This window comes from Microcebus murinus, chromosome 5, assembly GCF_040939455.1.
Source record: "Microcebus murinus isolate Inina chromosome 5, M.murinus_Inina_mat1.0, whole genome shotgun sequence".
Lineage (NCBI taxonomy): Eukaryota > Metazoa > Chordata > Mammalia > Primates > Cheirogaleidae > Microcebus > Microcebus murinus.
In genome coordinates, this window is record NC_134108.1 from 29646840 (window position 1) to 29718928 (window position 72089).

The following is a 72089-nucleotide window of genomic DNA, read 5'->3' on the forward strand; positions in this document are numbered from 1 at the left end:
CTATACTTATTGTTTTCCACACACAGGAATGAAATCTTATTTTTAGGTTTTCCAAAGATCTGGAAGGAATCCTCTCATATTTTAAAATGACAAATTGGAATGAGCCCAGGAGGAGGATTCAACCAGCTAAGCTTTGGTCCTAGTGCAGTGAGGAACTAGCAGGGCACTTGACCTCAGAACCTTCTTCTGTAGTGCATTGTTGTACCCTCCCCTCCCACAGCCCAGGTTCTACCAACGGCAACATGAATGTACGTTTGGAAAGTGCACTAAACCTCGTGCAGATGTAAGGTCTTTTCGTGGGAGTTCCTTTGATAGTTGAAATGCCTCTTCCTTAATTTCACCAGTCATTTCCTAATTCTCAAGCCCAATGCACAACTTTCGGTTTTTAATTTGCTTGAACTTCCTGTGACAAGTGACATGTTTTTGAAAATTTTTCCTTCATTCTCTAATTTAACTTTTCTTTGTTCATTTCCTATCTCATAGATTACTCCTTTTCAGGATTTTTCTTTCTCTGTCTGTCTCTTAAACACATAACATTCCACACTTAGTGTTAATGCACTTATCTCTTCCCATAGCTCCATTCAGAATTCTGTCCTGAACTCCAGCTCATATTTTCAAGTACCTGTAGGACACTGGACATTTCCGACTGGAAATCACTTCCCCAGAATCTTAAATATGACAAATCCAAAGCTAAAGTTACTGTCACTTTGCTCTGTCACTTTACCACATGCATCCTCAAACTGATTTTGCTGTATTAGCAATCTTAGATCTCAGGGAGTGACATCATGTTCAGCTCAGTTTCATGTGTCCTAAGAGTAGGAGTCATTTCTTTCAAACTCCATATCTAGTTGATTTCCAAGTCTACTTAAACATTTCTGAAGCCAGTTTTTACCTCTTCTCCAGTGTATTTTCCTGTGCAGTCCTTCAATATTTCTGATATCGGGAAGACTCTTACTGGGGACGTGCTATTATTACAACAGCCTCTTCCATGGTCTCTCTGCGTTCAGTCTCAGTGTTGTTTCCTTATAATTTCCCCCACCTCCCCAGAGTTTTCTTCATTGCATGGAATTATGAGCACATCACACCCTTGCTTAACATCTTTTAATAGTTCAACTCCTGTTAGATAGTTGCTTAACATGACATAGAGGCATTTCATTATAAGAACTCCACCTGCCTTTCTAGTCTCATGTTCCTGCAATCCATTCACTATGTTTCATCGAAATGAGCTTACATACAGATCCCTAAAAGTTTGCACTTGCCTATGATATTATGAATTTCCATGTGCTCTTCTTTTTGCCTGGATTGCCCTTTGCCACCTTGTCTTCCTGGTGAACATCTTTCAAGATTCTGTTAACACTTCTTCTTTAGAATTGTCCTTGACCTCACAATAAGGCACCTCCATCACTGAGCTTTCATGGTGCTTTGTACAAATCTGTATCATAGCACCTCCTACAGTGTCCTGGGAAGGATCCTACTTTTTGAGCTCCTTGAGGGAAATTCTATATCCTACTCATCTTGGTATCTACAGCGCCTGGCACAATACCTGGCAGCCGCTCAATGAACATTTACTGAACGAATGGTATGGGAGAGAAAAACCTGCAGATTCTGAATTAGCCTATCTGGACCTGTGCTACTCATAATTATTTACATGACTTCGATTAAGTTTCTTTGTGTTTCACTTTTTTAATCTGTGAAATGAGGAAGTAGAGCTAGATTTTCTGTGAGAGCCTCTCCAGATTTAATGGTTGACACTCAACGCTCATTATAGAGGTCGAAACGCATATTTTGACTGATCACCGAATGTTTTATAGAAATTTAAGAATATGAAGAAAAAAAAGGGAGAGATTTGACATAAAAATCTGAATTTCCACCATATCTTGAAACAGCAGATATTATGATTTCAGTGTATTGGGCCGATATGCCTTTAAACGCCCACGAGGGCTCGGGCAGAATCGCAGCGCCGCTCTCGGCGGGCGCGCGCCTTCCGCGAGGTCAGCAAACGCGCCTCCCTCTCTCTGTCGCCCGGTTGCACAGAGGCCGAGCGAAGGCTGTTACGGTCGTCACACTTGCGCGGTCGTTTTCGTCAGTATAGAAAAGATAAAGGACACATTTCTTGTACCCATTTTTCTGTCAAAAGCAGAAAAATGAAAAACAGACTGTGAAACCCTTGTCTTTCTTAGTCCCGGCTGACATCGCTCATTTGTGTTCATGTGTGTCTGGACTTTCGATGTCACATGCCCTTGAGGGTCCATCCTTTCAGAAAATAGCGTTGCCTTAAGTATAGGCAAAGGCTAAGCCAGTTCATCTTCCAATTCGCTTGGTGAGGTGTTTCTTTCACTTGAAGCCATTGATGCTCTTCGTGTAACAATTGTTTGAATATTTACCATTGGAACCATGTCTGCTTGTTTCGAACCCTGTGGAAACTACGCCCTGCCTTCCAAGTGTGCTTAGAAAGACTTGTACGTGCTTGGAAAACTTGTCGACTCAGGGAGCACCCTAAGGTGACTCTTCATTTATCCCTTCATTGTTCCTGCTAGGACTGCGTATTCGCGTTTGCGTTTTTTACGTGGAGCTGAGAATATGGTCTACTGCAGAGTTATACGTCAGGAAACAAAACAGGCATGAGCCGATGGGGCGGGGTGAAGACCCGAGTCCGGGGAGGCTGGCTTCACCCGATAAAGAAGGCAACTGCCCTCCATTCCCTCCTCTTCTGTTCTGCACGCCGCTTAAGGCGTTCACCATCTGCACGTCAGGCTTCAGTGAACAGCTCCGTTGCAATTTTGCTGATACCCCCATTCCTTAGCTCGGAAGCAGAGGGGGCGGGAGAGGGCCGCCGTCACTCAGCCGCACGGGCCAATGGGAGAGGGGCTAGCCCCACCTCCTAACCTGGGCTGAGCTAGGGGCATGCGCACTGGGCGTCCCAGCGCCGCCGCCCATCAGCTGAGAATTGGCCCTGGGGGCTCTGGGGCCGGAGGGTGACCCCGGCTGGAGGAGGAGGAGGAGGAGGAAGCCCTGGAGGTCGGGGTAAGAGACGCCTGGCGAGCCTCGGAGGCGCGGTGCCACCGCGGCTGCCGCGCCGAATGCGTGCGCGTTGTCAGCTGGCCGCCGCCCTGCGCTCTGAGGCGGGCGCTCGCGAGGCGAAGGGCCGGCGCTGCCCGGGCTCCCGGGCGCCGCTGCGCCGCACGGCCCCGGCCAGGTGCGGGTGCGCGGCGCGTTCCGCATTCCTGACGCGGGGTCAGGCGGTGCCCGGGCCGCGCTCCCGAGGCGCCGGGGCCAGTGGCGCGCACCGGGCCGGGCGGGCGCCGGAGCCGGCTCGGGCCCAGTCTTGGGATCCAGGTTCCGCCTCGAGCAAGACACGGCCAGTTGACCTCTTCCTCTTTTTAACTCTCGGCTTGAAAAACACACTTTAGACTTCTCTTCCCGAATAGAGAGAGAGGAACTGAAAAATACATGGCTATAGCAAGCGAGCCGTATATACATTTAAACAAATTTTTTACATCTGCTTGGCTCTTATTTGTAAATACATTAATTTTTCTTTACTTCAAGTCATTTCTGACTGTAATTATATATAATTTAAAACTTGCCCCAGATCTGGAAGGAAAGGTAGGAATGATGAAGTGCTGTGCTGTTCAGTAATGTTGGAGGTGGTCGGTTCTTCTGCTCTGAGGTGCCCAGAGCTGAGAAGTGTGTCTTGTGATGCGAACGAGCCTCTGCTTTGCAAGCCACTTTGAGAAGTTGGCCTCAGACGCGTGACTCCTTAAGAATTGTGCTCCAGTTTCAACCTTTCTGTAGAAGTTAATACAACACCATATTAACTCATTAATGTCTACATCATTTTTCTTCTGATGTTTGACTTATGCTGCTTCTCATAACAGATCCATTTTGGTTATAATCCCAAACTTCAGCCAGAGAGCTGGTGGTTACAAATTAAATTGTAGAAAACATCCACAGAAAGCCTGGGTAAAGTTTGCTATGATTCCATTTAGGTTGAAAGTTTAGTGTGTGAAAGGGTGAAAGGAAATCCTTGGTATTGTGAACTAAAAGCAAATAGTGTAAATAGTTCTTTAGCTGAGCTAAAGAATGCAGTTATAGTTGGTATAGAGAGATATTGTAGACTGAGCACCTTCACATTCAGTTACCATCTATGTTCTGGGCACTGTAGATACCACAAGATGACAAGGTTGTCTCTCTCTTGTTTATGTTCCAAAAGTAGGGATTGATAATAAACAGTATACTAATTAGATCTATTATGCTATTAGACCTAATTACACTATTTATTCTTATTAATTAGTGATGAGAGTTATGAAGTAGTTAGATTGACGGAGAGTGGTGGGGTGGTGAGTTCTCACTTTAGATCAGAGTGCTCACTGGAGGCTTCTCAAGCATGTGATGAGATCTTGCAGAGGAGAAGCCAGTCACATGGAGATCATGGGAAGAGCCTTCTAGAGATAGGAAATGTCACCCAGCAAAGGCTCAAGGCACCAAGAAGCCTGGGACATTTAGGATCTGAAAGAAGGCACTGGAATTCAGTGTTTCAGAAATGGTAATATTTAACAAATAAGGTGTGTGTTCTTAGGAAGCAGGTATATTTATTTATTCATTCTTCAAATATTTATTAAGCACGTATGGTGTATCCAGGTACTGAGAATAGAGCAGTCTACAAAATAAACAAAAAACTGTCCCCTCTCCCCCAGTGACTTGAGATTTGGGGACACAGGGTGGAGGGAAGTCCAGTTGTTTATGCTGGCGCTCATGATTAAGAAAGTGAAAATGACCATTTCTTTGTGCAGTCTGAATTTATAAAGCATGAGATTTATGTTTAATAGAAATCTTAAGCATTCCATAATATATCCAATAGTAACTGAGGGGAGTGTTTGACACTTTAAGAGTCCATTTTAAAATTTCCTTTGTTCATTCTTTTGTGTTTGTTACTCGCAGTCTTAAGAAGACTCTCATTATGAGCATTGCACTTTGATCCTCCCTTCCCCTCTTTCTTTTTATAGTGTTTGTATCTCTTCAGAGAAAGATAATTATTGAGATGTTGTGATGAGCACTGTGCAATAGAACATTCTGTGATGACAGAAATGGTCTGTACATGAGCTAAGTTGCTGGCCACTAGGGACATACAATTTTTTCAGCATTTGAAAGGTGTCTAGTGTGACTATGGAACTGAATTTTTTTTAGCTTAATTTTAGTTAAGTTTAATTTTAAAAAGTAGGCGCAATACAAAAGTGATATACAATATAAAAAGATGTAAATTGTGACATCAAAAACATGAAATGTGGGAGGGAGCAGAGGAACAATGTAGTTTTTAAATTTAATCAAAGGTAAGTTGTTAGCTTAAAGTAGCCTTTTATAAGATTTCTTTTGCTTTTATTATTTTTAATTGACACATAACTGTACATATGTATGGGGCACATGTGATATATCGATACATGTGTACAGTGTGTAGTGATCAGAGTAGTTAACATATTCATCACCTCAAACATTTATCATTTCATTGTGTTGAGAACATTCAAAGTCTGCTCTTCTAGCTATTTGAAAGTATATAAAAAATATTTATTCTAGTCACCCTTTAGTGCTATAGAACGCCAGAACTGATTCCTCTTGTCTAGCTGTACCTTTGTGTCTATTAACCAACTTTTTCCTATCTCCCCTCTCCCATCCCCTCCCTTTAGTGACCACTATAATTTTAATTTTAATATCCCATTTAGTTAGTGGCTACTTTATCAGACAGTGCAGGTCTAGATAGTAAGTTATATAATTATTAGTCTGAGCAGTGAAACTAGGAATTCTGAATGTGCTTTCACAAATATTCAATAAGAGCATTTTTATACATAGCAGCTCTGGGCTAGGTACTCCAGACTGATGTGGAAAGGAAACATCTGAATAACTTGGCATTCATTTAGCCTGTATGCAAAGATCATAAACTTTTAAGTCAGTTTATAGTTGGTTATCTATATATGTATTTGTGTGCATATTTTTTTACAATAAATATAGCCATTTGGCTCCCTTTATTTCTCACATCTTATCATCAGAAGAGCCAACCATTGTGGACTTTTAGTTTTCACTTTATTAGCAGAATAATAGAGAAAAGGAGAAAGCTGCTCTGCTGTGTTACCTTGATCAACTGATGTAGCTATCCCAAACCTATTTCTTCATCTTAGGAGGTGGGATAGCAAAACTTCATATGGGGCCTGTAGAAAGGTGGTAAATTTGGTTTTTGTAATTGAATGAGTTCTCCTGACCTTAATTTTGTTACACAAGAAAGCATTATGGTTTAATGTTTTAAATATGGGTTCTAAAATTTAGTTTCAAGTTTTAGCTCTTTTGCTTATTCTCATTATGCCTCAGTTTCTTTGTATAAAAAAGTCACAATAGTAATTATACTTATCTCATAGGCTTGTGGTAAGAATTAACTGAGAAAATAAATGTAAAAGTCCTAATTGCAATGCTTCATAAATAGTAAGTCCTGTTGAAGTGTTGGCCAGTGTTAATCTTGTTTTATTTTTACATATCTTTGCTCTCCATCTAGCAAATTGTTTTACATTATTCACACAAGACTGAACTGGTCACCTTTGTGCCCTTTCTCTAAGGAAATTCCAGACAATCCAAAAGTAGCAGCTCTTTGGGTGAATGAAGCTCAGTTATCTCACCAGCAGAAACTTTTTAAAATTTAGTTGTTTGAGTAAAAGGGTTGAGAAAAACTGTGTTTGTGACGAAATTGGTAGATTTTCTGGAGAGGAGAGGTGGGCTTAAAAGAAAATAATGAGAAGACTTTTAAGCTAGACTGGCATGAGTTTTGAGGGTTAAGGAAAATGCTACAATACTATGCTTGTAATCACAGAGAGATTATACTCACTCTTTGAGGGAGAGAGTAGGCCTTTTGTGATTGTGTGGTTGTGTGATTCTGAGGCAAGGGAGGTTTTCATAGTCTCATGCTGAAGCTGGCCCTGCAGATTTAAGAGCAGATCATACCTTTCCTCTGTGTAGGGTGGAAAAGCACTTGGTCCCTGGATGTACTTTATCTCTTCTTGATCCCGGCAGCAGGCCCTAATGCTAAGTGTCTCACCTAAGGTAGAGATTTCTGGTTGCCAGACATGTAGACACTAGAGAGAGTTAAGAATATGACTTGGAGAGATATAGTCTACCTGTGAGACTCATTCGTGTATAATAAAATGGAACCGTGAAGGTGGAGGAGCTCCCCAAGGAGAGTATATTAATAAGAAACAAGCATTTTCTTTTATAATATGTTTCTGTTGGCTGTAAGCTAGTCCTTCCAGAGGAAAGGAAGATGTCATTGAGCAAGGGAAGTCGTCTTTATCCATGTGGTGGACTATTACTTGGAAATAAAAAGGAATAAAGTACTGATACATGCTACAACACAGATGGACCTTGAAAACATGATAAGAGAAAGAAGCTAGTCACAAAGGACCCATACAGTATGATTCCATTCATATGAAATGTCCAGAATAGGCAAACCTACAAGGACATAAAAGAGATAAACTGTTTCGTCTGGTGAGGAGAAGTGAGGAATGACTGCTAATGTGTATGGGCTTTCTTTTCAGAGTAATGAAAGTGTTCTGAAAGTGATGCTGTGATGGATGTATAACTTGGAATATATTTTTTAAAAAATCTGACAGTCGTGATTGTGGTGTTGCTCCTGGAGAGGACGGACCTCTCTAGAGTCTTTGCCTTGATATGTCTGTGCCAGAGTGGACAACTGGCAGGGTGGGAGGTGGAGGGGTGGTATTTAAATCTATTCTTCTGAAGTATTGTTATTAAATGTATTTTTAAAAAGTGAAATATATGCATATAATTTTACTAATAAAATATTCAGTTTTTCTAATGAAGTAGAGCTTGATTTCATGTTTTATATGAAACATTCACACACACACACACACACACACACACACACACACACACACGCACCACCCTCCACACACACACACGCACCACCCTCCTGCCAAAAAAGGGGGAAATGAGGGGACTGTCTTTAAAACCTTTGACTTGAGCCTGCTGGTTAAGCTTCTGAATATTGGATTTATTGAGAAATGAAAATGAAAACTTTTCTTTAAGCCAGTAAAATGAAGGGCCCAGCCAGCAATGGTATCCTGATGCTTTACTGGACACTTTGTTTACTTGTCTGCCACTCTCTTTTTTGTTTTTAGTTAGTTTTCATTATGAGCATGCACAATACCTAGTTACATCTTCAGATGAGATTTACAAAAGTCTGTCGAGTAGTGCAGTGTGGTGTGGAGTGACTTGGAATATAAGCTGTCAGGGAGAAAATGTGGTTGTACTTTTGCTAAGATCAGGGGTTTTCTCCAGATCCCTGCTGCTGGAAGCATTGACCAGAAATGCTTGCCAGTACTGCTAAAGCACTGATGGGAAATGTGAAACATTTGTTTCTTTAATGGTTTTGTTGTTAATTGTCTTTTTCGGTTCCTTTATTACTATGTACATGGTTTGGCATCAGAAGTGATCATCTTTTTATGTTGTTTGCAGATTGAAATAAAACAGTGTGGTACCAAAAAAAAAAAAAAATAGGATTGTATGAGTGAGTTATGTGATATGTGAATTGTATAGCTCAATGAGATCATTTTTTTTTTTTTAATGCAGAATTTCGAGATCCAGTTGGTGATTTGTAGTGCTTGGTTAGTGTTGGCCACATTGAATCCCCCAGTCTGGTCTTGTTCTGTCTGGGTCCGAGTCCAGGGCTATCTGGAAGAAAGTTTATTTCTGCCGCCCCACTGCAATGGTCCAGCTGTCTAACTTGAAGTTTGAATTTGTCCTTTTATGAAATTGGTTTTGAGTCTATCTCTAGGGTTTGGTGGAAGCCAGAGTAGATAAACTGGACATGTAGATAAACTGGACTTATAGAACAATGAGGGAGATTGGAGAGCATTTTAAAGCTCCCTGGACTTTCAGGGTGGCCAGGCACATTCTGTGATGCACTGGAGTTCTAGGCGTGGAACCTGTCCTTTTCTTCTGCTGGTCTCAACAGTTCAAGTATTGTACTTCCTACCAATACTATCTGTTAGAACAAAACACATATTTCTTTGTGACCTCTTTCCCCTGCCAGAAATCTTTAGTAGTTTCTTCTTGAAACCTAGTTCTGTGTGGTAGCAAGCCTGTGTAGCTTGGGAATCAGAACCCTGGGGTTGAATCCCACCTCTACCTGTGGGTTGTATTACCTTGGACTGGTTACTTAATCTTTATAAGCCACAGTTTACTCATTACTAAAGCAAGCATAATGCTGCCTACTTTAAGGGGGAGGTTGTGAAAATTAAATTAGTCTATGTGAAATACTTTTCATTTCACAGATGTGTGATGAATGTTAAGTCATTCCTCACTTTTCTTTTCTGTGTCATCTCCCACTTGCCCCAGCCATGAATCATCTGATCCATGGTTGGCCAGGAACCTCCCCTTCCTTTTGTAAATACCACACTGTGTGTGCCCTTTCCATATGTTCTGGGTCTGTCCACCCTAGTCTTCATGTCCTTGCCTTTGTTTTTCTTCACACTTGTCATACCCAAGTATCCAGATGATACATTTCTGTTTCATAAATTCTTTCTAGGCAAGAGCGATAGTGATGTTTCATTTTTCTAATCACTCTCACTTTTGCCTAGCATGTAACCTTATATTGATTTGAATTTTTTTGTTGGTTTACATTATTAACTTTATGCTAAACTTTTCTCCTATATGACAAACTTGATTTGCATAGATATTTTATCATTGTTTTTTGTTTGTTTTGTTTTGCTTTGTTTGCATCTCCTAAGTGCTTACTTTAAAGCTGGGCTTGTAGCAGGCTCTTAGCAGTGACTTGGCTTACTAACTGACCACCAACAACGTGGCAGTATTCCTCTGCACGCTCAGTGAAAGATGGGGTAAGAGTAGTTGAAATTCTTTGCTGTGCATAGTTCTGTATGCAGGGACATCTCTTTTCAACCTTCTTTCCAAACCCTGAGTGGTGTGGTGTGGATTGAAGAAGGAAAGGGTCATCTTTCCTCCTTCCTGTAGTGGTATCCCAGTATTCCTTTTATCCTGAGATGCTGACTGCTGGAAGAGGGAGGAGAGTCCTTCTTTCTCCTTGCTCTGCCAGGAATGTGTGATGAGCATTTTATAGGACATTCTTTCTCTTCTCAGTAGTTGGCTCTGCTATTTCAAATTTAACCTTTCCTGTTAAAATTAGAGACCTGTTAGTCATATGTTCCTGAGCTGTTCCTGTGTGTGTTATCTTAGATGTAATGAAATTTCTAGTGATAGCCTGAAGTCTGCATTCCATTTAATAAATATTTAAATGCCTTTTCTGTGCTAAGAGTTGTTTTAAATGTTATGGAAAGATAAATAGCATGTGGGCCCTGACTTATAATTGTTCACATTTAGTTAAGGAAAAAATTTATAAATAATTAAATTTGAAATTTTCAAAGGGAATATATAATTTGAACCTATTTTAATGGTTTAACATGTTTAACATGACTCTCTCCATTTTTTTTTTTTAATAGACATGAGAGTTTCGCTATCTGAGGCGCTAGTTGCCAGATTTCAACTCTATTGGGTTAATCAGGTCTGTTCTTGTAACCTCCCAGATTGATAAGTTGGAAAATGTGAGCTGATGACTTTAAAAATATAATTATATGGTTTTTCTTTCCTATTCTTTAGGTGACTGCTTAAGAAAACTGCTCAGCCCGCCAACATCTGATGAAATTAGCGAATAAGCAAAGCAGTCATGTCTTACATTCCAGGAATTGGTGGCGATCCTGCCCAGCTGGCACAGCGTATCTCTTCCAACATCCAGAAGATCACACAGTGTTGTGAGTTGAGTTTTAAATCGACTTTACTGATTGTTTATATTCTTATCTGGACTTTGTGGAGGTTCGTAAAAGGACAACTCTAGTGAATGCCAGGACTAGGAGCATTCCTCTAAGAACAGATTTTAAAAACTGTTCTTATCACTTTAAAAGTGATAACTGTTTAGAGTAAATAGAACAGAATTATATTAGAAGAGATAATACTTCCTGCATTTTTCCATAGAGAGGCAGAGGCAGGCACATAATACATTATTTCACTAGTGAAATAAAGATTTAAAAGGATGATAGATACTTGCATTTGCTCTAAAATCATCTGGTTCTAGATGAGATGATGAGACTGTTGACTCAGTTGCATAGGTTTGAAACTGAGAAGCGCTATGCTACCAAGAGCTTTAGGGACATATGTTCATTAAAAATAAAATTTGATCAGATATTGATTAGGTTGATTTTATAAAGGACAAATACTTGGCACATTATTAAGGAGCAAGGAAGAACTAAGGAGGTGATGTTTTAATCTATTGAGGCAGATATGATAGGAAGTCACAACCTCCATTTCCCACAAATTATCTTTTGCTACACTTGTCAGAGACAGAATCCCAGTAGACTGATCCAATGTGGCACTTTGTTACAAAGTATTTCTTCTCAAAATATGTATAAACATTAAAAAATTTACTGAAGCATATTTTAGCCTATAGATTTTTTTTTTTTAACTTTGTTTTGTTTCTAAATTATGGCCAGTCAAATACCAGGGATTATTCTAGTCATCTTGCTGTTAGTGTTTGACCCCCTGGGCATTACCTGAACTCTTTCAGAGAGTGTTAATAAAGTTTAATCTTCAGCCTGCTTCCATAAGGCTACTGTCTTTACCAGAATGTTAACACACTGCTGAAATACAGTGTTTTCAAATGACCAAACTGTGTTTTCCTTTTTTTTTTTACCTAAATCATTAACTCCCTAACAGTTATTACTCTACCTGAATGATTTAAATGAGATGCTGGTGTGTTTTGGAAGCAAAGGGAGTAAAATTAGATTCTAGATGGTTCTATAAAAGGTACTGCTGTGCACAATGGTGTAAAATAACCCTTATTCTGATTTGGCATAATTCCTGTTTTTTTTTTTTTGGCTATTCTTAGAGGAATAAGGAAGTGAATAGTGTTGAGGTGTTGTGTTGTCCCCAGCAGGGAATGTAGGAATGGTATATCAAGGACTGTTCCAGTTTACACTAGCTTTGCCTTGCCCATCCGGGTTCAGATGTGTTCTGACGTAGCCACAGAAGAGCATCTCCTTTTTGTGACTCCCTTGCTGCTGGCCAGAAATATCACTGGTCTTCCTCAGTTGAATCTGGCTATCTATGTGAAAATTAAGGTAGCTTATATTTTTAATTTACATGGGTGGAAAATCAGGACCTTTATACAAGAGAGGGGGCCAAAAGGCCTTTCTCCAAGGAAAAGGGCAAGCATCTTGTGTTGGGGAAAGCTAAATGGCATGGAAATCTCAGAAGAGGATGAGGAGTAACTGTACTGTACCAAGATTATAGAAGTAGTAAGCACTAGATGCTATGAAAGATCTGTGGATTGGAGATTGTGTGTGAACTTGAATTGGAAGGAGGTAAGGGTTAACTTAAATCAGCCTGTGCTCCCTAAGAAAGAGATCAGTTGATCCAGCCAGATGAGTAGTGAAAAATTGAGCCACAGTTGAATAATCGTGACATGGTTGATAGCCAGGTATGTGACTATGTCCAAGGGCAATCTTGGAGTGTGTGGAAGGATAGTGATAAGACTATGTGAAGAGTCCCATGTGAAGAGTTGTTAAGGAGATTAGGACTCTTCAGCCAAGAGAAGGGATAGTCACCATCTCCAGATGTTTGAATCCCTGTCATGTGTGCAGCGGAAGCTATGTGTTCTGCATGAATACAGGGGCCTCCACAAATGTGCAGAACCTGTATGTAGGTAGTTGACTTCAACTTGAATAATCCAAGTTATTAAGGGAGAATTATCTCCCTCAGGAGGAGTGAGATCACTGTTATTAAATGCCCAAAAAGGATGGTCAACTGTTTCTTAGGTCTGTTATTAAGAATTTTAAACATTGGAATAATGGTTCAAACTGAGTTTTAATTTTGTTACTCTGTCTTGGTTCATTCAGAAAATAATTTAGTAAGCACATTCTGCTTGCTAGATACTGTTCCAGACTATGGCAATCTAGCAGTAAATAAACTGTGTAAAGTCCTGCTCTCATGCACTTTACAGGTAGTAAAAAATAAATAAATAAATAAATAATAAGCAACATAATTTTCTATGAAGAAATCACAGGGAGAGGAGTGACATGAGAGCCAGTGACTGAGGAAAGCTGCCTTTGCCTGAATGATCCTGGACTGAGGATGAAGAAAGCTGGTAGTGAGAAGACCCAGGGAAAGAACATTTTAGCTAGTGTTGAAATTCCTAAAGCATTCCAGAGCTTGAGGTGTTCAGAAGATAGGAAAAAAAGATAAAGCCAGTGTGGCTGAAGCGCAGCACCTGAGACAAGAATGGCAGGAAATGAAATCAGGGGAAGCTGGGGGGGTCACCTGCAGGCTGTGCGGGAAGTTTAGATTTCATTCTGAGAGGCAGTAGAAATCACTGGAAGCGTTTAAGCAGAGAAGAGACATAATCAGAGCTGCACTTTGAAAGATTACTTTGGCTGCTGCTTAGAAAACAGATGCTGGGGGAATCACGGGTCATCATCACAGAGGTCTGGGGAGAGAGATGTTGGCTTGTACCTGAGTGGTGGCCGTGGGGAGGGAGAGAAGTGGTGGTGTATTTTGGAGGCCAAGCCAGCAGGAACTGCTGATGAATGTCGGTGGGGCTGGGAGGAAAAGAGAGGAGTTAAAGATGCCTCTGTAGTTTTTGCATAGAGCCCCCGAGTAGATGGTGTGGCGAGTGTGTACTGAGATAGGAAGGGCTACAGTTAGGACAGTGGCAGAGAGTTTTGTTTTGGCCAAGTAAATTTTGAGTTGTCTTTTAGACATCTGTGCGGAGTTACTGTTCATCTAGATTAGATATATGAATTTGGAGTTCAGGCTGTCATTGCAGTTGAAATGGTATTTAAAACCATAGGTGTAAAATAACCACAAAAGAGTGAGTGGAGTTAAGAGAAGAGGGTTTTAACGTTAAAATATGTCAAAGTCAGGAAGGCAGCATGAAGAATCTGAGGAGTGACCAGTGAGGTAAGAAAGAAATGAAGATGTGATAGATTTCTAGAAATCAAACAGTGTTTCAAGAATGAGTGAGGCAGTAACTGTGTCTAATGCTGCTGAGAGATGAAGATGAAGGCAGAGAATTGGATTTGATAAACGGATGATAAATTGGATTTGAAAAGCCTGGCCTCATCTCCATATTCCAAGTGTAAATGGAGGACAGGGAGACGGAGCTACTCTTAACCTTTTAAAGAAACTTTCCAGAATCCTACTCACTTCTGTTGTGTTACTGATCATGTACATGGCCACACTTAGCTGCCAGGGAGACCGAAAAGTCTTTGAGCTGGATTTCAGTGTGCTCACTAAAACTGGGCCATTTGAGAAAGAAAAGCAAGAATCAATATGTATTAATACTAGGCAACTAGTAGACTCTATCATGGAAGGAGAGAGAGGGTCAAAGAAGGGGTTGCATTTTCCACCACAAAAGGAAAAGTCAAGTGAGAATAGAATTGCAAAAGAAACATCTTTGTGGGCGAGAGGGAGTGGGGAAAGAACCACTAGGGAGTGATTTAGCTTTCATCCACTATAAAGAGGCCACAGCAGAGTGTGATGCAGATGGAGGTCTGGGGGCAAAGACGGAGGAGTTCCTATTTGCGTGGGTCTGTTATAAACGAAACATGAGGCAGAGTCATCAGATAGAGAGTGGGAGGGAAAGCTATTGGAAATTTATGGAAAGAAGAGAAAGTGGACAATTGAGAAAAGAGAAATTGAAAGAAGAGAAGGTTTTGACAATTGAGAGACTGAACCTCCCAGGGAAGTAGAGAAAGGGGTTTGGCAGGTTGAGTACACATTTGAGATTTGGGGTTGTGAATTTGGTGAAACCAGTCATCATGGTGTATATTTTCTAATTCTGAGATTCAATGTCTAAATGAAGGGGAATTTAGATTTAGATAGAGTAAGTTATTGTTAAAAATGTAACCTACCGTCCAGTATGCATTACTGGTAAGGGCTGTGCAAATATCACGTGAAAGGCAGAAGTGTGAAATTTCAGTTCACTTTTCTTCCCCCACCATCTGGTAATGCTAATAATACTAGATGTGAGAATAAAATGGTACTTTGCACCACATTTAGGTTCTTCTCTTTACACTACATTTGCATCTTTTGAAATTGTGTCAGTACAAATTATCTGGTTTTATGAGACAAATTTAAAGAGAGGATCCTATAAGTAAGGTAATATGTTAGTTAGATTATGGGCTTCTGTTCAACTAAAGCTAAAGACTTCCTGAGTATTGCAGTGGGAAAGTTTATTTTTACGTTACTTTTGATCAAATAAATTAAAACTTATAAAATATTGAATTTTGTGGTTTAATATATGCCAAGAAGGAAAATAGCAATTAAAAAATTTTTGATTCTGGGAGGAGCCCAAGAATAACAAATAATAAGATTGGAATTTTGTTTTCTTTTACCAGTATTATATTCTAGCAGTTCTGTTTTGCAAAGAGAGTAGGATGGATGAAACAAAATGTTTTTAAACTTAAGTTTTGTGGATTTTTTTGTTAATCCACTTTTTGTTAAAAATAATGTGTAGTTGTATGTATTTGCTTCACTAGTAAAGCATTCACTAGTAAACCATAGTATAACCATGCAATTTATATTAAACATAAAATGTGTAAATATTATAAATGCTTACATATAAAATATATTAGAAATATGATTACATTAAAATAATACAACTTTTTAAGAATAAGTTAAATAGATATAACACATTAGAACTTTATTACTGATTTCTCTGTAGAGAATTTAAAATGATTAAGAGAATATTTTACTCCTATGGGAGAAAATATTAACTCTGTAACAGTCAGCAAGGCATTTGTGCTTTCCATGCTGCATCCTTTGCCCATGGCGTGTGTAGACAGTTTCTCTGCTGCAGGCCTAGCGTGGCATCTAGTCTTTTTCAACCCAGTGCTCCAGGCAACCATTCCCTGTAGACTGGAGTTAGCATGCAAATAAAGCCATTTGTTATTCCAGGTCTAGAAGATCATTATGCATCTAAGGAATGCTTAGATTTAATTCTTACACTTTGGATTAAGACGTTCAAAAGTAACGTTTTTATTAGCAACATCTGGAGATGATATATATACCCGTTTAACTTCTCTCATCCCTCTATGTTTTCTTTGAGACAAATCCCTGTGATATATAGTATGAAAATAAATAAGCCTCTGTGGGTTGAAAGGGCTGAGCCTATTATGTAGGTAAGGCAGAGTAGAATATTTTCACAGGGGCCATTCATCCTTGCCCAAACACAAACAATATAGAAGAATGTTTTCAGAATACACTGAACTCATGTTTTTAAAAGAGACAGAATAAATATATTAAAATTCATCACAAAGGTAAAGATGGGTTTTTTAGTTCAAACTTTTTAAAAATAGCAGTATTATGTATATATTGAGTAGTACACAGATTATTAGTGTACAACTCAATGAATTGTCTCTTACAATGCCACAAATGTTAAGGAATAGAAATTATCAGCCCTGTGAAGCCCTTCTTATGCCCCCTCCATGCTCTTTAAAGATAACTAGTATCTTGACTTTAAACATTACTGGTTAATTTTCCTTTTTTTTTTTTTTGTAACTTTATCTAATAGAAATAAGGATTGTATTTTATTTTGTGTTGGACTTCTTTATCTCATTATGTTTCTCTCATTATGTTTGTGGGGTTCATCAATGTAGCTGTAGGTCATTTGTTTTCCTTACTCTTTGGTATTCAATTTTTTGTTTTGTTTTATTTTTTTGAGACAGAGTCTCACTCTGTTGCCCAGTCTAGAGTGCCATGGCGTCAGCCTAGTTCACAGCAACCTCAAATTCCAGGGTTAAAGCAATCCTTCTGCCTCATCCTCCCAAGTAGCTGGGACTACAGGCATGTGCCACCATGCCCGGCTAATTTTGTTTATATATATATATATATATATTTATTTATTTATTTTAGTTATCCAGCTAATTTCTTTCTATTTTTTAGTAGAGACGGGGTCTTGCTCTTGCTCAGGCTCATCTCGAACTCCTGAGCCCAAATGATCCTCCCGCCTCGGCCTCCTAGAGTGCAAGGATTACAGGCATGAGCCACCATGCCCGGCCTGATATTCAATATTTAAACATGCTACAGTTCATTTATTAATTCTACCATAGATATCTGTAAAGTTTTAGATTTTTTGTTTTGTTTCTGCTGTTACGAACAGTGCTTCTTTGAACATTCTTGTATGTTCTTTTGTTGCATGTATATACCTAGGAATTGGGTTACCGGCTCATAGATACGTGTATGTTTAGCTTTCATAGATAAAGCTAAACAGTTTCCTAAAGTTATTCTACCAGGTTATACTCCTGCCAGCCAGTGTATCAGAGTTTGTATTGCACAGAATCCTTACCAATGTTTGGCATTTACAGCCTTTTAAATTTTACCTATTTTAGCAATAATTTTATCTCATTGTGGTTTCATTTGCAATTTTCTGATTAGAATCATATTTTTGAGAATACAGCTGAGTTAGAAAAATCAGTGAGACAATAGGAAAAGTTTCTAATCAGGCAAGCTATATGTGCGTGCATGTCCATTCCTGAAATCAGATCCAAATGGCAATGTGACTTTGAAAAAGCTGTCAACTTTCCAGGACGTGGTTTTCTTGTGTATATATTTGTGGGCTAGATTATGGTCTCTTCCAGCTTTAACAGGCTATAATTCTAATTCTAATGAAAGTTTTAAAGAGTCCTAAACCCTCTTCTAACATATATAGGATTATTCTTTTTGCTATTAAGAGGCCAGTTGCCATATCTGGATCCAAATGCATGCTCACAAAACCCCCCAATAGAAGCAGCCATTCACAAAGCCAGCTAGAGTTCCACCAAGACCTACTTATTTCTAAGTGTTAGGAGATGGGAGAGTTGCAGCACAGAGGTTTCTGGTGTGAATCTTGTCAGAATTAACAAAATTGTGTATTGAAGGAGATTGAAAAATAGAAATGACAATAGCTGACCATGAAACATTGTCCTAGAGATAAATTATTGCCATATATAACATAGCATAGTAAGTTTTACCACTAGCGCTGATGAGAATTCTAGTATTGTAGTAAGTATTTTTTTAAACAATAATACATAATAGGAATTAGCCACTGGAAAATGAACAAAACAGATACATTGGAGATATAAAACTACTCATCAAAATTTATGAGTGCAGAAGTTTCTGCTGAAATATGCATCATGCTTTGCATGTGTTTGTGTGTTTTCCAGAAAATTTGGGAAGACCGAACTTTCTAGAGGGTCATAAAGTATGAACTTAAGCCCATGTTATAAGTGATAAGAGTGGGTGACTGAAAAATATTTTTGTTAAATCTTCATTTATTTCTCTTTTGTCATATATCTCCTACAGTTAAAGCTGCTTAACAGTCTTGTTTACAGTTGAAAAAATACTATTGATTTCTCTGTGTTGTAATTAGCTTGGCGTGCTGTGTGTGTACTGTTTGTTTATTAAGAAGGATCATTCTATGGCTCTTGTCCCCATAAGGTTCTTATGATTTTGAGATGAAATAAAGTCTATGTAAAAGTGTGAACTCTTTTGTTACTTTTGAGAATGAACACAGTTCTTTTAATTATTTAGGGTCTGCTGAAGGGGACACCTGTTTTTGCACCTTAACACATAACTGCACAAAAGGGAAGCTAATATCATCAACTTCTCTTTTTAAGGGTGCTAGGGCAAGCTTTTCTTTATAAAGGAGCTCTAGTCCTCAGAAGTTAATGAATTTATTGGAACTGTATGTTTACTCAGAAATTGAGAATGCTTCTTTTTTTTTTTTGAGGCAGTGTCTTGGTGGGATGGGAAGGCAGTTTATAGAGGAAAAGGAATTGAAAACTTATCCCTTTCCACTCCCTTAAAATGCTGTTTGAGATGTTTACTTCTAAGGTCACACATCTGAAAATATTTGGTTGGGTTTTTTTTCCCCCTTGAGGAGAAAAACTTTGGTAGCTTTGATTTTGTTGTGATTTTCTTCATGCCTAAGGCATTGACATAAAACAGGTGTGAAAATTAATGTCTTATCCATGGGAATTTTAACAGAGCGTGACAACTTTTCTTCTCTCCAATGACTTTTCTTTGTGAACATGAGTGGTGTTTATTACCAAATGTGAATGAACTCTTTTTTGTTTGTTTTATGAACTAAATCTTTCAGAATTGGCTCCAGGGTGCTTCAGGGAGTTTTATCCCTCACTGCTCTTGTCTGTGAACTGTCCACATTCCTCTGCCTTGAACATGAACTTTCTTAACCCTTGGTTCCAACCCCAAATCATGATAGTGGGTGTCTTCACTCTCTATATTCAATCCAAGTGCAAATTCTATTGGTTCTACTTGCCAAATTTATCTGTTTCTCTTTATTTCTGCCATTACTGCTGAGGTCCAAGCCCCTGTAATTAATTAATTCCTTCCCTCCCTCCCTGCCTGCCTGCCTTCCTTCCTTCCTTCCTCCCTCCCTCCCCCCTCCCCAAACCACTGTAATTAATTCCTTCTTTTTTTTTTTTTTTTTTTTTTTTGACAGAGTCTCACTCTGTGGCATCAGCCTAGCTCACAGCAACCTCAAACTCCTGGGCTCAGGCAATCCTACTGCCTCAGCCTCCCCAGTAGCTGGGACTACGGGCATGTACCACCATGCCCGGCTAATTTTTTATATATATTTTTTTAGTTGTGTAGCTAATTTCTTTCTATTTTTTTTTTTTTTTTTTTGGTAGAGACAGGGTCTTGCTCTTGCTCAGGCTGATCCCAAACTCCTGAGCTCAAATGATCTGCCCACCTCGGCCTCCCAGAGTGCTAGGATTACAGGCGTGAGCCACCACGCCCGACCTTGCTGCTATTTCTTTGGATGACTGCAGCCTCCAAATTGTTCTCCCCGCTTCCATGCCTGTGTATTTCAGTCTTCTCCACATAGCAGCCAAGGTCAATTTTTAAAACTATAAATCACATTATATCATCCTACAGCTTAAAACGCAACAATGACTTCTGTGGTTCTTATAATCAAATCTCGACCATGCCCCACAATATCCTCTAAGATCTGACCCCTGTCCCTACTTGTCATCTACCACTCTCCCCCTTGGTGCTGCCACATTCCAGCCACATAGGCCCTTCTTTCTGCTTCTCAAACAGCCCAGCTCATTCTTACCTCAGGGCCTTTGCACTTGCTACTCCTTTGCTTCAGATATCTTCCCAGACATCATACAACTGACATTTGGGTCTTAAGGCACAAAGCCCACTTCCTTAGGGATATCTTCTCTGACCTGTCATTTTGCTTCTTCCAGTCATTCTTTTTCTTGTTAACCTGTTTTGTTTTTATATTTTCTTTTTACCAATAAATTCAAGTAATGTTGTTGTTTGCTTATTTTCTGTGTTTTCTATTAGACTTTTGGCTCCGTGACAGAAAGGTCTTACTATGTCTTAGCTGCAGAAGTATTTACACCTTGTTGTATTCTTTCATTTTTTTAATGAAAATGAGATCATCCTGTATATATTTTTTTGCTGCTTGCTTTTTTTGTCTTTTATTTTAGCTGCATAATTTTCCATTATTTGGATATGTCACACTTTATTTAATCTTCTGTTAATGGACATTTTATCAAAGGATTATCTGTTTAAAAGTTGGGAAACTTATCATTTATCTCCACAAATGAATCCTCTGAGTTCTATATAGAGAAAATAAAGTACAATGCTGACCATGTAAAAATCCTCGTATGTATGTTTCTACACTGCATTTATTTAAAAATTATTATTAGTTTTTCACCATAAATATAATCAATACTCAGTAATTGTGTTGAAGTGTAGCTTCTCTTTGATTAAAATATAGTTCATGGTTAGTTGTGTAACAACCACTCAGCTGTCCTGTGAGGCTGCTCCCTATACATTTTAGTTGGCTTGATGCTGATATGGGAGTTGAACAGTATAAGTTGGTGTGGCTGGTTAGTTTTGGTTTCCCACAATAGTTTTGACAATTCTTATCCTCATCTCTTTGATCCCTTTTTGTTGTTTTCACCAATTATTGAGCAATATTTTCATTAAACAGTAATTGCCTTTTATATTTATTCCAAATTAGGTATTTTTCTTAAAGCATTTATTAATTGGTTTGCCTGTTAATTGCTTAGGAAGAATCCAAATATCATACAAAATAGTGTTCTGCAAGTCTGGATATATTTCTTTTTCCCAGTCTTCCTTCTTGTTATAGTGTCATTACCATGATCATTATTTGAAGAAACTACCAGTGCAGTAATGTATCAGTAATACTGAGTATGACCACCTACTTCTCTATGATAGTTTGGTGTTCATCCCATATAAAGTTAAGAGAATGCCCACAGACATCACCGAGATCCCCTCCAATCTGAGGACTATGATTCTCCTATTTGGGAGAATGTAAGCCTTCAGCTAAAATCCAACCATTGTCAGAGGATTTGGAAGAAGAGTAGGGCCGGGTGGCCTGAATACATCCACTGATTTTAGTTGTATAGTGTTACCTATACACCCTGCTTTACTCAATAGTCTCTTTCTGGAAGAGATGTAAGCTAGTATTTTTTACTATTTTTTTTTGTTGTTGTTATTTGTTTGAGCCTTGGACTAGATATTTTGTATCCCTTTTTTGTCCATTGTTATTTGATCTTCCAGTCAACCCTGTCCGATGAAAAAATTTAGATTTGGAGTGGTTAAGTCACTTGCTCAAGTTCATAAGACAGTGAAGTGGGGAGGCTGATATTTGACCCAGGACAATCTGGTTCATAGTCTGTGCATTTGGATCATGTCTGATTATATATTATAATACTTGTGGGAATTACTTGTGCATTTATATTCATTCACTCCATGTGCATTAATTAAGCACCTGTGATGTGTTAGGGACTGTCTGAATGCTGGAGATTGGCAGGTATTTTTTGCCTTCATGGAGTGAACCTTAGAGCAGATAGACATAAAAGAAATAAGTAAATTATATAGTATGTTAGAAAGAGGTATTAAGTGTTATGAGTTGCAGCAATGACAACTTACCGGTGGGGCTCCAGTGTACTGGAGAGGGGGTTGCATTAATAGAGTGCACCAGGAGTCAGGCTGGGCCTTACTGAGGAGTTGATTGTTGGGCACATATTTGAGGGAAGGAAGGGAATATGTCCTGTAGTACCTGGGGAGTGTTTTAGATGAGGAGACAGCATGTACAAGGGCCCTTAGATGGGAGCACGCCTGGTGTTGGAGGAGTGGTGAGGAGGAGGGCAAGTCAGAGCTGGGCCAGGTTGGGTAGAGTCTTGCAGGATGAGGACTTAGGCTTTGCTCTGTGTGGGACAGGGGCTTTGAGCAGAGGAGTGCAGTGCTGGTGAAGAGAGGCATGATGTTGGGCTCCACCAGAGTTTTAGGTTTGTCAAGTGGTTAGAATGAAGGGGGAGAGGGCCTAGAGGATGTACCGAAGGGCGTGGATATGGAGCTTAAATTGGGTTGGGAGGCAGGTGGGGAAAGGTGCAGAACCAAGAGATGTAGGTTGGAGGCTCCTTAGAGTTAGGGCTAGAGGAGGGAGGTGGACACACAAGAGGTAGTGATCTGTAAGTGGAATGCATGAAACCAAGATGACAGAAGCGTGACAGTTACCGGCAGTGAGAAGGTGTTTGATGTGATTGTAGAGTGTGTGGCTGAGGTGGGGAGAAGACAGAATCATTCAGGGAGAAGAGTGCAAAGAACTGAGTCCAGGAGGGCAGAAGGACCATTGATGTGTGCATTAAAATCACAAAAATTAAGATAGGCAGTCTCGTTGGACTGAATGACAGTGAGGCAGGAGCTACAACCGTAAAAAAGCTAAGAGGCAGCTGAAGGGACCAAAAATGACTAAATCTGCCCTACAAATGGTGATGAGGTCGGATGCTTTCTGTGTGTCTGTTCTTTCTTATGCTCCTTGGCATTTAGCCTTTATTTCTGAATTTGTCTATGTCTTTCCTGAGTTCCTTTAGTTTCTACTTCATTACTACACATTATCTGGCCATCTTTTCTAGGAGTATTTTTGTAGTCTTCCGTTAAAACTGCAGTTGTCCCATTGGGCTTTTATTTTTCTTAATTCTTTGGGTATTTTGGTGTAATTTTTACCTTATCCATTGTGTGGCAACATTTTTTTTTCCTGCTGCATGTTCTTTGGAGGAAGTTTCACTGTTCTTTTCCATATTTTTAAATAGTCTTATGTATGGTTGTTATACCTATTTTTTTGTTACTCAGTGGCATGAGTTTGATTTTCCTGGCAGGAGATTCCTGTGAAGGGAGAGGGAAGTGCCCAGTTTCTCTGCTTGGGGTCCCTTTCCCTCCTCTATATTGCCCTGAGGGACTGTCTGCCCTCTGCTGCTCCCAGCACCTAGCATGGTATTGGAGGGCCTTCCCTTCCAGCCCTGATGCCACCCAAGAGGCCCAAGCCACATCTCTCCCAGGCATTCCCCTTCTTTTTGAGAGAGGGGACAGCCTATGGCCTCCCGAGCATGTTCTGAGCCTCATTTTCCCACCATGCCCAGTAGAGTGCCTGGGTCCTTCTCTGCCCTCCTCTGCAAGCTCCCACCCAGGGTGGGACCTTCCCCTCCTGGTCATGACTTTTTTGCTGGTGACAATTTAGAACTCTTCCTCACCTACTTTCCTCTGCAACCCCCATATTCCCTCTCCCAGCCACATGGCTTCCTGCTCAGGATCAGCTCTTTTCTGTTGCTTTTAGCCATATTTACACATTTTTGAGAATTTGTCCATATTTACATGTTTTGTGTTCATTTGTCTGAAAATGTAATATCTATGTTTTTTCCCCATTCCTGTTTAATATGTCTTGAGGAGAAAAGAGTCAGGAACAAGCTTCTACCACGTTCCTATAGGAAGCAGAAATCCTATAGGAAGCAGTGTTTTAGAAACATCTGAGTATGTATATGTTGGCAGTTATAATTGATCAGAAATGAGGACTGAAGGTTTAGGAATCACTGCCGGAGTAACTGGAGGTGAACTCCTGACATGGCTAATCCTCAGTTGCTTTTGGAGCATAATAGAATTATTGGGCCATCTAGAGGATGACAGGAAGCCAGTGCATGGAGGACACGGCAAAAGGGGCCTCACGAAGATTGGAGAACTGGAAGGCGCAGGGCCTCACCACTGCTGAGTTGAGTCCTTGCCTCTTTGCTCCTTTATACTCATGACATTCTCAAGGGGCCGTTGTTATTCCTGATTCCAGACTTCCTCAGAGCAGGTAAACTGGGCAGGTCTATGTGATAAATGATGTTAGGACTTACCTTTGCTAAAAGAGACAGCTTGTCATGTTCCAGCCATCTAGAAATCCAGATTATTGCTTACACATAATTTTTATATGACTTGTTTATGTACTTTATTTTTAAGAATTATGCCCACAGATTTAACCTTTTATTAATCTACAGTAGCTTTGAAATGCCCTAAATTTCCACTTAGTCAACCTTTATGCCTTTCTACCTTTAAAGTATCTGGGAAGAAAACCAATGAAAAATTTAAGATTAAATGTGTTCTAAATTAAGGTTTCTTCCTGGAAGTAGTATATGCCTGCAGATGTTCTGTGTTGGAAAGGAAAGCACAGTAAACCTGGACTTGGCCTTGAGGGTAGAGACTGTCCCGTCAGAAGATCCTTCTCCACCTCCCTTCTCCTCTCTGCAGTTTGCATCAGTGCTTTTACTCACAAAGAAGATAAGCTTTCTGTTTGGGTCATAAGACAAAGCATATTGAAAAGAAAGCCACAGTTATTTTAGTAGTTGTCTTTCAGATTCTCCAGGAAGTTCTTCCACTTATGATGTGCTTTTGAGAATTATAATACACTTTTCTTGGTTTTCCTTGATATAGGAAATAGATAGACTAAGTTCATTTGATTTTTTTCTTAGAACCCTTTTGTGTTGATAATTTACTTATTTTCAACTAGCTGATATAGTTATTTCTAATGATATATTTCCCTCTGCACCTTGCACTCTGTAGTGAACCTGGATTCTAACTCTAATTATAGTCAACTTACTAGTAGTAGCATCTTGTATTCTTATAGAAATCTATGTCATTTCCAGAATATTTTCACATATATCATCTTGTTTAATACTCTCTAAACCACCCCTTAACACAGGTAGAGGGTTTGATAGATGAGGAAAGATTTGGGTCTAAAACAGAATTTGTTTCTTTTAATATTTAGGGTTTTTAAAAGATCTTTTTCAAGTATATCACTTATGTAACTGCTAGATATATGCTACTGTCAGAGAGGAGCTGACTTTTCCCTTTTAATTATGGGATATAACTATTTTGTATCAATTGATATTTATCATTATCTCTACAATTCTAGTCATTATATCACAGATTATTAAATTTTAGTACTATTTAAGCATGATTCATATTAGTTTAGATATATTAATAAGATGCTGAACTCTTAAAAAAATACATAATAGAACTGTATAATAAGAAAGCTCCAAAATACATGGAACAAAAACTAATAGAACTGCAAGGAAAAATATCCAAGGCCACAATTATAATTTTCAATTCACCTTCTGAATAATTGATGGAACTGGTAGATAGAAAATCAGGATACAGAAGATTCAAACTGTTCATCACCTTGATGTTGATAGCCATTTATAGAACACTCTATTCAGAGCAAGCATGTTTCTCAAGTGCTTACGGAAGTAAGATAAGATGGACTGTATTCCTGGCATTAAGCAACAGTTTCAACAAATTTTAAAAGATTCAGATCATATAGGGTATGTTCTCTGACTATAATGAAGTTAAATTAGAAATCAGTAATAGAAAGATCCCTAGAAAATCCCCAAATGTGTTAAAAGTAAACACATTTCTAAATAAGCCATGTGTTAAAATCAAAAAGGGAAATCGGAAAATATTCTGAAGTGAATGAAAATGAGAATACAACATACCAGAAGTTTTGGATGATAAATAACTCAGTACTTAGGGGGACATTAAGCACCTGTATTAGAAAAGAAGAAAGATCTCAATGACCAGCTTCCATCTTAAGAAACTAGAAAAGAAGAGCAGATGAAATACAAAGTTAGCAGAAAAAAGAAAATACAAATTATACTGGAAATCAAAGAAAACAAAACAAAAAGGTAGAAAAAAAATCAATGAAACCAAAAGCTCATTCTTTGAGATCAGTACAACTGATAAACCTCTAATGTTACTGAACTTAAAAAAAAAAAAGCAAATTACTAATATCAGGAATGGGAGGGCTGATGTCATTACAGATTCTACAAATACTGAAAGGATAATAAGAGAATATTATGAACAACTTTATAACAATAAAATTGACAACTTATATGAACTGGATAAATTCCTTGACAGACACAAATTATCAAAGCTCACTCAAAAATCAGTAACCTGTACTCAAAAATCAATAACCTGCCTAGCTCTGTATCTATTAAAGAAATTAAAATTATAGTTTATAACCTTCTCACGAAGAAAACTTCAGACTCAAATATCTTCACTAGTGTAATCTACCAAATAATTAACTAATTGTATACAAACTGACAAAATTGAAGAATTCATTTTATTTATTTATTTAAGACAAGAGTCTCACTCTGTTGCCCCGGCTAGAGTGCCATGGCATCAGCCTAGCTCACAGCAACCTCCAACTCCTGGGCTAAAGTGATCCTTCTGCCTCAGCCTCCCAAGTAGCTGGGACTACAGGCATAAGCCACCATGCCTGGCTAAGTTTTTCTATTTTTGGTAGGGATGGGGTCTTGCTCTTGCTCAGGCTGGTTTCGAACTCCTGAGCTCAAACAATCCGCCCGCCTTGGCCTCCCAGAGTGCTAGGATTACAGGCGTGAGCCACTACGCCTGGCCAAGAATTCATTTAATGAGGTCAGTATAATCCTGATACCAAAACCAGATAAAGATGTTTTTTTTTTAAAAAAAGACCATTATATATCAATATCTCCTCATGACATAAGTGTAAGCAGTATAAACAAAATCTTAGTCAAATTCAACAATATTTTAAAAGGAAAATACATAATAAGAAAAAGCATTTGGCAAATCCTACTTCCTGACAAAATTTCTCAGCAAACTAGGCATAGAAGTGAACTCCTTAACCTGATAACAGTCACCTGTGAAACTGACAGCTAACATCACACTTGGTGGTGAAAGACAGAATGCTTTCCTCCATAAGATCAGGAAAACAAGGCAAAGATGTCTTCTCTTCCCAGTTCTATTCAAAACTGTGTTGGAGGTTCCAGCCAGTGCAGGTGGGCAAGGGAAACAAATAAAAGGTCTCCAGATTGGGAAAAAATAATTAAAATAGTTTATATTCATGGATATGATTGTCTATGTAGAAAATCTCATGGAAGTACCAAAAAAAGCCAAAAGCCTACGAGAACTAAAAAGTCAGTTTAGCAAGGTTGTAGGATACAAAATCAATGCAGAAAAGGGAATTTCATTTCTCTATACTAGCAATGAGCAATCACAGTCAAAATTTGAAATTTAAAAAGAAGGCATTTACAATAATATCAAACATTATGAAATACTTAAAGGAAATGTGACAAAATAAGTGAAAGACCTATACACTGAAGAGTACAAATGATTGCTGAAATTAAAGAAGGCCTAACCATTTGGAAAGAGATACCTTGATCATGGATTAGAAGACTCAGTATTTTTATTTGAAGAGACATTTCACCAAAGAAGATATACAGATAGCAAATAGCACAAAAAAAGATGTTCAACATCAGTAGTTATTAGGAAAATACAAATTAAAAGCACAAGACACCACTATACACCTATTAGAATCCCAAAATTTAAAAGACTGACCATACCAGGTGCTGGAGAGGATGTGGAGGAACAGGAGCTTTCATATACTGCTGGTAGGAATGTAAAATGGTACCACTCTGTAAAACAGTTTGTTTCTTAAAAAGCTAAATATACACCTACCGTACTATCTAACCGTTACACTCCTATTTATCCACACAAAAAGTAAATATATGCCCATATATAAAGATTTGTGCATAGATATTCATAGGAACTTTATTTTTAATGTATAAAAACTGTAAAGAACCCAAATGTCCATTGCAATATAGCATACAATGGAATACTTCTCAGCAATAAAAGGAATGAACTATTGGTATATATAGGAGGGATGAATCGCAAAACAATTATGCTGACTTAAAGGCCAGAAACCACCCTCTCCAGAAAAGAAAGAGTAAATACTGTATGATTACATTTATATAAAACTCTAGAAACTGCAAGCTAATGTAAGATAATACCATATTAGTGGTTGCTTAGGGATGGAGAGAGGAAGAAACAGAGGTGTAGAGGAGGGAAGAAATTACCAAGTACAAAAAAACTTTTGAGTGTAAAGGATAAATTTTCTATCTTGATTGTGATGATGGTTCTATAGGTGTATACATATGTCCCAACTTAGAAAACTATGCAGTTTATAGGAACTTTATGTCAATTACATCTCAATCAATTTTTTCAAATATAAAAGATATGTTAATATTATTATTGTTCATTTCTGACCTTCAAGAGAAAAACATAAACCATTTCATACTGTTAGCTCTTGTTTATTGAGCTAGTAGAATGTGCTTACCTGCATTGTTCTCAGTTAAAGTTTATAACAACTGAGAAAGAGATGATTTCTCTTCATTTGGCTGTTGAAGCAGTTGTAGCTTGGAGAGCTGCCTGAGGTCATCAGCCAGGAAGAAGTGAGATCAAGTTTCCAAATCAGGCTATCTGGCTCCAAGTCTACTTGCTGGTCAGCATTAAATTGTACTTCTTCCTCATTGTACAGTGTGATGTGTGTAACACTGAATTGGAATCACAGGATCACCTGTCCAGGGTTTTACTAACCATTATTTATTTCTGTGATTAGCTGTTACAAGCTAAGTTATTTTGGGTTGAGCAACAGAGATGTTTTCTGTTAAACAAGAAGATAGCTGTATTTTGTCTTTAGTTATTTGGAGACAGTTATTTGAAGGCGCTCTGTGTGCGTGCGAGGGCAGCCTGTATATTAGCCCTGCAGCCTGGCCACTCTATTGTCAAACAGCATCCTCAAGAGTTCCCTGCTCCCTGGTGGCCCATGACAGGTTGTATTATTATGTAGCCCCCACACCAACTTACAATTGCTATAAAGCTTTTTTCCTGAAGTAATCCACTAGATGGCAGCAGACCCATGTGGAACAGAAGGGATCTTCTGTGCTGAAAATGATGAAGAGCCAAAAATGGGACTGTTTGTGATGAAACAATAATGTATCTTTTTGGATATGTAGGAAATAGTGTACTCTTTCTGTTATAAAAAATTTAATATATTCTTTAAAGTCACCTCTCTGGAAGTCATGGTACAAATAATTCAAAATAGTACAAATAATTAAATAATTATCTACAGATGATACAAAAATAATTTGTAGTCTCATAGAGGTACATCTTGATTTAATTCTATCTCTATTAGATAAACTTTTCTTCAAGAAACTGTTTATGCTTAAAGAATGTTTTTGTACTTGGAAAAATTGTTTCTTAATTTTCACGTTTCATGAGGTTTTTTTCTTTTTTAGTTGGACTTTATGCCAATTAAAATAGAAGTGACTATCCTATAAACTCACAGCACCCTAGGGTAGATAATGAAATGGAACTATAAAGAGTGGACTTGGGGGAGACTCGGAGGATTATCAGTTTTTCCATCCTGATCACCATCCTGCTTGTCATCTGCCTAGAAACTCCTTGTCTCCCTCTTTCTAAGCTTATTTTTCTCAAGGATTTTTGAACATGGTCAACGGGGGTGTGGCAAAAGATCCTATGAATCACTTATCCTACTATTTTTACTTTCCAGAAGAAAAAGAACTTAGGAGATAGCCAAAAACTGGAGAGTAGTAAAATAATAGAGTGGTCGTAATATAGCAATTATGCTACAAAAATGCTTCTCCAATACAACGAAAAAGTAACTGCAATTCTTTTTCTAAATTAAGAGCAGTAGATGAAAATAACCTTCTCAAGCCAACACCTATGATATATTTATAATATATTCTTTCTGAAAATTTCAGAAATTCAACTCAGTATACATACATGTTCAATGGAAATATTGCAGCATTGTTAAATATTTTACCAGATAGACTTAGTAACCTAATGAATATAGTCACCCCTCCATATCTATAGATTCCTTATCTGTGGATACAATCAATTGTGGATTGAAAATATTCAGAAAAAAATAAAAACAGTAAAAATAATACCATATAACTACTACGTACATGGCATTTACAGTAGATATTAGAAGTAATTTAGAGATGATTTAAAGTATACAAGAGTATGTGCATAGGCTATATGTAAATACTATGCCATTTTATCTAAGGGACATGAGCATCCATGGATTTTGGTATTTGTGGGAGGTGGGGGGAGCCTATAACCAATCCCCCAGAGATACTGAGGGATGACTCTACTTGGTACATTGAAATAACATGCTGAGTTGAGTTTGTGAATACAACGTTTTAGTAATTTTTAATAATTAAGGATAAGGATCAGCCAGTATTTTATGTAAAGGGCCAAATATTTTAGGCTTTGCAAGCCACCTATAGTCCCTTGCATATTCTTCTTTGTTTGTTTTATTTATTTTTAACCCTTTAAAACAGTCACAGTTATTATTAGCTTGGAGTGCGAGTGCTATACAAAACCAGGGTATAGGCCCCTGCAGGCCATAATTTGCTGACCTTGGTGTAGGAGGGTAATGCTAGTTATGTAAAAGAAGTCTCTGGAATCTTAGCAGTTCATAAAACCTGAAGAAAGGGTAGGCCTTTATTTCTTGATCAGTTTCAGCTGGGAAGAAGGACCCTTGTAATTGGTGGGGCCATGAACCTTACTTTAAGCACTGCTGGAAACGTCTAAGTATCTCACATCAACTCCTTTAAATTACTTCTTGAAGCTAGACACACTAATTTTTGCTTTGGCAACTGTCACACACCTGGAGTATGAAATAATCTTTTTAAAAGTCTTCTACTTTCAGTCCTTTCAGCACATGGAAAAGTATTTTTTGAAAATCAAGAAATCTACATTCTAACTATAGTTCTGAGACAAGTTACCTATTTTCTTTGATTCTCAACTTCTTTGTTTGTAAAATAGAATTGAACTAATACCATATGATATTTTTTCCAAATTTGATTTGGTAATTTTAGATTTATGTTTTCGTAGGCCCTTTTTCACCTGATCAGATGATTCCTTTAATTGATCCCTCAAAGTATAGACATATTCAAGTTAAAAGAACACAACCAAATTAATGTTGATGTCCCAAAAACCCTCCTACTGTGTATGCCTGGCACATAGTAGATACCCAGTAAATGTTTGTTGAATGAATGAATAATTGAATGAATAATAAATGACCATGATTCCCTTTCTTAACTCTCCTCTTGTTTATGCCTTATGCTTTAGAAATATATATCATTTCTTATATAAGTTTCCATCTTGCCAATGCTCTTTTATGGTTCAGCTATAAAAATACTCATTGAAGGGTCAACAGTGTAGTAAATTCTGGAAATACAAAAATGAATAAAACTTAGTCTTTGCCTTTAAGAGGTTTAACTTCTAGTTGGGGAGACTAATAAGTAATCTGATCATGTTAATTTATGTCTAAGTATGATATTAGAGGTTTGAATCTCCAAAATAAAGTATCCTGTTTCTTACCCTTCAAAACCAATACAAATGCCACCTTCATTAAAGCTTTTGGTATTGTCCTCCAATAGAACACCCATAGTTCAGACAATGAGGTATTTTTGTGGCATTTATTGCTAATGCTGCCTCTTGGGGTTTATATGATGTTTGTACTTTTTTTCCCTTTTCTATCTTCCATTTGTGTTAATGAGAGGAAACTGGCACTCATTAATTAAATATATTCTATTAGGCAATAATATAATGACTACATTCCAAAGAAACTTCATTGTATAAAACATTCTGTTATTTAAATAATTGTTTCAGAGTGAAAAGGAGGTTGTTAGCCAAAGTATTTGATTTATAAGATATTTCAGTATCTATAAAAACTAAATAATATTGAGTAAATCTAGCTTTTGATTATAACTAGCTTGTTAAAGAGTTTGGCCTTTCTTTTGTGATAACTACTATTAATTTCATTATTAATCACCTGTATTATTCATAAAGAAGATAAGCAAAGCCCACCTCAAAGCAGTTTTGTTGCTTTAACAACCAGTTCTTTTCCCTCTCCAAAGACTAGTTTGGTGGTGCTACTTCCCAGTCCATGGTCATGATATTATAACCAAAAAGATCCCAGTGTAATAAAAATCTTGAGTATTAGGTGGCCAAAAATAAATTTCTATTACAGTTCATCCCTTTTGTTTCCTACAATGAACGTACTTCCTTTTGTTTTTTGTACTTAAGCTTGTGTGTGTGTGTGTGCTACTTTCCCACATACAACCAGAATTGCTCTTCCTTTAGGGATAAAACTTGCCTCTTCAGTTTCTGCATCCAGTGCCAAATCTAGTTGGTGATTTCCAGTCCATTCCTTGTCTCTTTCAGCAAAACTGAATGGCATGATTCATTAGCCTGTGGAACAAAGTCTAAGTGTAACCACTAACAATACACCCTATATAAAACAGTGGTGGAAATGAATAGGGAAGGAGACAAATATCTAAATACATACATTGATGAGCAGGAAAAAAAAATATTGGCAGGTACTATAGTTGCCACTCTGTTGTCTCTGCATAACCTTGAGGAATGGCAGAAATTTTACAAATGGATAATTAGGCATAATTGTGAAATACTTCACTTCTACCCCTAACTTCCCAAATCTAAGTTTCTTTCTGGCTGTAGGTGAAAACAGCACCCTGGAGTGGTTGTTCTTTGAGACCATGAAGATCCTATAGGACAGCACTTCAACTTCCCAAGTTACGGTCTCCCGGGTGACACCATAATTGAGTCTTCAGTAAGCCATTAAACATTCTATTAATAGAAGTCCAGCAGCTTCTGGATAATGGAGTATGTGGCAGAGCAGTGACTGTTGTCTTTGGGACATCTATTAATTTTTTTTCTCTGTAAAGTAATTTCTTGACCAGAAGCACTGGTGTGTAGAATACCACAGTTGTGACTAACACATGGTATAGGACTCTGGTAGAAGCACGAAGGGGGAAAGGGTAGAGGAAGCGTAACTGAGTCCAGAGCCATACTATTTCAGTGAATGTAACATTCTGTCTCCTCCAAGATAAGAACATCATACTTGTCTTGCCACTGGCCAGATGGCTGATACCCTCAAGAATGACACTGTATCACCAGTTTTTGATGGCTGTTACAGATTAGTATATGGCAGCACCAGTCATCATGTTGGTCTAAGTAAGGGAAAGTACGTGTTAGTGAGCCTGTATGTGGCTTTTATTCCTATAACCATTGCTGGTTTCTTATCCTATTGAACGTTCAAGTTCTGTAGGAGGTAGAACGAGAGGCAGGCTGATTGACATAGAGCAAAACATAGAAAGGGTATCCCAGCAAGGTAACATATAGCCCACTCCTGGTGGACAGCTTGAATCACTTGGTTCCTGGTATATCACTGTTTACTCTTTATCCAGGGCTCAGTAACAAGGCCAAAACCAAGTCCTCAAAAAGATCACATTGTTTGCCAAGAGAACATGGTTTTGCTCCAGTATTCTAGGGATTGTTGTGTTTTTCCTATTGTTACTTGCCAGTAGTTTTCTGCAGTCTCCCAATATTACACAGGCTTGTTACCATTGGACCAGCTGGTTCATTAAAAGTAATTTGTAAAGCTTCTTAACCACCACTTGAATTAGCTGGATAGCCTTTTCCTTTGGAGGTTGAAGCTAACGCCAGTAAGTAACCTTTTGAGTCCTTCAGTAAAGGGTGGGAGCAGCATAAAAGGTCTCACCAAGCACTATTTTCTAATTGTGCTTGAGGCTGCAAAGAAAAGCACTTTGTAGAATTATGTCAACCATCCATACAGATTAATTGACCAAAATTCTTCACTGAGAAAACAGTACCCTGTATTTTCATGGAATTTATTTTCTACCTACTGGTATACTTAGCCTTCCTTACCAGGCATCTAAGAATACAAGTTTCTTCCTGCTTTTCAGGTCATAAAAGCAGATGTAACCAGTGTATTGGAGTAGTATAGTGTCCTGTAGAAAGGGGAAAACTAAATTGTAGTATATATGGAGAGAGTATACATAACCCTGAGATATGATTGTGAATGCTCGCAGCTGTCCCATCCGACTGATAGCAGATCCCTTCTTATGTTCTCTATTTTTTAGGACTGAACAAAAAATATTTGCTATTTCAGCAGGTGTGTACAAAGTGTCAGAGATTGCAATGATCTATTGTAGTAAATGGATCACATTTTGAGGAGTATTACAGTTGGAGTCACCATCTAAATAAGCTTCTGCTCATTGTCCTATTGCTGAGTATATCTGTTTAGAAACTGGGGAGTTACCACGTGGTGGATTTAGGCTCCCACTGGCTCTATCAGAAGTTGTTCTACTTAATTCTTTTCAATGGATAAATAATTTTTATATAGTGTTCATATAGTATAGTTTAACTACACTTTTTCTCATTGTATCCTGGTTATTTATTTTCTCCCATGTATACACACACACACTTAAATGTATTTGTATTTAAGTACATATTTTTTATGTAACACTTAACAAAATGTTGTTATGTAGTCAAATTTGTCAATATTTTCCTCCATGATTTTTAGTTTTGTATCATGCTTAGCTAATATTTTATCTCTTTCTCCAAGATCATATATAATATCATTAAATAAATATATATTTATATTTTCATATAGCAGTTTAATGTTTTAAATTTTAAATTAATAATTTATTACAAATTTATTTTGCTATATGATGTGAGAGTAGAGTTCTGTTCCCTCCCCAAAATAGTTTTCCTGCTGTCATTTGTTGAATAATCTATTTTTTCTCAATTTGACGTTTTTTAAAAAACAAGAACTCTTAGAGTTGAGATAAATACCAACCTTTATTCTATAGAGGCCCACACTACAGTTTGCATCATCAACATGCTCTTTTTTTTTAATAAAAGCTTTAATCCCTACATAAGGTAGTCTAAGAAAATATGTTCAGGTTGAGATGGAAGTGCATAACTTATTGCAAGCAGTCATAAAAACAGCAAACAAAATTTCTCCATCCTACAAAAGGAAAATTGGCACAAAAAAAGCAAAATGAAATTCATTTGAAATCAACCAAATGGTAACAGTTGCTATTAATATGTGCTATATGATTCCTCTCTAGAGTTTGTGTTTTTCAGCCTTGACTTGAAAGCAATGTTTATTACATCATCCTCAATAACAAAAGTTATCCTGCTGTTTGGAATACTTTATCATTCCCTTGAGTCCATAAATAAATCATGATTATTTAAAAAGAGTTTAAGTGCAAGAGCCAGGTATGGTGGCTCATGCCTGAAATCTCAGCTACTCAGGAGGCTGAGGCAGGAGGATCACAAGTTGGAGGCTGCAGTGAGCTATGATCCTGCCAGTGCACTTTGGCCTGGGCAACAGAGCAAGACCCTGTCTCTTAAAATATAAATAAATTAAATTAAAATAAAAAGCATTTAAGCTATATAAATAAACCATTCATTAAAATAAAAAGAATGGGTAGTTTGGAATGTTTTCCTCTAATTCTTGGAAATGAACTAGAGAGAGATCTTTGAGACTAATTTTCAACTTATTTCTACTTTACTTTTTTTTTTTTTTTTTGAGACAGAGTCTCGCTTTGTTGCCTAGGCTAGAGTGAGTGCCATGGCGTCAGCCTAGCTCACAGCAACCTCAAACTCCTGGGCTCAAGCGATCCTTCTGTCTCAGCCTCCCAAGTAGCTGGGACTACAGGCATGAGCCACCATGCCCGGCTAATTTTTTCTATATATATATTAGTTGGCCAATTAGTTTCTTTCTATTTATAGTAGAGACGGGGTCTCGCTCTTGCTCAGGCTGGTTTCGAACTCCCGACCTCGAGCAATCCACCCGCCTCGGCCTCCCAGAGAGCTAGGATTACAGGCGTGAGCCACCGCGCCCGGCTCTACTTTACTTTTTATTTATACACACATAATGTAAAACTATAGGCCCTTCTCTTTTTGTGAAGAGCCTTTTTCATTTCATTGCAATAGTCATAGATTCCTGGATTGTGAGCTTAGCATGACTTTTAACCCCTTGGTTTTTCATTTTAAAATCTTTAAATATTCTAAACATCAAAAAAAGAAAAGTATAATATCATGAACCATTTACCTGAATTTACCAATTGTTGATATTTTTCAACTTTTGTTTAATATATTCCTCTCTCCATATTCAGATTTCTCCAGTTGTCCCTACAGGTTTTTTTTTATAGTGCTTGCTTTTTCCTGATTCAGAATCCAGTCAAATATCATACAGTGCCTTTTGGGTCTATCAGTTTTAGGTGCTTTAGTTATTTAATTTAGAAAAGCTCCCCTGCTTTTGTCATATTTTTTTTTCTTTTGTGACATTGACAAATTTTCTAGTCCAGGCCAATTGTCTTGTAGATTATCCTACAGTCTAGATGGGTCTTATTTCTTCCTCTTGATAAGGTTATACATTTTGGCAAGAAAAGTACATAGATCATATTGTGACTTTCTTATCGCATCATGTCAAAAGGTTCATAATGTCACTTTGTTCCATTGTTGGTGCTAAATTTGATCATTTGTTTTTAGACAATAGATTTATCTATTATGAAGTTATCTCTTTTATATTAATGGCATCTCTATGGTGGTAATTGGAATAGTGTGAATGTCCTGTGGTTTTAGCATCATTCAATGATCTTTGCCTGAATCAGTTATTATATAGATAATTGAAAAATGACTTTTTAAATTCTATTATTCCTTTCTCATTTATTAACTATAATCCATTTACTTTATATTCTAATGAAATATGTATTTGTTACAGTTAACACAAATTTTCATGCCTCTAGAGTTACATGATAGTCTGTGTGCCATTGTATTTATTTAATGTCTTGGTGGAAGAGGTAAGAAGATAGCATTTTTGGATCATAGATACAGTTTCACAAGTTAATGTTCCCACACAATTTCCTCTTGAAAATTAATTCATTTTTTGTTACTAATTAGATTTGAATAAACCATTTATTCTTTTCTCTCAATTAATGTTTGCTCTTTTTATCTATTTATTTTTCCATCTTTTAAACTGCCAATTGTTTATAGGTATTAATTTATAACTTATTATTTCTGTTGCCCTAACATTTGTGACAATTAATATGTCAATTTTCTATTATAATAGCTGTGGAAATACAAAGAGCTCTGAATCAGCTTGGAACCCCTCAAGATTCACCTGAATTGAGGCAACAGCTGTAAGTATTTAATTAAACAAGCAAAAGTGGAAAAAAATGAAACCTTTTGCTATTATTATGTTGTTTTGACAGGGTACTGTATAGTATTTATTTACTGGAGGAAACAGTGGAAATTTAATAAAGTTTTTCTTCTACGTTATCCATACATTTGCACCAAGCTTTTGGGTAGGGTTTTCCCTGTCCAGAGTAGGCAGGTGCTTTTCTTTGTTTTAAAGATCTGGCTTACTCTATCAAAGCAGAATTTCTTTAGTTGCCTTTCTTATACCTCTTACACTGGTTGTTTCTGGCAGCTTTTGAAAAATTACCCTCTAGCATCTGAATGTATGTGATTTACTTTTCATAGCTGGCAATCCCTGCAGTGACTGGATTTTTATTTGGTTTAGCTCCAATACATATCCAGTTATGTGAACTATCTCCCCCCAAATTTATACCTATTTCCTTGAATTTTAGAAAGCAATAGCTTCTGTTAGAAAAGAAAAGTTGTAGTGAAGTTATATAACACATATTCCAGGAAATTAATGTGATATTAGTATAACAGCCATATTTTGTCTATAGTATGTTAAAGATTTTTCAGATGTTTTTACATATTTTCTCATATACTATACAAAATAAGAGTGGGATAGATGATCAAAAGAAGTATTTCCATTTTGTGCATAAGGAAAACATGTCTTTTGTAGGTTTGATGATTTGCCTAATATCATGTAAAACCTGTTAAATCTTATTTATTTCAGTGCTGTTACTTACGGCTATAAATTTAAAGTAATATATATCTAGGAAGCAGTATTTCCAAACAATGTTAACTATAGAAGGAAAATTGCAAAGAGGAAGATATTAAAAGACAAGTAATAGAACTCATATTTTTATGAAATACAATATGAAGAATTACAGTCATCTCTATATTGTATTTTTTTAGGTTGATTGGTGTCAACCTAAATATGAGGATTCTGAATATGTAGACATGATCATTAAGATCTTCTTTTTAAAGCTTTGATTATATTACTACTTCTAAAGATTTAACAAAAACATATTAAAGATAAAGTATTTGGTAAATAGAGATATAAATAGATAATTATTTTCCCTTATCAGTCAAATTTAGGTATCTATACTTAACCATATTCTTATCCTAGTATCTCATTGTTTTAAAGGATTCTAAGTGTGGCCAATCCATGTTTAAAATGAGAGGTAATATATATTGAGAGGTACTGATGTTGTAATTTGTAAAACAGCACATTAATACAGCTTATTTTTTAATGTAATGTTTTTTAATTAGAAATCTCACTTTTTAATAAGATAGCTACATAAAGTATGGTCTACAGTTGGCCCTCCATATCCACTCTTTATGCATTCTCAGACTCAATCAACTGTGTATCAAAAATATTCAAGAAAAAAGCCATAAAAAACAGTAAAAAATAATACAAATTAAGCAATACAGTATAATAACTATTTCCATAGCCTTTACATTGTATTAGGCATTATAAGTGATCTAGAGATAATTTAAAGGATATGGGAGGATGTACCTAAGTTATCTACAAATACTATACCATTTTTTATCAAGTACTTGAGCATCTGTGGATTTTGGTATCCACGGGGGTCCTGGAACCTAGCCCCAAAGGATACTGAAGGATGACTGTAATTTACTTCTTTTATTGTGTTCTGTTCCCTTTATGAGGAAATGCTGTTATTTTTTCCACAGCAAACTTAAATAATAGTAAATTTGTTGTACTATTATTAGCATTTCCCTCCCCTTTTAAAAAAAGTATCTATAGCATATAAATGTCCACTTAGAAAAATAAAAGCCATATTCCTAGGGCCTATAAGCTGAACAGAGTCTAAGGCAACAAATCTTTACTTGCTCAACTGACCTCCCAGGTGTGGGATGCAGATAAAAGTCTCCCACACCCCCAGTATCTCAAACATAAATGATGCAACATCCACTGATCTCTCAGTTAAGTTTCCTTCTGACTTATCTGTGTCTCTAAATGGCTGCTGCTGTTTATTTCTCTAAGCTCAGTTACCCTGTATGAGTGAACAACCTGCCATGTAATATTTGCTCAATATTTATCAAAGAATAGGATCTGAAAATGTTGTTTTACTAGAGAAAGTTAACGCCAGTCTATGAAAAAGCAATTTTTCTAATATCAAGGTTGATTCAAGTGGCAGAGTTGTAGCTTAAAGAAGTATATTAGTTCTTTGGCTGTAATGTGTGTTTTCTCACTTTAGGCAACAGAAGCAGCAGTACACTAACCAACTTGCCAAAGAAACAGATAAGTACATTAAAGAGTTTGGATCTCTGCCCACCACCCCCAGTGAACAGGTATCAAGCTTTAAGACACATTTTTGATGGTATTGAATGTGAAAGAAATCAAATGCATTGTAGGATCTTTGAACTGTTATGCTAGAAAGGAAATTAGGGGACAAAAAATTTCTGTTTGAGATTAGTTCACAAAACACAAAACTGTATTTAATTGCTCAGGTAGTATCCTGTGGTTCAATAAAGCAAAAATTATTTCCATGCAGTTGCCCTGACCCATAATTAAGTAAGCTTTCAGAAAATGCTTCCTGAGTAATTGTTTCCTGGCCTTCCGGGACCGACTCCATGCAACATGCACACTCATTCAAGATGTAAGGTGTCCTAGGGGTGCATATTTATTTCCTTGGTTACTTAATAGAAGGTATTACTTAGGTAAAAGAATAAGGCTTTATTTGCCTTAAAAAATAACTACTTTAAAATAACCTCAAAATCATCACCCAGTTTTTAGCAGCATGAAAATTTGAGGTGAGAAATCTAGCAATATGGGCCTTTTGCCTCCAGATAAATATATGCAGTGTTTGGACACATTGTCAAAATGTTGAGAGTTAATTGGTAAGGCCTTGTAATTGAGGAGTGAGTGAAAATTTCAGAATTTAAACTTCACAGCTTGATTCTAGTAGGCTTTTTCTCTCTTTCCTCTAGCGTCAAAGAAAAATACAGAAAGATCGCTTAGTGGCTGAATTCACAACTTCACTGACAAATTTCCAAAAGGTCCAGAGGCAAGCTGCTGAGAGAGAGAAAGAGTTTGTTGCTCGAGTAAGAGCCAGTTCCAGAGTATCTGTAAGTATTTTAAAAGGCCTTCTAAAAATGAACATGCTGTTTTCAAGGGTCCCATAAAAGTCCGCATTAGCATGATGTTTTTAAGTCATAAAGATCTGTGGCTATCTTAGAAATCAACATTTGACTATTTTTATTATTTATATTTATTATTTTTAAAAAGGATGATAGTTATGTATTACCATATTTTGTCTATGTTGCAGAACAAAAGATTATGTAAAACTATAGAGACATATTTTGTCAAAAAAGATTAGAGATCAAATCCTGAGTAGTATCCCCATATTGCCTTGGCACTGAGGCTTCCTATTTGTGTACCTGCTAGTCTAGACCACACATTACTCCTGGATTACATGATGCTGATGGAGATGAACAGAGCAAATATATTGTATGAATGTGGAATATAAACCTAGAGAAAATAAATGAAAGGAAGATTTACAGTGGAATTTTGAATAAATCTAATTTTAAATTTCCTTAGAAACTATTACAAGTTGTTTCCTTATTCTTTAACATATGGATTCCAAGACTAGCCAGGCATGGTGGCACATGCCTGTAATCACAGGTACTTAGGAGGCTGAGGTGGGAGGATTGCTTGAGCCTACAAGTTCTTTGGGCAACATAATGAGATCCTGTGTCAGAAAAATAAAACAAATTGGTCTGCCAAGACTGCATTAAATTGTAACATGATAATATTTATTATTTGGCCCTTGAGAATATTTAATGAATTCCTTCCTTGTTACATGATTATATTATGACTTGAAGCAGTTGACCTAAAAAATTAGAACAGGAATTTCCCTCTCTTTGTCAACACACACATATATACACACGTACACAAATCAGTTTAAATTATTATAAGGGAAAATGCGAGTGTTACTTATTTTTCTTATATTTGCTTTCTTTGTCCTTGTCAATCCATACGATATTATTCAGGGTGGTTTTCCTGAGGAAAGCTCAAAAGAAAGGAATCTTGTATCCTGGGAAAGGTAAGAAATACAAAACATTTTATATATCAAAAGATAATTTTTCAAATCTTATACATTATTGTCCCTGGAACAGAATTAAAACTGTCAGTATATAATACCATAAATATCCTAAGTTATTTACAAATTAAAAACAGTAAGTTGAAAATTTTTCCAAAATAATTACAAAGTATTTGTTATAAAATATATAAATAAATTATCCAAATATTTATTGACTTGATTTTTAATATAAATTATTCCCTTATGTGAGATTTACATCAGCCAAGAAGAAATATTCAGTTGCCAAAATATAGCTTCCAAAAATTAAATACAAACTCTAAACTCAGACAATATAAATGGAATGAAAAATGAATAAAATTTGATTAACATATCTGTTATATTCTTATAATTGTTTTAAGTGAGCAGTTCTGTGACTTTGAAGAACAAAATATCCTATTTAGTGAGTATATCTTAAGTAGGAAATGAGTCCCATTGTTTTGAATACCAGTCTTTGTTTTTTCCATATTATTTTTTTTCTTTTAGTCAAACTCAACCTCAAGTGCAGGTGCAGGATGAAGAAATTACAGAGGATGACCTCCGCCTTATTCATGAGAGAGAGTCTTCCATCAGGCAACTTGAAGTAAGCCTTACATTGTAGAGTTGGGCTGCTGCTCTGTTCTTAAGATGCTTAGATCATGCTGGGAGAAGGGTTAAAAAAGAAAACTAAATAAATATATCAATTTTGTGGCATTTCTAATATATAAGTTGGAATAATTCCTTTTTTTAAAAAAAATAATCTCTTTAGTATTTGTGCTAGGATGAGAGAACATACTTTTTCTCCCACCCCAACTTTTTAAAATTGTATTAAGTCATCTACAGGTCACTTTGGTATTGAGAAAATATCAGTCTAGAGATAAATATCTGTCCAGAGAGTCTGGAGTCTTCCCTTGGCAAGTGATATACATCATAAGGCTTTAAAAATATTTTATTTTTCTTTGCTATATTTATGATATCAAAGAGATTTAAAGGATTTAGTTAAGCCATAGTTCTTATGGAACCTACCTAGTTCTGGAAGGTGGCCTAATAGTAGTTAACAATGACTGCAATTTATTGAAAACCTTCCTTGTACTAGGTGCTAAGTGATAAATTCTTTATGTTAATGATCTCATTTAGTCCTCATAGAAACTCTGTGAAGTAGTTAACTGTGTTATGCTCATTGTCATTTTATAGATGGGCAAACAGTCTGGATTCTAAGACTATATTAAGTTTTAACCAAATACTATTTGTTATTTGGCCTTTGAGAATATTTAATGAATTCTTTCCTTGTCAACTTAGGATCCTAAATATTGCATATTATCTTGGTACTTGTTGATGGATATGTAAATTGTCCCACCTACCTCAAAAAAGTATTTAGGCTTTTTTCTCTTTAATTGGGCAAAATATTAAATAATAGTTATATGTTGAAGAAATAAGTAAATTTATAACTTCTTTATCTAAGAAATTTATAATTTAGTTATCCAGTAATGACATTTATAACTTCACTAATCCATTGTACGTTCAAATTGGTTTATGTGAGACTTTAAATTAACACCTACTACTTTACTTATTATTTATATTTTTAACCATTCTGAGAGCATTAGACATTTTATTTTTTAAATTGTAAAATTAATGTATACATTTTTACTGGAAATATGTCATAGAATATTTTATACTCTTGTAAGCAGTTACTGCTTGTGACAGCAAAACTATTAGTGAATTGCATAAAATAAACTCAGTAGCCCATGGCCGTTTTCTGTTATAGATCCTTCATTTCCATCCTACCTTACTTGATATGTTTCATGTCACAAACATTTTAGAGAACTGGTAGTGGTTGTTCAAAGTGCTTTTAATTAGGATTGCTCATTGTAAAATATTTTCCTGATATTTCCAGAACTTATGTGTTAAATCTAGATGCATGCTCACCTATATGTGAGTGCTGGTTTGGGGTTTTTTAATATTCCCCTTTTGTGGAGTGGGCACTGACTTTCTGATTGTAATAATATATCCCTTTTTTTCTTAGGCTGATATTATGGATATTAATGAAATATTTAAAGATTTGGGAATGATGATACATGAACAAGGAGATGTGATAGGTAAGATCTACCGATTCAGATTTTGTGAGGTGGGAGCAAGCTACATGCAGTTTACCTGTGATGACTTTCTTATACAAGAGTGACTGCTTCCTTTCTCTTGTGGTTTCCCTGGAATCAAAGCATAGTCTCCGCAGCAGACAAAGCGTCACCCTTGACATTATCTAAAAAGGAACTTGTTTTTGGCTTTTACTGGCTGAAATGACCAGCTTCATTTACTTCAGAAGCCCAAAGTTAATCAGTGCCTGCTGCTGCCAAGACCATGGAAGGCACCATGTAGAATCATTCCAGCTTATTTCCAGGGCTTCTGCTTTCAGTCCTATTCCAATTTAATTCCCATCACACCAAGGACTTTTGGGGGGAAACTTTTGGTATTTATAAATGTGTATGCTATCTTGTCTTTTAGGTAGGAATAGGTAGCCATTTTCCTGATTATTCATTCTAATAGGTTTTTGGTAGATTAATTTAGTAGCATTACTTAGATAGATGCCAGGAATTCTTTCTAAAAATTCTTTAAACAAATTTACCAAGAATCCCTTTCAGTTTTGAATGTAATAATTCTTCAGTTAAGATATAATCATCAGCATTGATCAGAATCCTAATCATTTTGAAATAAGGAGCTATCTGTGGGTATGTCTAAAGATGCATTTTATGTATTTTCTGAATTTGGTTCAATTGAAATATTTGCACATTTAGTTTAATATAACAATTCTTTGTCCATTCTCACCCTGTTCTGTATCCCCAGTAGATAACAGAGTAAAATTTTAAACACCAATTTATTTATTCATCCAACAAATGTTTATTGAGTGCCTACAATAATATATCTAGGTGCACATCTAGGCATTGGGGATCCAGCTGAAATTAAACAACAGATAAAAGACTCTGCTTTCATGGATCTTATAATTGGGAGAGACAATTTTTTCATAAAGGAAAGAAATGCAAATAAATGGTGATAAGTCCTATGGGGGAAATAAGACCAGGGCAGGGGGATGGGACTGCTGGGGGTAGAGGATGTTCCTGCTTTATGCAGAGAAGTCAGGTGAGGCCTTACTGATGGTGACATTTTCATAGACCCTTCTTAGAAGTAAGGGAGCAAGTAAGAGAATGTGCTGTAGGCAGAGCGAACAGCAGATGCAAAGGCCTTGAGGCAGAAGCACACTTGACATTTTTGATTAGTAGTGAGAGCAAGAGAAAGGTAGAAAGTCTACATAGAAAAGAGAAGGGTCTGAGGACTTAGCCCTAATCCTATGAATATTTAGAGCAGGGTTGGCAGAAAACATCCATTCATTTATGTATTGTCTATGGCATAGTTGAGTACTTGTGACAGAGATCATATGACTAAACTATTTACTGTCTGGTCCTTTGTAGAAAAAGTTTGTTGACCCCTGAATTAGAGCCCAGAGAGCTGAGGAAGAACCAATAAAAAAGAGTAAAAAGAATAGCCAAGTGAATATATTGTCCTGGAAAGGAAGTGAAGAAAGTGCTTCCAGAATGATGGCTGGTCAGCTGTTTCAAATTCTGCTGTCAGGTTAAATAAAATGAGGATTAAGAATTGCCTGCTGGATTTAACAATGTGTGGGGCATAGGTGACCTCAATAAGAGATGTGTTGGTGAAATAGTGTAGGCAAAAGCATGATAAAAGTAGATTCATGGGAGACTGGGAGAAGAGCAATCGAAAATAGCAAGTTTAGACGATTGTTTCCAAGAGTCAAGAGGGAAAGTGGAACAGAGAATGATGTCATAGCTGCAAAGATGGATATGGAATAAATGAGAGATTTTTTGGTTTGTTTTTAAGATGGCAGCTGTGGGATTGATGAGAATGATTTACCAGGGAAAGAAATATTGATGGTAAGTGAGAGACAGAGGGAGTTCATTGGACTGAGGTCCTTGAGTTATGTGATAAGGAATGGGATAACATGCACAATGCTCAATGGAGAGGCTGGCTCCTGCTCAGGGCATGGCAGTTCCTCCCTGACAACCAGAGAGATGTCAGAGCACACAGATAATGCATACAGTTGGTAGATAGGATCATGAAAAATGTAGAAATGTCTTCTGATTGTTCCCGTTGTCTCAGTGAGCTGGAAATCAAGCTCACTGTCTAAGAATGATAATGCCTGAGGAGGCACGAGAAGTTTGAGGGGAGAGGAGAAAGTGTGACACAGTCTTCCAGGAGGAGGAGAAATGAGGTTGGCAGTCGTGACTACCATTGCTTGGCAGTCATGACTTTAAAGTGAAGTAAGTTAGCATGAAGTTAGTCTTTTTTGCATCTGTGATCATTTGCATGGGTACTGGTTGGGGTTTTGTCATGTAAGTATGACTGAAGTAGAGGGGAAGGGAGCTGAGGATGAATGTGATGCTAAATGATTGCCCATGGAATCTAAGCTAGGCAAGATGAGGACATGAAGTATGTGAGGGACAGTGAAAAAGTGGTAGGATCAATGAAGGTCAGAAATTGTTGGAGTCAGGGTATAAGAAGGAGTAAGCTGTCAAGACAGCAGGTGGTGGATCAGAGAATGAAACTCTCAATGTTGAGATTATGGAGCAGCTGCAGTTATTGGTAATATGATAGGTTTTAGGATATGACCATGGAAGTGGGTGGCTGAGAAAGGGTAACAAAGTGTTTGAAAAAGTTTGGTCAGTGAATTGAGAGGTCAGAATATTAGAAAGGTCAGCAATTGAATATTAAAATCTCCAATATGTATAATAAGAGAATTGTTAAAGAAAGCATCAGTGAGTCAGAGTCTAAAATATTCAAAGAATGAGAAAAAGAGACCATTAGATCTATAGATGTCTGCAAGAAGGAGGAGTGGCTAAGTTTGATAGCATGAGCTTTAAAACTGAGAGTTGGTGGGGAGGAGGAAGACACAAGGGTCTCTCATGCTGCAAAGTGACACCTGTTCCACCTCCAGGTCAGAGAATGGCGGGAGGAAAAACTGCCATCACTTGAGAAGGCTGCATGGGCCTTCAGGGAGGGCTAGGTTTCAGCACACAGTAAATTGATGTTGGTCACAGAGCAAATGGTTTTCAGTACTCTATATTTACCCTAAGTAAAAGTTGTCAAATGATTGGTACTGAGTTGGCCATTATGGAACACAAACTGGGTAGAACAGAAGTGTTAGGCTGCGATAATTTAAAGTAGATTGCATTTCTAAAGACAAAGAGGGGTAAGAAACTGGAAAACACTAAGGACTAATATGACAATTTGATAATAAAATATATATACAGGGAGATATAGATATATAACAGACAAAATTTTAGCATTTGGGCCATTTTTTTAGTTTCCCTTTGAGGAGATAGCAATCTTTGAAGAATCAAGGTACCAAGTTTTTCCTTTGTGGTAAAGAGAATCCTCAATAGTGGGAAGAAGAGGATTGATCTCCTATTTTGCACACTGGTCTTAAGGTAAAACAAGCTCAGGAGTTTGAGACAAGACAAGCCCTTTTGCTAACACTGATTTGGTAACTGCAGGGTGACGGTACTCTTCTGGGGTTGCTGGATAGATCTGGAGTTGCGCTGTGATGAAGATGACCAAGGTTCTTTTCTTCAAATGTCTGTGTGTTGCTTGGAACACCTGAGAAATAGTATAAGGAGGAATTATAGCCAGCTTAAAATACATTCAACTTTGGTGTACTACTAATACTAACCTTTGCATAATAAGCATATTTAGTCTTATCTTGAATGAAATGTAGTGATTTGTTACTGGAGTGTCAGTACATGTTTAACAGTTTTGTGTGTGTATGTGTGTTTTATCTTAAAGATAGCATAGAAGCCAATGTGGAAAATGCAGAGGTACACGTTCAACAGGCAAACCAGCAGCTGTCAAGGGCAGCAGATTATCAGGTAATATTAACTGTAGTGAATTTTCTTATAACTTAGCCTGAGGAGGAAGGGAAGGGATGGGGGGGGAGGGAGGGAGAGAGAGAGAGAATATGAATGAGAATTGATCAAGTTTAAAGTGACTGGAGGAGATGTTGAATTTTAACATTTTAAACTCAGACCCCTGCAAGGGATCAGAAGTAATATCAGTCAGCTTAAAACAAGTTTTAGCCTGTATATATATTCTCATGGTTGAACTAGACTTGTGGCCCACAGGGGAGAGAATGTTTATTATTCGAGTTTCAGTAGACAACTGTAGGCTTTGCTGATGGCTGGTGGTCTCTGATGTCCTTGTGACATTTCTACTCAGAAACCTCTTTGATAGACTTCTCCCTCCATTTCTCCCTGTTCCCTTTTACCTTTCCTTTCTTTTCATCAATGGTACTCTGGACCACAGAGGCAAAAATTCTTATTTTAGAGAGATATCTTCAGGTCTTACGGAAATCATACCAGCTTGGAATGTCATTATTCATTATATATTCTGTCAACATTCAGCAGACCCTTCACCAGGAATGAATTTCTTTCTTCAGTGAAGCAGGTTAATATAGGGAGCCCATATGTATGTGTCAAATATAAATTGTGTCAAGTACTATACAAATACTAGAACCATGAACTATTAATAAATCATACAATATGTAGACCTTTGGTGTATAGCAAGGATAAAGCCAGGTTTTTTGGGGAACCCTAAATACCATGTAGCATTTGATTTCCCTTTTAGAACTCCCTTTTCTGTTGTTCATGATCATTTTCTTAGACTTTGTTAATGTCTTACAAAATATCTAAGATATTGTCACCTTCTTAGATATTTTCAGTTGTTTTTCACTTTTCTCACTGACCTTGGAAGTTGCCTTTCATTTCACTGCCATTTTTTCCCTGGACAAATCACTACATATTCAGTGATATGTAAATAACAATGAAGCTGTATGAAGATTCCTGAGTTATAACCAATTGTATTCACTAACAGGACAGAGTAACTCCTGTTTGTCATCTTTGTGCATGTAAATCAGATATGCAGCTCAGCAGAATTGATATCACTGTGTCAGGGACTTTAGGTGTCCCTCATGAGTAGTTGAAAACACGCGTGTGCACACACACCTGTGCACACATGGTAATCTGTAAATGCCAGAAGTCTTGTGGAACTGATAGCATATAACTGCTGAATCTTAGTGTTTAACAGGATTCATCACTGACTAGGTTCACGTGTTATTTTGTTTTATTTTTGGATTTTGGGGAGATGTAGATGCATCACCAAGTTTTACTTTTCCTCTTCCTTATGGAAAGATATGCCTAGAGCCACCCTGGGGAAAGGCACATGTCTTCCCGTGCTGCACCCCAGATCTGAGAGCTACCCCCAAACTTAACTCCCGTAGGCCCTGAAGGGCGGGAAGAGGGCCAAGCTACACAGATGCTGAGAAAAGTGGCGGCTTTCCAATAGTTCTACTTGGAAGCCTTGATATGTTTGGGTGAACCATGAGCAAAAAGGAAGGGAATAAATGCTCCTGTCACTGCAGCACCAAGGACCTCATTACCCCACACTAGGGCGCATACCCCTAGGTAATATATACCATAGTGGAATACCCGTGATGACTCGGAAAGGTACATTGCACATTTTCTGTAGTAACCAAGTGGAGTATGAGGAAAATATTTATGTATGATGGTATTGAAATGTTAAATTATATTTAATATTTGAGGAGTCTTCCTCAGTTGAAAAATTAGATAAGTATGTGGAATACTGAAAGTATTCATAGTTTTCAGGGTAATTTCAGACTCGGAAACATATCTTTTTATAAATTTTATGGTACTTCTAATTGACACAAGGTAAATTTACAAATTTTTAGGATTCCTGCTTCTTGGTGTGAGATACATAAGCCATTAAAGAAATACAGAAATCTACTAGTGGGCCAGGAATGAAGAGTGGAACAAGATTCTTAACCTTTGTATTTTAAATGACATCATTATAATTTTGTTTGCTCTTTGGTTTTTATTTGTAGAGATTTTGAATGCAGTTTCCATTAATTTAAAAAAATGGTAATAATTTTGGAAACTGACATAATTATTTTAGGAAAGGTTGTCAAACATTTATATTTGTGAATATTTTCAGAGAACTCATTTTTAAGAGAAATTTTAAAATAAAAATTAAAGAATTTATAAGCTTTGAAGCTGTTCTTTACTTTTATACATAGGTATACCTCAGTCTATTGTTAAGTCAGTAACTTTTATTTCTCAATGTCATCTGTTTTAAGCCCAGCCATACTCCCCAAAATATTACCAACAAAAGTTGAAAAATTGCTTCCTGAATTATAGCATTAATTCAAGAAGAATATTTTTTGAAAGAATAGTGCCATATATATTGAAGAGAGTTTTAAGAAGCAACAAACACACCAAAAATCTGAGAGCAAAAAAACTACTGTGATTTTACTCTAGAAATGAACCAGATTATTTTCGGTTGCTACAGAGATACTCTACTAAATCTGTAAATGTTTTTTGTTTTTACTTCTGCAGCGCAAATCCAGAAAAACCCTGTGCATCATCATTTTTGTCCTTGTCATTGGAGCTGTGATTATTGGTCTCATCATATGGGGAGTGCATGGCTAAGATTATAAAAGAGCACACTATTGCACTACATTATCTAAATTATGTAGGAAGATTCCTGTAATTATGGGGGTTTTTTAATTATTATTTTAAAGCTATTGTGAAAAGGATGGTTCCCATACTTTGTTATTTTTATTGGGGGAGGGGGTTCCTTTGGATTAAATCTGATATTTTCTAATGAAAGTTTTTCTAAATGTTGCTGATACAACTTTCATGCTTTTCGATTTAGTAAGTGTTAAGTTTTTGCCCAAAATGTATATACTTTTCATTTATAATTTATTTACCCTGTTTGACGTAGTTTTTGGAATTAGTAAATTTAAAGATGTGTGTGTTCTGTGTGCATCTCTCTGTCACTATGTAATATCCACCCAGATATGTGTTACTTTGATTAAAAAAATCTCACATTTAATTTTGATTTGGTTCAGCAGAGGAAATATTCTCAATAACTTAAAAAAATTAACATGTCCTTTTGTTTTTTTTTTCCTGGTTTACAACAGCACAAATTATTTCACTTTTACTGTTTTCTTTTAAAACCCTTATTTACTCTGAATGAAATGAATGAATAACTTCTTAGTGTATTTCATACTCGTGATGTGTATATATTAAGCATTGCTGTAGATTGCTTAGTAAAATTACTAAGGATAGATTGTTTTTACATATGGTCTATTTAAGTCTGATGTTTACTAGGGAAAATGTAGTTACTATAACTGTTTAATGTAATTTGGAGGAAGAGTATGAAAAATCAATGACTGTTGTGTTTGGATTCTAAAGATCCCAACTTATTATTCCACTAAACTATCTTAACAATACTATCTGGGTTTGCGAGCCATTATTTATCTTCCCTATGTCCTATAGAACAATGGTTACGTAAGTATCTTTGGGTCAAAATTACTTTTGGGAAGTAACTTCCTCACAATTACTGTTTTTGAGCACCTGACACTTAAAATTTAGTGTTTACCTTGTATGCCCTTTTGTATTATATCATCCTTCGTTAGAAAAGCAATTGGATGTTTGCCAGTTGACTCACCTGCCTTTTTAAATCAATGTTGTTTTAATGCACTAATCTAAATACTGTAAAGAGCATTATCTCAGTTTATAGTTTGTATTTTATAATGTTCTTATATAGCAGTTTGGTAGTGGAGGCAATGTTTAACATGGGCAAGCTCTGAGACATCAAATGGGAACAAATAAACATTAAGAAACTAAGTAAACTGTGTCTTTGCAACCAAAATAAAGGTAATTTAAAAGGTCTCTGGATGGGCCTGTTTCATAAGGACGCTTCCTTCCAGGAGACCAGTGCTTGCCTCCCATGGTGGTGCTGTGCGACCTGAAGTCTCCACCCTGGAGATGTAACCACATGCACTCTAGCCATTGTACATCTTTCTGGAGCGTTGGTTTACTCAAAGTTTTTATTTGGGGAAATCAATAATTTTGCCTATTTTGTCTCTAATAAGTAGAAGCTGCCTTTTGCATGTCAGCAAAACTCAATTTTTTCCACAAAAGAGACTGTTGGAGACTTTTTTGTGAGTGAGTGATTGGAACTTAGAGCCTTCACGTTGCCAGAGAATTACACAAATACCCCTGTTCTGAGGCCAGTGCCAGCCCACCAGGCCTGCTATTACGTGGTCTTTGCAGTTGCTCAAAGGTTCATGCCGTTTCATGTGCTAAACCATGAAAGTCCTGATGGCTTCCACACATCAGTTCAACTTTTTTTTTTTTTTGCCACAGTTGTACTTGATAAAATGTCTATTCTTACACTGGCCAAGTACATTTACTTCTTTTCACTTCATGATGAGTTCCCAATAACAACAAAAGCACTTGAAAATTGGCATAATTTTAGTACCTTTATTTAAAGCAATAATTTTAAATTATCGCTTTTACTGGGACACTGATCAATGATTTAAAACAGGAAGTTGAGTGGCTTGCATTCTCTTAAACTTCGAGGGAGAAATTTATGCAAAATATTTGGAACACAAAAAGAGCGGTCTTGATTAGAAAAAATTAAATGAAAAAAACCGTACAGTAGCCAAATAAAAAAATTCTTGGAAGTTTTCCCTTAGCTCAGTTTTAGAATTGCTGTGAATGGTGAAAGATACACTATGGAAAATAAAATGAGAGTTGTTTTCATGACGCACAGCATGTCTGAATCTGTTTGAGTCAAACTGAAGAAGTTTCCTTATCAAGTGGCACATGTTCATTTTAGTGTGCTCACAAGAAATACTTGAACAAAAATTGAGATTAAGCAGCCTCATAAATCGAATGACAATATGGCATTAAGTATTTGGCTGTTGTTTCTGTCATTAAATGTTATGATAATGTTTTGGTTTTGCAAAATGATGGATGGCAAAAGAGTAACTGGTATCATTTCAATGCAGTGCAACTTGTTTTTCAGTAGGCATGGGATCATCTATTTTAAAAAGTATAGATGTGGGCACAGATGGAGCTCAGGCTAGGATAGCCGCCGTGGACATGGTGTCTGGAGTCAGGCTCACTGGGTGCCCCGGCAGCAACTACGTCGATGACCAAGAACACTGCATCTTGAAGAGGTTGCCAATGGGTTGTAAAGTGTCTTCACTGCTTTTGTTAAAAATGATGAAGTTCTGTACACAGAAAAGGTTGTGTTTTGAATATCCATTTTTTAGGCAAACCTATAATGAAGAAAAATGACTTTAAAGGCTTCTTGCTCCGTGAAATAGTTGTGTGGCTTACAGAATAGTTTTTGTAGTTGGTGTAATTTTTATTTGTATCTTCATGTAGAAAAAGGAATGTCTTAATAAAAGGTAAAACATGTATAAAGAAAAGAAAGTCATTGTCCACCTTTGTAGCTAAGATTCGAAAGGATAACTTATTCAGCATTTTTTCAGCAAAGTCAGAATTGAATGTATTTCTTAACATATGGCCAGTTTGATGCAATATAAATAAAGTTTCAGAATGGGCTGAAGCAAGGTGAGTGGGAAATTTATGAGTTGAACGAGTTTATTAATAGTAAATAAAGAACATCAGTCATTTTTCTTTCCTCAAAAAAAAAAAGTTGTGTATTTTCATGATTCATTTTTTAAAAAAATGAACCTGTGATTCTCAGACCTATTAGGTCTACCATAAGATTTTAGCAGTTTGACCTGCCAGCAAGGAAACACACTTATCAAATTTTATGACAGCAGGAGCCTGAAAGTGTTGCAGTATACCACTTCTCTGACAAAATTCGTGATATCTCTACTTAACAACTGCCCTAACATAGTTTATAAATCAATGAAGATAAAACCATTTTTCCCAAGTATTTAGGAATTTGTGTCCTCAAGATACTGTGACACAAATTACCTGGAGATAGAAAAAGAAATTACCTGGTTGTCAAACATGCAGGGTTATCTTTCTTCATTTCAGCTGGATTTTCTGATGTCAGTAGACTCCATGAAGCAGCATCTTTCCCTAAGTTAACAAGACAGGTAGGAAACTTTTTTCTTTAATGCTGATGTTAAATATTCCAACATTTCGTTAGGAAAACTAGCCACTTGATGCATTGTTAAGTGTAAAATGTTTTAATATATGGAACTAGAAACTTCCAGCATCAGAAGGGTGGGTGAGGGAGGTATCTGCAGCACCAAAGTGGGTGGATCTCAGGAACTGCCCCAGGGACTGCTGTGAATTTTGACTTCCAGAAGCTTCTGCTGTCTCAGCCTGCAGCACTGACACTGTGAATCTCAAGGAGCTGTCATCAGCTGTCTCAGCTGTTAATAGCACCAAAGCAGGCTCCGTGCAAGAGATCTTGAAGCTGCTGTGAAACCCATGTCCGCTGCCAGCCCACACAGCCTTGGAGGAAGGACAGCCTCTCCTTTTCTCTGCCTTCCACATTTCATGGAAATGTTTCTTATGGGTCAACTCTTAACTTAGAACCAGAGAGCAAAGAAGTTTGTGGGAAGTGTGGTTTCTGGCTTTCCCTGCAATCCGGAGGACATTCTAGAAGGCAGGGAGCAATGATGTTGAGGTTACAGTCCAGCACAATAGTGAAACAAACACTGATACGCAGAGAGTATAAATCACATGAAGCAAGATCTCTTCTCTTCCATTAGGGATTCTTTGATGGAAAAATTTAGAAACACTGCTTCTAGGTAGTAAGGTAGTTAATTTTTCCAACCAAAACAAAATCCAAAGACTCTGGGACCCCAAAACCTAGCACAGTTTCCTTCCTTTCCTTCTTCCCTCCCTCTCATAGTAGTTGCTCAATAAATACTTGACTTAATGTAGCACTTATTTGGGATCAGTTTTTTGCCATGCTGCTACATGCCTGGGCACAGAACCTTCAAGAGTGAACCTAAAGAATATGGTCCTTGCCCTCAGGGAGCTTACAGTTTGGCATTTGGCAGATAAAAAGCACTTACTATATTAAAAAAAGCACCAGGTGAGAAATTTCAGAAGAAGGCAAGGAAGGATAAGAATGTGAGAAATAATTCATCACCTTTTGGATCATCTAGTACCTGTCATTTGGGCACCATTCACTCTTAAGGACCAGCCTCCTGTTTATCATATTTTCCCCTTACCAATTGATTGAGTTTCATTTTCTTTTCTCAATTAACAGACTACTAGTAAATTGCTCGTTTTCTAAAGATGAGCTGCTAAGTGAGTCATAATTTGTGTGTGATGTCTCCAGAAAGGAGCTATTTTGGTGGCTGTGGCTGGATTCAGAGCTAGGGCATCCTGTTAGTCAGGGCTGACATTTATAGGACATGTATAGAGTTATTGCTCCCAACAGAGGGCAAAGCACTGGAAAGAAGGGTAAGAGCTGATGGGAATTTGGTGTCTGTATTTCATCAGAAAGCACTCGGCAAAAGCATTAAGTATATTTCTTGTAAAATATACCTTAAAATGTTTTAAATTTAACCCTATCCCATCCCCTGGCAATTTTTTTTTTAATCAAAAGGGAATAAAGAAGAAAACTCTTAATGGCTCACGCTAATGGCTCATGCCATTTTCTCATAATTCAAATACTGAACTGATATGCCAATTTTAATTCTTTGTTTTTATACTTATTTGGTTACCATGAAAATTATGTAATATTTATCTCCAAACAATCTTAAATTTGAATGCAGAAATAGAACTAAATAACACACTAAATAGGTTTTACAGACACTGTTGTTTCTGGCAAGTTTTTAAGAGGTTGGTCACTTAATTACTCAGTGGGATTCCTGTAGGTTTTGTGTAGTGATGGCATTTCTGCTTAGAATGTAAGCGGTGGAAGGCAAAACCAGATTTCCTGTGCAGTCGTTACGTGAATAACACTCCTACTTGTTTTAGAGGGAGTCTGCTAGAACTGAACTGCGTCTTTAAATAAACTTGAAAGGACATTAATTCCCACTTTGGCCAACCCAAAGTACAAATTTTTAAGTGTTTACTGTAAGTACTGTTAGACAGTAGTTACTAACTCCAAAACCTATTAACATTGGTAGAAAACTTAGAAATGCAGTTATTTAGACTCAATTAAGACTTCACTGATCCCTAGTTTCACTTTCTGGAAGTTTTATTTCAACTGTAATGGTAGATCCAAAATACTGAACTCAGACTAGGAAAAAGAGAATCTATTTTCTAGATATTAGAGTTTCAGCCCAATAATAAAATGCAAGCTTTTGCTTTTTTATTAACTTGCATAGCTAAAGACTTGATGGCTTTCATATCAAAACTGTTTCTCTGTCAGTAATAATAAAGCTAAATTTTAGTGGGGAATATTTTATTGTATTTTTTTTTTTGAAGTTAGGTGCTATGGTCATTTTGAATTCATTTCAAGGCATTTTCTGTGTGCCTGACTACATCTGACCTCTCTGAGGGGCTACATTTAATGTTTTAACTTCACTAAAGTTTACCATGGTTTTAACATTTAATTATTAATATCTTGCAGTGGGAGGTATACACCAAAAGTTAGTAAGATAACCTTAGTAATGTATCATTCATATTAGTTCTATCTTGGATACAATAGAATATTTCTTGTTTAAAATTAGAGCTACACTGTTGTCTTTATGTCTTTTCCTGGTCAGTGGTCAAACATTTTTCTTAATAATTTAGAAACTTTCTATGTTGTATTAAAATTTTTAAACTTTTTTATTTTTCTTTTGAGACAGAGTCTTCACTCCTGTTGCCTGGGCTAGAGTGCCATGGTGTCAGCCTAGGCACTCTAGCCCAGACAAGTGACCAATGTCTTTTCCTGGTCAGTGGTCAAACATTTTTCTTAATAATTTAGAAACTTTCTATGTTGTATTAAAATTTTTAAACTTTTTTATTTTTCTTTTGAGACAGAGTCTTCACTCCTGTTGCCTGGGCTAGAGTGCCATGGTGTCAGCCTAGGCACTCACAGCAACCTCAAACTCCTGGGCTCAAGCAATCCTACTGCCTCAGCCTCCTGAGTAGCTGGGACTACAGGCATATGCCACCATGCCCGGCTAATTTTTTCTATACATTTTTAGTTGACTAATTAATTTCTTTCTATTTTTAGTAGAGATGAGGTCTCCCTCTTGCTCAAGCTGGTTTCAAACTCCTGACCTTGAGTGATCCTCCCGCCTCAGCCTCCCAGGGTGTTAGGATTACAGGCATGAGCCACCACGCCCAGCCTAAATTTTTTTTTTTTAATCTGGAATGGAGGCAAGTGACCAACAATTTTCTTTGGAATGGCATGGTGGTTTAAAACAAGGAGTCCATTCTCTATAAAGCCTAAAATATATTTAATGCTAATATTTTAATTAAACTTATTTCAGCTAACTATATTCACATGCACTTGTAAAAAATAATGTGGAGATCTCTCTCATGTACCTTTCACTTAGTTTATCACAAAGTGAGTATCTTGCAAATCTATGATATAATATCACAACTAGGATATTGACATTGGTACAGTTGAGATACAGAACATTGCCATACAGAACATTTTCCAGCAGGACAGTCCCTCTTGTTGCCTTCTGTAGCCATCTCCACTTCACTCCCATCTCCACTCCCTCCTTAACCCTTGGCAACCATAATCTCTTCTCCATTTTTATATCTTTTTAATTTCAATAATGTTATGTAACTGGAAATGTTCATAGTATTTAACCTCTTGGGACTGGCTTTTTACATTTAACGTGATGCTCTGGATTGTTGTGTGCATCAAGTCTATCAGTAGTTCCTTTTGAGTGAGAGTATTATCCCTTGGTATGGGTGTACCTGAGTGTGTATAACTGTTTACCTGCTGAAAGACATTGGCCAGTTTTGGCATTTATAAATACAGTTGCTATAAATATTTGTGTAGATTATGTGAACATAATCTTTATTTTTCTGAGACAAATGCCCAGTAGTGCAATTGTTGGATCATATAATAAATAGTTGAATGTTTAGTTTTTAAGAAATTGCCAAGCAGTTTTCCCGAGTGGCTGTACCATTTTACATACTCATCAGTGGCTTACGAGTGATCTGGTTTCTTCATGTCCTTGTCAGCATTCGATGGTGCCACTATTTTTTATTTTATTCATTCTGATAGCAGTATCTCATTGTGGTTGTGAAATACCCTTCACTCATGGCTAATGCTGTTGTTTTATATGCCTATTTGCTACCTGTATTTCTTCTTTAGTGACATATTTCTTCATGTCTTTCCATGTTTTTCTAATAATTGGATTTTTTGAGTAGTTTTTTAAAAATACATATTCTTGATATAAGTCCATTGTTGTATATGTTGATTAGCAAATATTTCTTCCCAGTCAGTAGCAGGTCTTTCAGTCTTTTAACTGGGGTCTTTCACAGAGCAAAAGTTTTAATTTTGATGAAGTCCAGTTAATCAATTTTTTTGTTTGTTTGTTTTGTTTTTTTTGAAACAGAGTCTCGCTTGTTGCCCAGGCTAGAGTGAGTGCCGTGGCGTCAGCCTAGCTCACAGCAACCTCAAACTCCTGGCTCAAGCAATCCTACTGCCTCAGCCTCCCGAGTAGCTGGGACTACAGGCACGCGCCACCATGCCCGGCTGATTTTATATATATATATATTAGTTGGCCAATTAATTTCTTTCTATTTTTATAGTAGAGACAGGGTCTCCCTCAGGCTGGTTTTGAACTCCTGACCTTGAGCAATCCGCCCGCCTCGGCCTCCCAGAGTGCTAGGATTACAAGCGTGAGCCACCACGCCTGGCCAGTTAATCAATTTTTATTTTTATGGATCATGCTTCTGGTATCACGAACTCTTTGCCTAGCCCCAGATCACAAACATTTTTCTCCTTTGTTCTTTTCTAAAAGTATTATAATTTTATATTATACTTTTAAGGCTATAATCCATTTCAAGTTAATTTTTTATAAAATGTGAGACAAATCTAAGTTCATTGTCGGGGGGAGGCATGGATGTTCCATTGCTCCAACACTGTCTGTTATGAAAAGGCTATCTTTCCTTAAGTATTAGTAAGTCTTCAAATAAAATAGACTGATTGCTTCTACTTTATTCTTTTTCAAAATTGCTTTGGCAACTCTATTTTCTTTGTCTTTCCGTATAAATTCTAGAATAATCATGTCCATATACAAATATCCTGTTGGGATTTTGATAGGAATTATGTTAAACCTGTATATCAATTTAGGGAGATTTGACATCTTTACTATGTTGAGTCATCTAATCCATGATCACAGGATATCTGATTTTTTTAAAATCAGTATTGTGTATTTTTCAGCATACAAGTTCTATACATGTTTTGTTAGATTTATACCTAAGCATTTAATGTTTTTCTTTTGAGAGATTATAAATGGTATCATATTTTTAAATCCATGTTCACATATTTATTGTATGTGGAAATACAGTTGATTTTTATATTTTATCCTGTACCCTGAGACCTTGCTGAGCTCACTATATTACTTTTAGGAGGTTTTTATTGATTCTTTGGGATTTTTTCTTACGTAGACTATCATGCCATCTTCAAATAACCAATAATTTTATTTCTTCCTTTCTGTTCTGTATGCTTTTTATTTCATTCCATTGCCTTAATTAAGTGACTAGAAATTCTAACACTGCTGAATAAGAGCAGTGAGAAGGGATATCGTTGATTTGTTTCTGGTTTTAGGAGGAAAGGATTCAGTGTTTCACCATTAAGTATGATGTTAACAGTAAGATTTTTTGTATATGCTTTTGATGAAGTTAAGGAAGTTCCCTATATTTCTGTTTTCATGAGTTTTAATCATGAATTGGTGTTGAATTTTATTAGATGCTTTTTCTGCAGTAATTTATATGATTATGTGATTTTTCTTCTTTAGCATGTTAATATGGTAGATACATTGATTGTTGAACAAGCCTTACATTCCTGGAATAAACTCCACTTGTTCATGGTGTATATTTTTATATATTGCTGAATTCCATTGTCTAGTATTTTGTTAAAGATTTTTGCATCTGTGTTTATGAGAAAGAGTGCTCTGTAGCTTTTCTCCTTTGTAGTGTTTTGTCTGGTTTTGGTGGGTAATACTACCTTCAAAATGAATTGGGAAATATTCCTTCCTTTTCTGTTTTCTAAAAGAGGTTGTTTCACATTGTTGTTAATTCTTTTTAAGAATTCCATAGAATTCTTTAATGAAATCATCTAGGCCTAAAGATTTTTTGGGAGGGAATTTTTAATGATTAATTCAATTTTTATAAAAACTATAGGGCTATATAAATTACCTATTTTATATTGAATGAGTTGTGGTAGTTTGTGTTTTTGGAGGAATTAATCCATTTTATGTAAGTTGTCAGATTTATGTGTATAGAGTTAATAGTATTTATATTTTTGATGTCTGTAGTAATAGTCCCCGTTTCATTCCAAATATTATTAATTTGTGTCCTTTTATTTTTAGTAAATCTTGCTAGAAGTTTGTCAATGTTGTTGATCTTTACAAAGAACCAACTTTTTGTTTCATTGATTTTCTATATTTTAATGTTTTCAATTTCGTTGATTTCTGCTTATATTTTCATTTCTTTTTTCTTTCTTTCCTATGGGTTACAGGAACATTTTTTAGAATTTCATTTTAATTTGTCCATATTGTTTTTGTGTGTCTTTTTGTATAGCCACTTTAGTGTTTGTTCTAGGTATTACATTATAAAATATATAACTTAAGACATCTGTGGTATCATCACTTTATCAGTTATAGCCAAGTGTAGAAATCTTACCTCCCTTTATGTCTCTTTCTCTCCTATGTATAATTGTCTTAAATTTTTCCTCTGCAAACCTTGAGAATTTCTTTACTGTTTAATTTTTGTTTCAACCATCTACCATGCTTAGAGTTTTCAAAAGGAGAAGGGACATCTATTGTATTTACCCATATTTTTGCTTACTGGGCTTGTTCCTCCTTTCTAATATTCCAAAACTCCTTCATTTATCATTTCCTATTTCAAGAACTTCTTCTAGCCTATTAATATTATTATTTTTAATCTATTGGCAACAAATTCTGTTAGTTTTTCTTTATCTGCAAATGTCTTTTGATTTTTTTCCTTCATTCCTAAAAAGTTTAACTAGAATTCTAAGATGATAGTGCTTTTTTTCAGCACTTAAAAATTGTTGTGTCACTCACTTCTCACCTTCATAGTTCTTCATAAGAAATTCACAGTTTTTCAAATTATCTTTTCCCTATAAAGATAAGGCATCATTTGTCCTTTTTCCAATATGTACAGTTTACAAAAGATGAAAGCATAAGGATAGAGAAAGACAAAAAGTAGGATTAGGGAAAATAATATAATGAGAAAAAAATGTAGTCTTTTAATCTGGTGAGGTAGGCCATTTATATTTATTGTAACTATTCATTTACTATGCTATTTCTTTGCTTTTTCTATGCCTTTTCTCCTTTCTTGCTTTTTTTTTCATCAACCAAAGTTGAGATTTTTATAAGTTGTTTTCCTTATTTCAGAATATTTTCTCTCTACTGATTTGGAAGTTATACTTGTTGCTTTTTTTTAATGATTATCATTGAAATTTTACCATAAATACATAGATCAACAAAGTCTGTCTAAAGTTATTCATTATCTTAACATCCATCCTAAAGTGCATTAAGTTCTTAAAACACACTATGCATATTGATATATCAGTATCAGCTCTTATAAATATTAAGGTGAAAACATTAATAAAGATAGAGTCTCAAAAATAATAGCATTTTCAACTAACGAGGCAGGTATAACAATTCTAAACAGTTACTAAACAAAGTCGAAAAATTAAAAACAGAACGGCAGAGAAAAGTGGAGAAACCTATTATATTGTATTTCACATACCTCTCAATTTTCAGCGCAAGCAGCAGAAAAAGTAAGCATTTAGAAGAACACAATCACGAAAGTTGATTGAATTAATACCTAAAGAATCATGTGTCCCAAAATTAGAGAAAGTACATTTTCCTCAAGCATGCATAAAAGATTTAGAAGGAAAATGATAAAAGAATGTTTTTATGACCTCCAATTAGGGAATGACTTTTTAGAAAATATGCAAAAGATATTAAGCATAATCTACATAAAGCCAACCACAATTTATTTAAAACGTCTCTGGAAATAGTGTTAACTGATTAAGAAACACTCCAGGCCAGTCCAGCTGGTGGTCAATGTCTCCTTAATCTAAAACTCTTTCCACTACGCAATAGGTGTCATCTGATTTTAGGGTCTCTTTCTTAAAAACAAATACATGGTGTCAAATGTCACACACACCAAAAAAACCTATTAGTATTTCTTTTTACTGATATAAAGGAGATTTTCTTTAAATCTTAAGAGATATGGAATTATTTCTAACACGGTTTTATTTATTACTTTTCACTGAGTCGTAATAAAAACAGAAATTGTCAATATTTCTCAGTTTCCTACTCAGGCATCTATGATGCCCATGCCAGGTGTTAAAGGCTCCTAGGCTTCCCTTTGGAGTATTCTCTGTCTGCTGTTGGCTAGCCATATGCTTTGAGTGGAATATACTCCATCCTGACTCCAGAGGTCACAGGGACTGCTTTACGTAAATGAGCCATCCTAATTACATTGCTTTTGCCACAGAGATTGGTTCAGGGATGTGCAGAAACCCAGTCTAAGCAATCACCTAGTGACTTTGCTCTCTTCCATCTGGTGATCCAGTTAGTGCAGTTTGTGGGATGTGGTGCTCTGGATGTGAACCCAGACATTAACGAAACATTTTAATACTATGACGGAAGACACAGCTTCAAGACAAAGACACGAGGTTGGGTAGAGTCATTCATTCAGTAAGCATTTGGTGAGTGCTTAATAAATGCTGGGCCCTGAGAAAAAGCAAAATCTCATTCAATGCATGCTGACACTGGGGACAATGAAATAGTTGATAGTTTCCACACTTAATTAGAAACAAAGATTATCTCTTAAAACCTCATCCTTGTATCTAGGAAGACTTTTGTTTTCGCAATCAGAAATTTAAGTTCCAGAAAAAGAATAAGACAATGGAAACATTGTATGAAAGGTTTCTTTCAAACTTTTTTTTCAATGGACAGTTTTTCACCCTGATCATCATGATGCCGAGAGGCTTGAGAAACACAAGTGACTCTGTGTTCAGACCAAGTACTTGGCCTCAGGAAGATGAATGATCAGGCCGACTCACCATATGATTATAAGGGTCAGGTAGTTTAAAAAGAAATTACAATCTGAATTGAACCAAGGATGAACAGTGTTGCTATTGAGCTACAAATCCCAGCTAATAAGCATAACCTTGTAAAGAGAGGTTAGTGTTTGGGAAACTGCATGTTCTTGCAGAAGGGCAAAGCTTTTGCAATATAAATAGTTGTAAGGGTACTAGCTTTCATCTTTAAAGCCTTCACCCTCTGTGTTTAGAGTTTTTGTATGCAGGGCTGAATTGGGAATTTTAAAAGTCCCAAACACTGAAAAGATTGTGATGACAACCCCATATGCAATTCAAAAGAAAATTTATGTTTTCAAAATGTTATAAAACTCACATGAATGCTGAAATGAAATGGCTTTATTTGCAGATTTTATTTCAGGACACGACATAATTTCATCAAAGTTAAGCCTTTCTTAGTCATTCCTGATTCCACTGTTTTGCTGGTGCCCTCAAATACTCAGCCTGTTGGGTGATAATCCAGCATTGATTGCATTATAAGTACTTACTGATCTTTCTGTAATTTTCCAAAATACAGATAGAGAGGAAGAATGCTATTTCAGAGAGGAATTGAATCACTTATGGCAAACAGTATACTTTGATTTGGGCTCCTCTAGATTCATTTTCTACTGAATAAGCCTACTAAGGAGTACCCTTCAATCCTGAATGTATCCCTATATTACATGATGACAGAGTAATACGGGTTTTAGAAAAGCAATACAGGTATTAATCTTGACATTGTAGGATGTTTAGTTTACACTGAACATGATTGGAGGAGACACCTAGGCAGGTGAGGGTCTCTGTGACTCACTGAGATTCAAAAGGCCACATCAGGCCTGTTGCTCTGGCAAACTTTAATTTCCAAGACTTGGTAGAAATGTGCCTCGGAGGAGGAGAGTGAGGTTGAGCCAGTCATTTCTGACTAAATAAAGAAGAATGCTTGAAGATCTGCTCTTTCCTCATCTTCAAAGCTGTTTAAAATTTGGAAAGTTTTCTTTCTTTTTTAAAAATCATAATATTAAGAACAAATTAAAAGACCAACAGCTCCTGCTTAATGATTCCAATATGACATTTGATTATTATTAGTTTGGGGGTTTTTGTTTGTTTTGTTTGGGGGTGTCTTTTTAGCCTAAAAACCTCCGAGAGCTCTGTGGAACAGAGCAAAGAAAAACTGACTCTTTCTTGGTGGGGGAATGATTTGTTAACTGGAAAACATCTGCCATATCAAGATCTTCAATCAAAAGTAAATATTATCCTCATTGAGGAAAAGAAAAGAATCTCAGTTCCTTACTTTATATTTTCAATACTTTTAACCTAATTTTTGTTTCTCTCTTTAAGACTATTTCCAAATTATCTAAATTTCATGGCATAATTGTCTTTTATATAATAATATTCAGAAGGCATTCTTTTTCACTGAAACATAAGTCATTATTGAGAAAGGTGCACACAGACATAAACAGACACATATTAAATGGCACAGTTTTTTTGTGATGAATAGCATTTAAGTCATCGTTTAATATGTGGTGCTTTTCTCAATAGTATTAAGTTCCCTCAGATTCTTAGCTTCTTTGCTCTTGTAATTCCTTTAAAACTATGATGGCTGTTGTGCTAGAAACGCAGTTATAAGAAAAAGGATGAACAGTCTTTCAAAAACAGTCTTCTAAGGGGATAAGTTGTCCCATTTCAGTTATGATACTCAACTAGAGGATCTCAGCAGAAATGCAGATATTATAATTGAACCACAGTGCCTGCTAGTTTTGCATCAACACTTTATCACCTTCCCTTTTAACTATCAAGGAGATAGTTTTCTTTTATTGAAACTCTCCCCAGTGAGTATTGACTTCAATTCTGTACTGAAACAACCGGAGGGAGAACTCATGCTTCTTTCTAATAACTGCGATAATGTAAGAAAAATTACACTGGACAGGTTAGATAGGCAAGGAGGACTTTATTCAAGACTGTTACAAAAGGGATCAAGACTGTTGCACTAGGGCAGAGATTGAACTCAACAACACTGAGACAAAAGGGGGGAGGTTTTTTAATCACTGAGGTGAGTTAGTGGTAAAATGCTGAAGGACATTAGTGGGAGGTTGGTGAATGCGATTAGCCTGTCTGTGTTTGTTAATTGGCACTTACTGAAATTAGGCTTCTTTCTTTTCGCAGATACTGGGAGATAAGGTTGCTATTTTTATTGATGATTATGTTTCAAAGGGATAGCTTCTAGGTCTTTGAGAAAGACATTTCTGGGTTGTAGAAGATTTACTTCTCAAAGGGGGAGAGAGAGAATTTATAGTTACAAGATTTCTAAGATAAGTGATTTAAGAAAAGGGATCTATAGTCAAGAAGAATCCTTCTAAAGTTTAGTTGAGCTGAGGGGAGTGTTAAAGCTGTCTCAGTCAATAATTGCTATCATTTGTCCAGCTCTGCATGTCAGGTACTGGGCTACATGTTTTACTTAGGTTACTGGCAATCTTCCCAACATCCCTTTAGGGCAGGTTGTGCTATTGCCTCATTTTATAGATGAGGGGTTTTACAAATAAGAAATCTAAGGCTTAAAGAGTTTAAATAACTTACCCAAAGTCACACAGTAAGTAGGTACTACAGCCAGAATTTGAATCTAGGGAGCCTGCCTGTCTCCCGAGACCATATTTTTAATCACTAGACAATCCCACTTTATCTGTACTTCTACTGAATGTTTAGAGAAGTGGTAGGATCATTACTAAGCACTTTTACAGGAGGGGCTTATAAAATATTTGCTACTGTCAAGTCATCTCAAGATAAACCACTATGGCAACGCAATATTTAACACGTACTTATCTGGACCCTGGAGTATGCCTACAAATGCAATAGCATATGCCTCTTAGTGTCAATTTTAGAGGAACCTCAGTTGATATAGTTCTATTTGCTCATAAGGAGTAATTCTAATAGGAAAAAATGAGGAAAGACTAGGTGTAGTCATTAAACATATAATATTGGAATGCAAGGTTGATTTAACATCTAAAAAGCAACTAAATGTAATATATAATTTTAATAGAATAAAGCAAAACCCATATAATCTAGAAATGCATTTGACAAAGTTCAACACCCATTCATGATAAAACCTCAACAAATTAGGAAGAAAGAAAACTTCTTCAATCTGATAAAGGGCATCTTCAAAAAACTCAAAGCTAACACCATAATGGTGAAAGACTAAATGCTTCTGAGATTCAGAATAAGTCAAGGATGTTCATTCTCATCATTCTTATATAACATTAACAATGCCCTGGTGATTGTAGCCATTGCAATAAGGCAAGAAAAGAAAGTGCATCCAGATGGGAAGTGAAAATGTAAAACTGTCATTACTTGGAGACAACATGACCATTTAGGCAGAAAATCATATGGAATCTCCAAAAAACCTAGTAGAACTAATAACTAAGTTTTGCAAAGTTATAACATACAAAGTCAGTATATAAAAATAATTATATTTCTATATACTAGCAATGAACATTCTACAGATGAAATTTAAAAAATTTATTCACAATAATTAAAAGACTAATATACTTATGAATAAATTTTACAAAAGAAGTATAAGACTTGTACACTGAAAACTATACAGTATTGCTAAGAAAAGTTAAAAGATATATAAATAAATGGAGATATATTTTGTGTTTATTGATTGAAAGCTCAATATGGTAAAGATGGCAAATATCTCCAAGTGGATCTATAAATTCCATGTAATCTCTATCAAAATCCCAATAGGAATTTTTGTAGAAATTGACATGCTGACTTATCCTAGAATTTATGTGGAAATTCAAAAGATATAAAGGAGCCAAAATAATTCTGAAAAAGACTTGGTGGACTTATACTATTCAATTTAAAATTTACTATAAAGCCACAGTAATAAAGAAAGTGAGGTATTGGTACAGGAATGGGCATATTGATCCATGGAAGGGACTTTAGAGTCCAGATATGCATCCTTACATTTCTGGTCAATTGATTTAATTAATTTGCACCTCATAAAAACAAAAAATGTGTGTCTTTCTACATCTGTCCCTGCAGGATCATCCTTTAGTAAGTCATAGTCTGAATGGGAGCCAGACAATATCTTGTGTTCAACAGATCAGAACCAGGTGGATAGACCCTTTTTAAGAAAAAGAATATAAAATTAGCTATGAAAGTCAGTATTTAGCATGAGAAAATAAATCAGAAAAAAATAGTATTTTTTAAAAACATAAGTAGCACAAAAACCATAAAATCCAGAAAAATAACAGTTATTACTTAACTGCCTACCTATCATTTCTATAACAATTTTTTCCCTACATTTTTGGGCTGCTCACCCTTTAATTATCTCTGCATACAAACAATTTTGCAATATTGCAGAGAGACTGGAAATATAATTAATCTCTCCTCTAGTATCATGGGTGGAAATAAGTTTATAAAGCTTTCTTGCAGGTTCACCATTCATTACTAGTAATGCAGCCTCTGAGTTTCTGGCTCGGGCAATGCTCAGGAAAGTCATGGAAAAACTCTGGCCCTTTGATATCACTGGTTATGGACCCTGATGGCTACTGCTGTGCAGATGGTCCATTTTTGTTAGGTCTTTTGCTGCCACCTGTTCCCACCGGAAAGTACCTAAAAAGGGAAGTGAGGGAAAAATCATTTTCTTGAATCCTGGGTCATAGTGGTTCACAGGGAGACATCCCTCTGGTCATTTCCCCTTAGGATCGAAGATTGGGTCCTGAAGCCCAGGGTTTTGTCTGGGGGCTCAGCTGATATAGAGGTATTGCTGGCAGCCTGCTAGTCCCACTAGTTCCAGTACCACCCCCAGATTGTAGAGGGTAAGCTCTGACTGGGCAGTACTTCATGTCTCCTGTGCATGGCTAGGACCAGTGCTTCTTCCCTGGTTACCCCAAGAGCACACCAAGTCTTTGAATGGGCTAGTGCAAGTGAGAAGCCCTAAAGATTAAGCTTCATTAAGAACCTGGTAAATCTACACACACTCCTCTGACCACAGTTGACATCCTTCTGGGGGACGTCTTATGGACATTGCCAAGCAGAGCCTGCAAGCTTCTCTGTCACAGAATGTCAGAAGGCAGTTAGCTTTCCCATGAAAGACCTTTCAGTCCATCCAGAATTTGGATTTGGTCAAAAGGAGATGTCCCAACAGCCAGACTGAGTAGGGCGAGAGGGCTGGGGAGTGTAGAAGTGAAGGAAGACACATAGCAGGGAGGGACAACAGGGTGCCTTGAGGAAATCCCCAGTTGTAATTAAACTGGCTATTAGACTCCTCAACAGGGCTGGAGTGTAAGGAGAGAACTGTGGTTTGTTTTACAACGTGTGGCTGCCCTGGCAGGAAAGAGAAGAGCAGAACAAATTGCCACTGGTGCCACTTCTCTGCTGTGAGAACTTCCCTGGGAGGGGCTGGACACAGGAAGGGGACAATGTTTTCCAACTGGCAGAGAGAGCAGTCACCATTAGGGATCAGGAGGCATATTGCAGCTAGGATCAGAGACAGGGGACAATAAAAATGAAAGTGTCAAGGTGTCCTGGGGTATCCCAGGCCAGGTCTCCATTAGCATGGCCATAAGCATGATGTAGCTGAGTCAAACAGCACTATTTAAAGTCCAGAGACCTGCAGGCAGCGGGGGGAAGAAAGTAGACACCAACGAGATCACACTGAAGTCACTGTCTCCTGGTGGGTTCCCCAGCGTGCCTAGGGGCATGTGCTTGAGGTGCTGGAGGTTGTCCAGTGCAGATGGCTCTCCTGAGGACAGAGCATCTGCTGTGGCAAAGAGACAAATGAGTTGGCTCGTTGAACACAGCACATTCTTTCTGTTTCCTGGGGAAATCCAGATAAACACAAGAAGGAAAGCCTGAGATTTTGTCACTTGACAAATCAGGGATAGTCATCTATCAAATTTAGAGTTAAAAGTCACCATACACGAGAAACTGCTGTTGGCGGACATAAGGGACCATCCGATGACATACTCCGAATTGTCTACACACTGAAGATTCTCCAGGGCAGAGCCACCTCTACTGAGAGAATCACCTGGTTCCCTCCAGACCAAGAAACACCCCCTTCTATGTTCCTGGTTCTGGCAGTCAACAACCTCTGGTGGCTAATGAGGAGGTGCTATTATTCTGTTTCTCATAAGCGTCTCCTAGCACATGTGGCAGGGATGAAGGATGCTTCCATGCTCCTAACCACCAGCCAGTAGAGGGAGTGAGAATGACAAAGTTTATGCCTTCCAAATACCACCATCAGCTAAATGATCACTGGGGAATGATTTTACACCAATAAAAAAAAATCATGATCATAAAAATACCTTCATTGGTTTTCATATTGCCAGAAGACCAAGGCCACGTTGCCTCTGACCCCTTAAGCTAGAGTATCTTGACGTGCAGTTGAAAGACCCTGAATTCAAATAACGTCTTGAATTTTAACAATGCAGATTTCTGAGCCTGCACAAAACCTTACAGTATCAGAAGCCCCTATGTTCATGGCCTGGGAAATTGTCTTCTAATGACCTTGCCAGAAAATTTCACAGACTGAACTGTGCTAGGTTATCACATTCTCTCCTCACCAGCCCTCCGCCTCCTCCCTTCTCCTGAAGTGAGGAGTGCTTGTGTTCCTAGTGCTTGAGTGAGGGGTTCCTAGTGCTTGAGCTGGCGTTGCCTCCCTGGCCCAGCTTCCCTGGTCCTGCACCTCAGCTTTGGTTTCTGAGGCACATGCTCATGAAGAATCCTAGGACTTCTGGGTTTTAGAGTTCTGCTTTTCCACTTGCTTTATAGACTGCTTAACTTAAAAAAAAATCCTGTTGAGAAGCATTCTGTTGCAGCTCTGTAGCTCTCTAGTTCGGCAACTAGACCCCATCCCCTCTGTCTCTCTAACACTCCCCACTCTGGTCTGCAGCCCACTCACCTTTGGAAGGGACATGAGGAATTTGGGAAGATCAGTAACATCCACCAATGCCTTCCTTGCCAAAAGTTCACCACTGTCTACGTCACATTCCTCTGTTGACATATGACCGAGGTCTCCCCCCTCCCTGGCGCCCCAACCCAATATAGAAAAGCAAAACCAGACAAATTATATATTCAAGTCATCTTTCGGTTTCTTATTTTAATTTATCAAAATATTAAAGAAGATTTGCATAACCTCCAGTAAAGAAAGTCCTTCCTGTTTCTCAACTGAATCATCCATCCAACAATAACATTTATTTAAAAGAGAATGGCAATTATATTTTAAAAATTCCAAATTGGCCTTGCTTTTAAAGTTTCCCTATTAAAAATCATCTGTTATCTTTTCTATTAAAATAAACAAAAAATCAGAAACAATTTGACAGTGATTTTCTATGTTTATCCTCTGTATTTTGGGAAGATAAAAATAAAGGTCATCATGAAAAAGCAAGATAACTCTATATATCCCCACAGAAATGCCTATTTATGTAGTAGGGGTATTGTAATGTGTTCAAATTCAAACATAGACTCTGGTGCACACCACCAAAAGGTCGTTCATGACTCAGGGAACTAAATAATTTGTGATTGTATTTTCTTATCTCCTTCTATTAATGCCTGTAGAAAAACACTTCACTTGATAACAGAAGGATAGATGAATTGAGACTTTTCTCCTCCCTCTAAAATATTTCTGGGCCTCCCTTAGTGTCTCTTTGAGTGTAAACAGCTCCCATTGCTCCCCTGCCCTGGGGGTGGGGGCGGATTCACCCTGGGTTCCGTGACTTGAGCTCTTCCACCTACACATTTTGTGAACATTCAAGTTTGGACTTGTGTTCTTTTATGACACTCTTCTTGTTCACTGATGCTTAATTTTGTTTTTATGGGGTGCATGAGTCTAGCATTTCCCAAATAAATAATAATAATGATGATGTGACAGCTTAAAAAAGATTGAAATATTACCAGGCATGGTAGCATATGACCATAATCCTAGCACTTTGGGGGGCCAAGGAGGGAGGATCACTTGAGGCTGAGAGTTCAAGACCAGCCTGGGCAAAATAGTGAGACACTGTCTCTACAAAAAATTAAAAAAAAAAAAAAAAGATTGAATCAAACACATTAACCTAAAGGTAGCACTTGGCACCCTTTACTTCAAAACTGCAATTTCTTCTGTGGAACATGCTGTCCCATTTGAGAGAAGGTTACAGGGTGTGCAGAGAAAAAGATTGCTTCCTCTTCTCAGCTTTAGTAGAGGGGCTCCCAGGTTATTGGCTCAATGAAAAGCTTCCGTGAGTGAATTGACTCATCTTTCAATCCAAAGACCTGCTGATGACATCAGCTCAACAAACTGTGTCAGGCTGTCTCACCTTCATGATAATCTCTGGGAGGTATGATTTTTGGTCCTGCAGAGGCACTTGATTGTGGGTATATTTAGCCATGCCTACTGAGGTTCATTTATAATCTTAGCTGTGGTAGATCAGAAAACTTGTTTTAACTGGGTTATAGTTTTGAGGGTATTTGTGTAGTGTTATAGTTTTTAAACATATTTATGTTTGTATTTCTATTCGAAGAGTCAAGCTCATGCAGGATGAATGGAGTAAGCCTGACAGAGAATTCATAAACATTTTAGTTTCAACCATAATACTATGAGTTTTCTCATAGTAGAACTTGAAAAGTTGAATGACATGCTTATTTTTTTATTCCTAATCAAAATAATTAAATCTCTTTTTAAAAATATTGTAGTTCATATTACTTGACATCTAATTTGATTCAGTTGAATACAAGTAAAATAAAGATAGGTAAAGAAGAGACTTCACAGAAAAAAATCAACACAATAAACCAGTTAAGCAGATGACATATCTTAATATTAAAAAGCATATTTTAAACCAGTAAATGAAAGAATTAGGAGATATTGAATATCTAGAATAAAGACCACAAAGAATAAAATAGAAAACACCAAATTTGCATTCTAAATTTCTTGACATTTAACTTTTAAAGAAGAGTGGGAGTAATGAGACATTTTCTGTTTGCAGCCTCAAATTTTGTTTAAAATAAGATTATACAATAGTGATTACTATACCATTCAGCTTCATCTGAAGAAAGACCATGATTGAGTGAACAACTTTTGACATTTGAAAATCAACACTGTTTACATATAAGAAAATTTGCTATGGGTTGTTTTTAATGAATTTTAAAAGATTTATAAACATTTAAGTAAACTATATCCTATGTTCATATTACTTCCCTTCAATTATATTTTTCTTAAAGTTCAATAACCATAAACACTCTAAATGAAGCCATATGTACAGGGCAGGCAACAATCATAGTTCTCATTTGCATTACACTTAAGTTCAAAATGATTTCTCCACTTAAAAATGATTTAAAACACTGACAAAAAGGTGAACAGTTGATAGGTTCATAATTAGGGACACAGTTATCAATAGAGTAACAAATTGTGAATTTATATTTAGAATATACAAAGAAAGGAAACACAAAAATATTTTACCCAGGTAATCTAATGAATTCTAATACAAAATAGGGTTTAAAACTGTGTAGAATAGAATACATTATGGCTATAGATATTTTACCAGTCTGACCTCGGAATTAAAAACATTCAAAACAAGCCAAGACATGAAATCAACCTAAATGCTCATCGATGAATGAATGGAT

The 72089-nt window shown here is 36.7% G+C and overlaps 1 protein-coding gene across 2 annotated transcripts; it reads left to right on the forward strand.

Moving 5' to 3' along the window:
* Positions 1-2889: 2889 nt before the first annotated feature.
* Positions 2890-51190, forward strand: STX7 (syntaxin 7). Of its 2 annotated transcripts, XM_012736629.3 has the most exons (11): positions 2890-3024; positions 10509-10570; positions 10666-10817; positions 37229-37298; positions 39519-39612; positions 40252-40389; positions 41314-41366; positions 41886-41982; positions 43402-43474; positions 47229-47311; positions 49850-51190. In XM_012736629.3, the coding sequence occupies exons 3-11, from the start codon at positions 10733-10735 to the stop codon at positions 49940-49942; spliced, it is 786 nt and encodes a 261-aa protein (XP_012592083.1). In that variant the 5' UTR covers positions 2890-3024; positions 10509-10570; positions 10666-10732; the 3' UTR covers positions 49943-51190. The 2 variants fall into 2 exon arrangements, with proteins under 2 accessions (XP_012592083.1, XP_012592082.1); XM_012736628.2 differs by lacking the exon at positions 10509-10570.
* Positions 51191-72089: the final 20899 nt, after the last annotated feature.

Excerpts from the sequence above, each read along its gene's own strand:
- STX7 (XM_012736629.3), top strand. The coding sequence starts at position 10,733 with ATGTCTTACATTCCAGGAATTGGTGGCGATCCTGCCCAGCTGGCACAG. Across the intron at positions 37,299-39,518 it reads CCTGAATTGAGGCAACAGCT|GCAACAGAAGCAGCAGTACA; the intron begins GTAAGTATTTAA and ends TTCTCACTTTAG. Across the intron at positions 40,390-41,313 it reads GAGCCAGTTCCAGAGTATCT|GGTGGTTTTCCTGAGGAAAG; the intron begins GTAAGTATTTTA and ends GATATTATTCAG.